The following is a 60,948-nucleotide window of genomic DNA, read 5'->3' as shown; positions in this document are numbered from 1 at the left end:
TTCTAATTTCACCAGTAATTTAAACACAATGAAGCATAGTTTTTCTTGTTTGCCTTTTAATATTCTTATCCAATATGATATATGTTTTATTTTATATCAATATTAAGAGGGTATCGACCGAGTTCCCCATATATAACATAGTTAGGTGTAGTAGGTTTTAAATGGAGAAGGAGTTTACAAAATTTTAAATGAACTTTTTCCAGGATGTCAATATTTTCAAATCCCCATATTTCACAACCATATAAAAGAACTGGTTTAACAAGTTTGTCAAACAGATCAATTGGATAGCTAATAGAAATATCATGTTTTCTTCCTTTTCGAAAGACATCATACATTGCGTTAGTAGCCTTTTCTGCCAAATGAAGTTTGCCCGTTTTAAAACTTCCAGTTCTTGAAAAATACCCCTAAATAATTGAAGTCTTTAACAATATCGATATTTGAGTTATTGCATTTAAACATTAAATTCTTTTGTAATTTTCCCTTTGTCAAAACTAGGATCTTTGGTTTTTTTTTACGTTCACATTGAGTCCCCATATGTTACAATACCTATTAAAGGGGCCTGGGATCAGTCGCCATATCGGCAAGTATGATCGTGTCATCAGCATAAAGTATAACAAATAAATTTAAATAAATATCGAACTTTCTTTCTTTGTTTTTGCTTACTATTTGTAGACCAATCACATTTTCTTGGCATAGAAAATCTTCTAAGTCATTTAAAAAAAGTGAAAATAAAAAGGTGATAGAATTTCACCCCGTCGAACACCATTTTCGCATGGAAAAAAATCTGATTTTTTACCATAATATAATAAACATGATTTGATATTTTGATACATATTAAAGATAATAATGTAAATTTTGCCACTTATATTACTAATACCACATATCATCTCATAAGTATAATAAGTATTTCATCTTATACTCAAATACAGATTTAATTAAGTCCGGAACATTTCGATATTTGTTTGTTTATTTTTATCAATACCAGTTTTATCCGAAACATATTTAAATTTCCGACTAAATACCTAATATATCGGGATATATCGTCAGGTACATATGCTATAAATTCTGTATCGTTTTAGTGTATAAAATTAGTATCGACTGATTATATTAAATGAGAATTGACGGCCTGGTATCGCCTGAGTCTATATCAAATGAGTATAAACTGTCTCAAAACGAATAAGAATGGGAAAGACTGGAGTTTTATTTAGTACCTACATCCAATTCATGCCGTGCTTAGGTAGTTGGTGTTACAATAGCTGTAAAGACCGGCTAAGGTTCGTGATTAAATTGATGTTATAATTTAGATATGTTTCGTTGAGCACTTGGAGGACCTGGCAATTTAACATTGTTTGTAATAAAGACGCTTGTGTACTTTATCTATCCAAATAGAGTAAAAGGAGATCTAGTTCTGTATCTTAAATTGAAATGTCTTACATTAAACTTATTAAGAATTTCATTGTTGGGGGTATCTTATGAGTGTCCAAGTGATATGTCAATGTCTAATTTGCCTGTGTTCTATATATGCAAACAATGTTATTTTGGGTCTTTATCTGCAGGGACAATAACATTTATCCTTGTTGTTGGACATTAATTAAGCAATGTATGAGTCTTTAAAGATTGATTTAGTATCTATTCTTATATATCAATATATATGTTCCTGCATAGACCTATTCCGTTTTTGAATACTGAAATGTATCTAGGAACAGTATATCAATATATATGTTCCTGATTGTATCAACGACCTCACAGCCTTAACCGAATCGGAAAACGTATTTACGTCTTCTTTTCTCGTTTAGCCCATTATCTGATAATATCATCCACTGAATCGATCATTATTTTAAATTTGTGTATCCATTTGTACTGTAATCCCATCATGTAATGTTGTCATTTCAGCCTTATTTTTAAAATTATCATGAAGCGCGGAGGGTTGTCTAACCATGAAACCAGGTTCAACCAACTATTTCTTCTTAAAATGTCACGAACCAAGTCAGACATATGGCATCTGTTATTTCATAGTTCGTTTTAATGCATGTTGCATTGTCGTTTGTTTTTTTGTTGCACTTCAGTATTATGTTGTTTCGTTGTTGTCCTCGTATAGTTGATATGTTTCCCTCAGTTTTAGTTTCTAAACCTGGATTTATTTTCTCTCTATAGATTTCTGACTTTTGAACAACGATATACTACTGTTGCCTTTATTGGACCTTTGGATATAACTTTTCGCATAACAGTGTTATTGACTGATTATGTCACCGGTAATAACGTGGTCAATCAGACGTGATCTCATAGAAGGATTACATTAGTTGTGTACTACTTTAATAACTTTTGCCATTGAAGTATGTCCTTTATGTAAAGCTTTGATTCATTTTCAATTTTTCGTTTTTTTTTTTAATTTTCATATATTATCACTAGTCTCGAGCATCACCGAAAATATACTTTTAATTAATTAATTGTCGAAATGCGCATTTGGCACTGTAAAGTAAAAGGTAAAACTTTTCAATTGACTGTACAGGGCATTTACTTCTGTAAGTATTCTTGACACGAAAATTAGTCTCTAGACACATATTACTAGATTTTAAATTCTTGAGTAGTTGTTGAAGCTTTTTATCGTTTATCTGGGTTAAATTCAATATCGTAGCGGCTACATAGATCTACGTAGATTTATGAACTTTGAACGTGTAGATGGCCTATAGCTTCTACAAAGATATTGATAACAGCTAGGCAAAAATCTACGTAGCGCTACGTAGCCGCTACGATATTGAACGATACCATGTTTTGTTTTGAAGATGTGTTGTAACAGTTATTAGGGAACATTTGTCATTTTGTTGATACTTTTCGTCGTATTGCTTTTATCTTTAATAGTTGGAAGAAAAACTGGATAAAACACGTTCATCAACTTGCCTGATCTATATTTGACCTCGAACCCAGTTCGTCATCAGACGATTTATTTACGGTGTATGTCAAAAAGAATGTACTCCACTATTAAGTCAGAGGAATTGCAATCTAACGGTGGGTATGGCAAAATATTTCTTACTCTGACTTTGAGACGATGCGCATCATTAAAACCACTGTCTTTTTTCTATCAAATGTCTGTGTAGTTGCTTTTTTGTCATAAAACTGAAATAGATACACAATATTCAAGCTTTTTCTCTCCGTTCAATTAAGAAATTGATGGCATGAAATGCAATCATAACAAAACTATACCAGATCTCATCTTATATTTGATGTGCTCCCTTCAGTTTTAGTTTGTAACCCGGATTTGATTTATCTCAATCGATTTATGAATTTCGATCAGCGGTATACTATTGATACTTTATCGATATCTATATCTTTCAATGTTTATCACAACCTTTGATTTTCAGACAAAAAATGCGCAGTGGTCATTAACTCGATCATATCCTATCAATGTGGGAATCGTAGATACAAATTTCTTGTTTTTGGTTACAATAATTCATATTTTGTTAAGAATCACACTGAATCTTCCGGAAAATATACTAAAGATGATATTATCAAAATGCTGGCCTTTTTGATCGACAATATATTTGTTGAGTTTGGAGGATTTATATTTCAACAGACAGTCGGTATTCCAATGGGTACTAATTGTGCACCCCTGCTGGCTGATTTGTTTTTGTACTCGTATGAAGCAGAATTCATTCAGAAACTTCTAAAAGACGAAAAGAAAAAGCACCTTGCGAAATTCTTTAATTTTACTTTCCGATATATTGATGATGTTCTATCATTGAATAACCCATACTTCAGCCAATACTTACATCTCATATATCCCAGTGAACTTGAAATTAAGGATACTACTGATACTAGAAGGACTGCTTCATACCTTGATCGTTTCCTCAATATTGACGTAGATGGACGACTTCATACGAAAATCTATGATAAACGGGACGATTTCAATTTCCCAATGTTTTTATCAATTTCCCATATCTCAGTAGTAACATACCCTCTGCCCCTTCGTATGGTGTTTACATATCACAATGGATACGTTATTCACGTGCTTGTTCACACTATACGGAATTCATATACAGGAGTGTGCTCCTTACGCAGAAACTGATCCAACAAAGTTATGAGGAGGACATATGAAAATTGACACTCCGTAAATTTTATGGACACCATCACGAATTAGTGGATCCATACGATGTGTCTTTAACCAAACTAGCTAAGGACATTTTTACCACACGGTAGATTGTGGTTTGTCATTATGTCGTCTAATCTTTTAATTACCAAACGTGACATATTCCCGATTGTGACTGTTTTGCTGAATGCGAATTCGCATTACTATATAAGACGTGTTACGGTAGTTGTGTATCCCAAATTCATGTTTTTATTTTATATGTTCAATGTTATATTTGTAATTCTCATCGGATGTTGTCAAATGTGTTGACATCTTTCTATTATATTTATGTGTTATGGAAAGAAAAATTAATCACCGCTTCATTTATTAAATATAATTTCGTTCAACGTAATCTGTACGATAATTTACGTTTGAAGTTGGATTCATAAAAAACTGGACATATACATTATAGTTAATTGCTATTGTGTTTAAATGTAATATCAGTATTTAATTCCAATATAATCTTAAATCTATTCTAATTCCATCTTACTTCTGAATTATAGTTTTTCATCTGTGACGTAATTTTTGTGCTGTTTCAGAAATTTCAAATTCAAACGTGACGTATTTGTTGTATCTTTTCACCATCGTATGTGACGTCATTTCTATGATTTATTGCGCCAAGGCCTGACTGAGTCGGGTGTGTCTATTCTGTGTTGGTCTTAGCATAATGTATTTGGGTTTAGTTTTCTGTAATTAGTTTATACTTCAGCTTCATTATGTATATCTGTTTTATATTCATTTGATAAAATTTACTGTTTGCAATAGCTTTAATTGTTCTAAATAATAAGGATGTTCTTATCCCAAGCATAAAAACCTAGCCGTATTGGACACAACCTTTTTTCAACTTTTGATCTTCAGTGCTGTACAATTTTGTATTTTTTTTCACTTTCGATCTTTTATAATCTAGACGTCTTGTGTCGTCTAGTATTGTGTGGACGAGGCGCGTTTTTGGCATATTGAATTTTAAACCTGATGCTTTTTGTTATCTATTAATCATGTGTTTCTTTGTTTAATATGTTCTCCTAGTATTTATTTGTATTGAAGTACTGTTATATTATGTTGTCATTTCAATGTTATATTTAACATTGCCATTAAAGTACGAGGCTTGGCATGCCACAAAACCAGATTCAACCGACCATTTTGTCCCTTTAAAAATGTCCTGTGCCAAGTCAGGAAGATGGCCATTGTTATATTATTGTTCGTTTCTGTGTGTGTTACATTTTAACGTTGCGTCGTTTGTTTTATCTTATTTTTTAGTGTAAATTCACATTGCAATAAGACGTGTCACGGTACTTGTCTATCCCAAATTCATGTATTTGGTTTTGATGTTATATTTGTTATTCTCGTGGTGATTTGTCTGATGCTTGGTCCGTGTCTGTGTGTGATACATTTAAGTGTTGTGTCGTTGTTCTCCTCTTATATTTAATGCGTTTCCCTCGGTTTTAGTTGTTACACCGATTTTGTTTTTTGTCCATGGATTTATGAGTTTTGAACAGCGATATACTACTGTTGCCTTTATTTATACTCTAATATTAAAGTTACAACATGATGAGTATTTGAATAACGATATTTGTCAGAACATAAAAAAAAATATATAAAGAAAGAAATCAGAAATCTATGGTGTACGAATCTTATAAAAAATAGTTTCAACTACACAAGTATGACTTTAATTTCATAGATAATTAGTATAAAAAAGTAGAATTTTATACTTTTTCTAATTGTATTTTTATTTCAAAATGGAGAACATTGTCAATTAGTTATTTAATTGTTTTAATATTCTATTCAATCAACATATTTTGAGATACTAGTATACATATCTGACGATGTAACGAAATCCTGAATATATCTATATAGTTATATCTTTAGAATTTAGTACTTAGTAAATATTGATAGTTTAGTGCTATATTCATGTCATGTAGTATTGTAATTTAAGCGTGTTAGCTATATCTTTTTACATTTCATAAAGCGACAGGTTTGGCTCAACATCAGACATGATTCAACCCGCATGATTTCTAAAAATGTCCTATACCAAGTTCGTGAATTCTGACGTTTGTTTGTATTGCACAGCATTGTACCCGTTGTTTATTTGTGTTTTTTTTTCATTTAGTTAATGCGTTTCCCTCGGTGTTAGTTTGTAACCCGGATTATTTTTTTCTCCATCGATTTCTTACTTTGAACACCGGTATACTACTGTTGCCTTAATTTAATTTTAGATATTGTCAAGTCATAAGTTATTTTATTCATCATATGATACCATTGGCATATTTTATATTATTTTATTGTTATACATCATCTATACACTATTGTTAAGAAATTAATGCGCATGTTATATGTTATAAAAGTGGTGAGATTTTACAGTAATAAAATATTGAATCTGAATATGTGTTCTAGCCATTGTGCGTGATGTGTGTATAAGTAACATCTGTCGACTGTACTATCATATATATGTTCGAAAAAACCGTTCTTACGGTCGTAGAACAAATCGCAATCAAAGAAAATTTCGGGCCAATCATACCAATATTTCGGACCTAATTTCTATTTCAAAAAACAACGGCAGACATTATTTGTTAACAAAACTCTGTTCGTTACCGGTTAATAAGTTACATAAAATTTTGGAGGATTGCAACACAATTTCATATAGCAGTCCTAAGTATGAAATTGTTCAAATTATTATGGCATATTGTTATTCTAAATTATTTCCCAAAATTGATCGCCCTGAAGATCATAAAAAACATTTTATTAAAATTAAGTATGTTCGAAAAAACCGTTCTTACGGTCGTAGAACAAATCGCAATCAAAGAAAATTTCGGGCCAATCATACCAATATTTCGGACCTAATTTCTATTTCAAAAAACAACGGCAGACATTATCTGTTAACAAAACTCTGTTCGTTACCGGTTAATAAGTTACATAAAATTTTGGAGGATTGCAACACAATTTCATATAGCAGTCCTAAGTATGAAATTGTTCAAATTATTATGGCATATTGTTATTCTAAATTATTTCCCAAAATTGATCGCCCTGAAGATCATAAAAAACATTTTATTAAAATTAAGTATGTCAATAAAGGCTTTGATTTTGTAAATATTGCCGGCATATTTAACGACCATTCTGTTAAAGAACAAATTCCTGGTTATTTTGACAATACTGAGCTACCTCTTATTTGTTATATTTACAAGAAATCTACCCGGAAATTTGTGTTTAATTATAGTCAATTGTGTAAAGATGTTAATATCAGTGAAAATACACCTACTTCATGTAATTGCAGTAATTCCGCATATATTTATGGACCCATTTCCCATGTTATAACAGGAGATCTTAACATCGTTCAAGACCGAGAGTTAAAATCATTCCTCAGTAAAGGACCTAAATATCGTCCCCCGTCAATTATTAATTGGAATGAGTGTCGTAATATCATCCACGACTCACTCCATACTTACTGTATGAAATGGATAAAACGGGAAAAAGCTGACAAAAAATCTTTGGACTCTTTTTTTAATTCAGTAATGAAGATAGTTGATATACGTATTCAACATTTTAAAGAACATTTTACTATTAACAATAACCACAATAAACCTATTTCTCGTATCAAACATAAACTAAAAGAACTAGCCAAGGAATTTGTTTTTGTCCCGGCCGATAAAGCTGCTAATAATATTATTATTGTTTGACGTAAATTTTACATTGAGATTCTGAAAAAGGAAATCACCAATTCACCAACATTCCAACTGACTCCATTTTCAGAAAACGAAATCTGTAAGAAACATAAACTTTTAGCCACCGCTTTACAAGCAGAGCCAAATACAATGAAAGTCCCAACTATGTATTGGCTTCCAAAGCTACACAAAACCCCTTACAAATATAGATTTATTTCGTCTTCAAGCCATTGTTCAACTACTAAATTGTCTATTCTTCTTACCAGCACACTTGGTACAATTAAAAACCTTATAATAAATTGTTCAAATAAGGCCTTCGAAAATAGTGGAATAAATTACTTTTGGAGTGTCAAGAACTCGTTGGAAGTACTTGATAAATTGCATGCTCATATTGGTGATTTTGAATCTGTTCAAAGTTTTGATTTTTCTACCCTGTATACCACATTGCCTCACATTCTCATTAAGAAAAAATTCACACACCTAATTAAATGGGCATTCAAAAAATCAGAATGTGAATATATATGTTCAAACTCTTTTAGGTCATTTTTTAGTAGCAATAAACAAAAAAACTATGTTAATTGGACATGCTTTGATACTATATATGCCCTCGAATTTTTACTAGATAACATTTTTGTTCGCTTTGGGGATTCCGTATATCGTCAGATTATCGGAATTCCAATGGGAACTAACTGTGCACCACTTATTGCGGACCTCTTTTTGTATTGTTATGAGTTACAATTTATGACAAAAATAAGCAAAGACCCATCAAAACAACAACTGATAAACAAATTTAATAATACTTTTAGATATTTGGATGATATTTTGGCTCTCAATAATGACGACTTCAGTATGTATATTAATGAAATTTATCCTGCTGAACTTACTTTAAATAAAGCTAATACTAATAATGACCACTGCCCTTTCCTCGATCTTGATATCTATATCACTAACGGAAAGCTGAATACTAAAATTTATGATAAAAGGGATGATTTTTCATTTCCTATCGTTAATTATCCGTTTTTAAATGGTGACGTTCCCTTGTCACCATCTTACGGTGTTTATATATCTCAACTTGTACGATTCGCTCGTGTTTGTAACAATGTTTTAGATTTTAACGAGAGAAATTTATGTATTACTGAAAAATTATTACACCAGGGTTTTCGATATCACAAACTAGTCAAAACTTTTACTAAATTTTATCATCGGTATAAAGACATCATTCGTAAATATAGCTCAACATGCACACTTTTTATACGTTCAGGTATTTCACATCCAATTTTTTATGGAAATATTCTTTATAAAGCACAAAGGTGTCAGTATTCACCTCAGAAACTTACAAAACCTTTAAATAGACTGATTAAGAAGGGATATAATTACGATACTGTCAAGTCATTAAAGATTGCATATTTTGGCGTTAATATTGAGTCACTGATAAGGTCTTTGCGTCGGAACTAAAGACATTTATTCTAAAAACAGTTGTTGGCATGACACGGGTTATGTTCTTCTCATATATGTTATGATGGTATGATACTAAACCCCTAACGGGAAGGATTGTGCCTGATGTTCATATGATGACATCATAATCTTTCAGTCAGTTTAATTGAAGTCTGGAGCTGGCATGTCAGTAAACTGCTAGTAGTCTGTCGTTATTTATGTATTATTGTCATTTTGTTTATTTTCTTTGGTTACATCTTCTGACATCAGACTCGGACTTCTCTTGAACTGAATTTTAATGTGCGTATTGTTATGCGTTTATTTTTCTACATTGGTTAGAGGTATAGGGGGAGGGTTGAGATCTCACAAACATGTTTAACCCCGCCGCATTTTTGCGCCTGTCCCAAGTCAGGAGCCTCTGGCCTTTGTTAGTCTTGTATTAATTTTATATTAGTTTCTTGTGTACAATTTGGAAATTAGTATGGCGTTCATTATCACTGAACTAGTATATATTTGTTTAGGGGCCAGCTGAAGGACGCCTCCGGGTGCGGGAATTTCTCGCTACATTGAAGACCTGTTGGTGACCTTCTGCTGTTGTTTTTTATTTGGTCGGGTTGTTGTCTCTTTGACACATTCCCCATTTCCATTCTCAATTTTATCATATATACAGGTTGAAAAATAACCCAAAATCAATACATATGTCGTTTTAACTATGATATCACATAATTAAAATGTAAATAATAAAAACAATGTACTAAGAATTCAATTTTAAAATGTATAATAGAATACTATGTCACGAATTTTACAGTATTTTTACAATAAATTTGTTTTGAAAATAAATTGGTCGCTAGATGGTTTCAATAAGACCATACGTCAAACTTTTCAAATGTTCAATATTTCATTGCAGTAGTATGAAATTGTAGAAAAGAGAGTACATTCAAGGTCATACGTGCCTGTACAGCTTCATCAAAGAAGACCATCTGATTAACAAACTGAGTATGATTATTTTTCTGTAAAATACATGGAATTTTAAGCAGTACCGACAAGTTGTGTCATTATCATATCAATAGTTTGAAAAAATTCAGTTTAATGTTTAACAACATCTAATAGTGATATGGAGAACATTTCTTCAAATCACGCCAAATCACACCAAATCACGACAAATAACGCCAAAATCATGCCAAAGAGTGTGGACCAATAAATTTACCAACAAATGATAAAATATTCTTTTCATCTACATGAATATGTTAAATAACTTTGACCAATGTACCTCTTTGTTCGGTCCAGTTATACATCTCATTCTACACAAACTCATAACTTTGTAGGCTATTGAATCAACTTGTTTGGGTAAATATCATATATTTATGTAAGACATATGATAATAAAATAGTAAGTGATGTGTTCAAGCTGACTAAACTATCAGTATGAAGGTTGACTGACTCTCAAAAATAAGTCATTACTTTACAAAACTTAAGTTTTCGGCGCGTTCAAGAGAGGGACATATAATGAAACCATTTTAGAAATAACGTGTTATTACTGCTTCAAAAGATTTCAGTCGCTTACTACTGTACGTTTCATAAAGAATAATACATTTTAATAACCCTAATTGAATGTAAAAAAATGACAAAAAGTTGTCGACAATAATGGCCGTGGGAGATTCCAGCACTGTACGTCTACAAAATGTGTTGATACGCTGTAAACAACTATTTTGCTTCTATGTGGGCAATTTGAGTAATATTAACTGCAATAATATTGTCCAGATAAGAGGTATCACGTTTTGTATTGGTATTGGTAGGACTAGGACGTATCATTGACTGACATCCTCCCTGTGTAAAACAATTGATATAATTTGAACACTGGGAAAAATTTAATGTCATTCGGAATGAGAAAATTAGTTATGAAGTGTTTAAGAAAAACAACTTGTGTTTTAAAGTTATGAATAAAACTAAAAGATTATAATTTTGAATTGTAATGCCGTCTCAATAAGGTGTGTCGTAACAAATATTATCTACTAGAGAGGAACGGACATACAAGAGGGACAGTCAAACTCATAGTTTGAAAATTAACTGACAAATCCATGACTTAAAATAAAAAGACAAACAGACAAATAATAGTACAGAAGACTTAGAGACCTTTATTCAAGAAAAATATTGGATTCTAGAGAGGAATTATAATTGTTTCCTTTAATTTCATAACTTGTGGTTACTTCTTCAAAAAAAATTTATTTGACTATTTCTGTATATTTCATGAAAAAATACTCTGGCCAAAGTTTCATTTATTAGTACGGTGACCAGACCCAATATTTTTTAGATTTAATCGTCAAACATACTATATGGCTATATTATATATCATTGAATTCGGACAAATGAGTACAATTGAAATATTGATGTCGTCAAAAAGAAATGTGGTAACAGTTTTGCATAAAATGAGGTCAAAGATCAAATTCTGTTTTTATTTTTCTTCTTCCATACTTTCAAAATTTTAAGAAATATATAACAATTAAGGTTAATTCTAGATACAGACATTTTCTTATATCAATTATCAATGAATTATCTCGAAATTTTTTCAAATACTTGTTCTATTACACAAGATCAACACACATTCTGTTAAAATAACAATACTTACCTTGCCGGCTGACATATTAATCTCAACAATAAATGATAAATATTATTTTTACCTGCATCTTACTGCCATGAAGGCATATTTTGCATAAGATCGTTCATGAAATTAAATAAAACTAAAAAGCACCCAATACTTCGAAAATAGTTAACATTCAACATTCCAATCAAAGACCACACAATAAAATTATATCTTTTGGTTAATTGTCAAGGAACATGATTTGAAATTTTCTACATAATTCTGACCCTTTACAGGATTAAAGCCACGGACATGTAAGGTTTCTTAGTGAACCAACACATGACTCTTTCACATGCAGATTTTCCTTTTTAATGAAGACAAAAGATCCTCCCAAGAATTCTGATGACATATGCTCTTTGAAATACACGGGGTGTAATGCATAATTTTAATCTCGCCAACCGTATTATAAAGGTGACCAGATAGGGGTTTAGCAATGTGAAATGCGGTCCAATGTTTTAGTTTGAAACGAAGTATGCAAAACATACTGTTTCAGTGCCGTCTCGCAGGAAGGTAACCCGACTAAACTTACATCTTTACTAGAGGCAAACTTGAATAATTATTATGATTGAGTGGTTTTAAAGAGATAGTTCTGATCATAAACCTCCGAAATTATCTTTCATGCCAAAACAAGGGCGTCATCATTGTCGATATTACCGAATCTCTAAAAACAACTGAAATAGTCGTGTGTGTCCTTCGAAGTCTTGTAGACAGTTTGTATACCTACTTCAAACAGAGACGAAAGTGCGTCACATCCGGTAAGAACATGTGCAGCAGGCAATAGTTTACAAATTGTTTGGGAAAGACAGACACATAGTTATTGAGCGGGTGACAATCTCCGCCCATCATTTACACTGCTAATGTTGGACATCTGCAACCACAACTCGCTTGCATGTGACCTATTTTTATAGAAGCGAACACACAGAACAATTACAATTGTATAAGAGGTACGTATGATTGTTCTTCCACTCTATCAAATTTCCCTAAACTCCTTGTCAAAGTTTAAGGCATTGAGTATAGGCTACTCATGAGTGCTAATCAAGCTTCGACATCCATGAACAGTGTTGGTATAAATAACTTTGCCAATTATGGAATTAACAAACGTTCTGACTATGTAAAGCTCACATTAGGTGGAATCTTATGGGATTTGTCAAAGTTTTCCAGTCAGGAATACTTCTCCGCTCTATAATCTGATACACTTTTATGGAAGCTGCATGTAGTCTCTGTGCGGCGTTCCCTTTCAGCGGACTTTATAGAGTTGTTCGTGTCGAAGCTGTCAAATATATGTGCTACTATGTACGCCATAGAAATTCATTGGGACATATTTTTTTAATAGTAAGCTGCAAAGTAACCGTATATTTTACCTATTTTAGCATTAATAAATTGAACCAATGCCAAACCATCTCTTCTATAAAGGAAGGTATAGAAAGTGCACAAGAGACTTAAAATTCGAATTGATTCACAAAATCCGACTTGCATGATTTTCTCATGGTGCCGTCATTTTGAAAAGGGGATAATGGAATGGGTGCGACAACACATGTTCTATGATAACATCATCTCTTCATTTTGCCCAAATCAGTGCACGTCTAATCACAAGTTATGGATTTATGCGACATGAAAAAATATCCCCCGATTTATATTTAAGGTTTGTGTTTGACTTTGATATTGGACTATAAAAACTCCTTGTGATTTTAAGAAAGAGCACTTGTGATAAAATGTTTAGACATGTCCAAGCCTTCCTCGACAACTGTAAGCAAAGAGCCTCGAATATGTCTTGAAGCATACATTAAAGAAGAGATATTGATAAGACATTCAGGTTGGGATTCCACATCAAAGGGATCAGTCATGGATCATTTAGATGGTTCATAATGGCAATAAAATGTTCTTCATCTCTTTTCATTGTTGTTGGCTTTGTTTCGTCTTGTGAATTTACATAGTTTGCAGCAATTCCATCCCTTTTCAGCATTACACGACTAATGGATTCTATGAAATGTATAGTAGGTGTCCATCTAACAAGCGCAGACTTTTGATTTGTTATGCCTACAGTGCCACCTAATCCCTTTGAGGCTTTTATAACGTCTTTTCTGTTGCAATGTCATAGTACTGTTAAAATGTTCAGGAATCTGTCTAAAAAGCAAAGTAGCCATCCATAAAAGGTGATCGAATGTTCTCAGAAAATTGATGCATATCGAGTATCCACTTTCGTGTGGTACGATTGGTTACAAAAATATAAAGTAACATTTGAGATGCCGATCTTAAGGAAGAGACCAATTTCCCTCTCGTTCTGCTCTAACATTTGACAGCTAAATGTCTACTGCTTCAAGGAACATATTTCGGTATGTAAATGTAAGTAATACATCAAATTCCAATTGCGTATATGTATCTATTAGAGGCTGTATATGAGCTTCGAATAGCTCCGTCATATGAGCCTTATGAATTTTGTCTGGCTTGAATTGCTGAAATAGTGCTTCTGAGATAAATGAATTTGATATTATTTATTAATTAAGGTACAAATGTATGAAATATCATATAAATGATAATTATTTAACATTTTACGTAAAAAAAAAGTATGAAATTAAATTGGAACGTACTCTAATAAATACAAAGTATTCGTAGTGTTAAACTTTCAAAAAAACTCTTTAAGAACGAATTAATTTTGCTAAACCTTATTTGAAATCGTAAAAATAACATGAATAAGGTGTAACAACAATGTATATAATAACAGAAATCATATCACGGATGTTATTTTACAATGTTGTCCTCAAAACTTTTTCTTAGTCGTTTTTTCGTTCAAGTAAACTTACGTACTTTAAATCCCATTTTACGAAAATTGCACCGTACGATTTTTTGACGACAAGTCAAAATGTTAAGTTTAACCTTTGAACTACAAATACTGTGATTTAAAGCCGTATAGTCCGAATGACAATTAAACTCCTTAAATAAGCGTCTTTTCCTTACTCGGTCACCGTACAACATAATATTTGAAAATATGTACAAAGAGTAAAAAAAAAATTACCGATTTGGTTTGCCTTGACTATTTAAAAAAAAATCTGTTTTAAGACTCAATTCACTCAGAATATTTCCTGTTTGTCATATGTTAGTGAAATAGCATGAAATTAAAAAAAAAATACATACATACAAGGTGAAAGGTGCTCGTGCAATTTTCATAAATAGCAGTTATACTACCTTGTTTTTCCGAATTAATCCTTGTTAAATTGGTTTAAAAAATGTGCGGAATTCATGTTTTGTTTCAAAAAATAAAATATTTGGCATGAGTATTAAGATCTACAGTAGAACAGTGAAAATTTTACATATCATTTCACATTAGATGATAACCATAGCCAAAAGTGATATAATCAAATGTTCACCTTTTTCTATTTCTACTACCTTGATTAACAATGTCACCTCAAGTTAAAGAATATTTTATGGAAACATTAAATAGAAAAAAACAAACGTGTTTTGAAACAACCAAGATATATGATTATGACTCATTTTTTTTCCTGCTATGAAATTCAGACTTAACTTCCTACAACTGCAAAGATCAAAGGAAATTTTGTTTTATACCCATTTTAGTAGGAAACCGGATGTGACATATAATGGTTTAGTGGAATTATACCTTGATATAACCATTCTAATGAATTGTCCGTTTATAAATTTTGAAATTATTAAGAAACTAAGGTTTCAACTTCCTCAGACAAAGTTTGCTTTAGATGAATTTGGCTATCTATTTTATGTATTTTTGACATGAAGCTCTTCAATGGTTTCGGTACTTATATACATCTTCGGATTTCAAATGTTTGGCATTGAGATTTTCTGATGAAGGTTAATACAGAAAAGCGCTTCGGACGTAAGCAATTATTAAACGTGTTGTTTTCAATTTTTCAGCAGTTCATGTTAACGATATCCAAAAGAAAAACTTTGTTGAACCACCTTGCTAGCGTCGATGTTGTAACTTTAAGAAAAGTTGCATAAGATATAAACACACTGTATGTTTTTTCTGATTTCCAGTTAAGGCATACCATGTATTTACAACACACAAATCTGGTCTATCAAAACGACGTTAAAAGGTTGACAACAGGTCTAAAACTGTTTAAAATATTTCTTGCCACCGGAATATAAGACACCTAGGCTCTTGCTGTAAGACATAAGACTGCAACACACAATTACTGTTTAGGTAAATGAAATTGTCGATTGTTTTCGTTAATCATGATTTCAGTGCAATCTACAAGATCCATGAACGAAGTATTACCGCACTAACAACAAATTGAAGAAACGAAATCACAAACATCATGAAATAGGTCTCTTGTAAATGAACACTCTTTCAACATAATGAGGATAGGAAACGCAAGACATAAAATATCGTGTCAGAAAAAAAGGTATTAACATTATAAATAGGCGCTGTTAAAAATTACAAATTAACAATTTTCTACCTCAGCTGCATTTGGCAGAACCTTTAAGAATTTGTCGTCCTAAATGCTCTTCAAATTCGTTCTTAATATAGTCTTTTTAACATTTTTTTATTCGAGCGTTACTGATGAGTCTATTGTAGACGAAACGCCCCTCTGGCGCAAATATAAAATTTCAATCCTGGTATCTTTTATGAGTTTATTTACTTAGAGTTTTCATATGTAAGCTTGAATTTTAATGACCAATCAGTGCAAATCTTTGCCATTTGACGAGGGACTGTCCGTTTTGAATGTTTTTAGGAGTTCGGTGTCTTAGCTATTTTTCTTTAATATAACTCAATGAATTGATTTAAATAAACACTTAAGTGTTTGCGAATATCAAAAAATTATCTTTAAATGTACCTCAACTTTTACTATAAAATTAGCCTTTACCTTATTTTCTTCTTTAAATTATTCATGCTTACAAGTCCATTTTTTTTAAATATTTTTCCCTTTCAAGAATCTTATGATGAATGGTGGATATTTTACACCATACCTAGATTAAAAACCAAGTGAATTTTTGTTGGTGGATGCAATTGTAATCCTTTCGATAAATCACACAAACGGAATGAAACCACTGCTACATTGGCATCCCAATATAGAAAGTATTTGAAAAATATAAAATTTAAAAGTGTTTAATACAACTCAGTACAATAAAGTTGGACTCTTGCCAAGTCATTTGCTTTCATATGCTCAATTATAATTTGGTACAAATGGTATATTAGCAAAATAAAACATTAGCTTTGTTGTTAATTAAACTTACTGCCAGCAACAATACTTGCCATGACGACCAAATATTAATGAACGATGAGATTGAAGTGCCCAGAGAAAACCACCAACATTTGGTTAACTGGATACTATTGTCAGTTAAGGTCGAATTCAAATATACAGAAGTGGTGTTTAAATTCACTACTTCAGATTTGACAGGTAATTAAGCACTGTTGATGAAATACTTAGACCACTCAGCAATGGCTATCATATTTGGTGGAAATTATATTGACGTCATTTTAACAATTGTTTAGATCTTCCTGTGATAATAATTTACGACTAACATAGATTGTCTTTTTATTATCACATTTATTCGCACATGGATCTTCAATGCAGTCAGAAACTACGATCGCGAAATATACACATGAAACTAAAATTAAAAATCATACAAAACAAACAAACGCAAGAGGCTCCAGAGTTGGGATAGGTGCAAAACTGCGGCGGTTTAAACACGTTTTTTGATATTATAACCCTCATTCTATACCTTTAGCAAATGTAGAAAGAAAAAAAAACGCCCAGAAATACGCACAGTAAAAGTCAGTTAAGGAGAGGTGCGAGTCCGATGTCAGTATATTAAACAAAAGAAAATAAACAAAATAACAATAATACATAAATAACAACACACTACTAGCAGTTACTGACATGCCAGCTCCAGACTCCAATTAAACTGATTGAAAGATTATGTCTCCATCAAATGAATAGCAGTCGCATTCCCTCCTGTTAGTATTATACTATCATGAAATATATGAGAAGAACATAACTCATGTCATAGAATATAATTTATGTGTTTAAATCCGATGCAAAGACCCTATAAGTGAACCAATATTAAAGCCAAATAATGGAATCTTTAATGACCTGACAACAGTATCGTAACTATATCCCCTCTTCAGTCTGTGTAAAGGTTTTGCTAGCTGTTGAGGTGAATATTGATGTTTTTGTGATTCGTTAAGAATATTACCATACAAAATTGGATGTGAAATACCTGAATGTATAAGATGTCTGCATATTGCATTATATTTACGAATGATCGATAATAAAAATGCAAAGGTTTTGTGTAGTTTATGATATTGACATCACTGTTGTAATAATTTTTCAGTAATACATAATTTTTCTAGCTAAAATGTTTTTTACATACACGAGCGAGTCGGAGAAGTTGAGATATATAAACACTACAAGATGATGACATGGGAACGTCACCATCCCAAAATGAATTATTACCTTTTATCATAAATTTGTGTATGAAGCCTTCGGTTATTGATGTAGATATCAAGATCGAGGAAAGGACAGTGGTCATTATTAGTATTAGTTTTATTCAAAATAAATTCAACAGGATAAATTTCTTTAGTGTACATACTGAAGACGTCATTATTTAGAGCCGATCTATCATCCAAATAACTTAAAGTATTGTTAAATGTTTGTATCAAACGTTGATTCGCAGGGTGTATGCTGAATTTAGTTATAAGCTGTAACTGAGAGCAATACAACATCAGGTCTGCAATACGTGTTGCACAGTTAGTCCCCGTTGGAATTCCAATAACTTGACGATATGCGAAATTTCCAAAGCAAATACAAATGTTATGAAGGCAAATTTCAAGCGCAAATTAAGTATCAAAGCATGTCAACTTGACAACATGTCAAATGTGATGCTACTAAAAAAATGACATAAACGAGTTTGAATTTTTTAATGCCCATTTTCACTTAATAATTCAAAATTTTGTGACTATGATGAACGTATCTCTCCCATCAAACTAGACAGTAGAGAAAAAGGATACAATATATAAAGTTAAGTCGGCTTCATATCTTGAATTACATCTAGAAATTGGCAATGAGGGTCTGTTGCAAACAAAACTTTACGACAAAAGAGATGATTACAGCTTTCCACTTGTGAACTTTCCATCTATATGTAGCAACATTCCAGGAGCACCTACATACGGACTATGTTTCTCCCAATTGATACGATATTCCCGTGCTTGCGTTTCCTATCATGATTTTCTTGATAGAGGGATGCTGCGCACATGGAAGCTATGAACTCAAGAGTTCCGAATGGTGTAGTTGAAATCATTCCATCGTGAATTTTACGGACGCAATCACGAGTTGGTTGATTGTCATGGAATAACCGTTTCACAAATGATATCGGTTATGTTCCATACGTCGTAACTACAATCCCCTTTTCTTTCATGAATTGACTCGCCAAATGAGACTGTTTACGGATTTGTTATAACATGAGTAACAACAAGTGTGCCATGGGGGTGGATCAGGATCTGCTTACCCTTCCGGAGCACCACAGATAAACTCTAGCTTTTGGTGGGATAAGTGTTGATTATTCTTTAGTTTTCTATGTCGTGTCATGATAACTATTTTTTGTCTGTTTTTCAGTTTATTTTCGATTTATGAGTGTGACTGTCCCTCTTGTTTCTTTCGTTCCTTTTTTAGTTAGGTGTGTGATTTCTTTATTAAATATTGATATGAGGTAAAGTGTTAGAAAATCTAAACTTTGAACAGATTAATAAAGGCAACAGTAGTATACCACTGTTCAAAACTCATAAATCTTTGGACAAAAATCAAAATCGGAGAATGAAACTAAAACCGAGGGAAAGGCATTAAATATAAGAGGAAAACAACGACATAACACTAAAATGTAACACACACAGAAACGGACCAAGCATCAGACAAAATCCCACAAGAATAACAAATAAAAATCAATAATCTATGGATGCAATTAATCAAGTACTTCCAACGGGTTTTTTACACTCTAAAAGTGATTAATTTCACTATTTTCAAAGGCCATATTTTAGAAATTTATTATGAAGTTTTTGATTATACCTAGTGTGCTTGTAGGTAGAATAGACTATTTAGTAGTGGAACAATGACTGGAAAAAGAAATAAATCTATACATGTAAGGTGTTTTGTGTAGGTTCGAAAGCCAGTACATAGTTGGAACTTTCATTATATTTGGTTCTGCTTGAAAAGAAGTAGCTAAAGTTTATGTTTTCGATCATGTCTGAAAATGAAGTCAAAGGGAATATATGTATTTATAATTGCGCAATTAACCATGAATCCTTCACGATATTAGGTAAAATGCAACAATTGGCACGAAAACGTTTATCAAAGGATGATAACTTCATTTCGGTCAAATGGTAGCTTTGGCCATACAGACGTAAACAGATATTGGTAATGTCTTGATCAACATGTACAGTTTGGTTGTGTCAAAGTATTTTTCATATAAAAAGTTACAAAGAGATGACAAGAGAAAAAAACAAATCTTAAAGAAACTCCTATGTTGGTCCTATATATCGGATATGTTCCTTACGTCGTAACTACAATCCCCTTCCCTTTCATGAATTTGACCTACCGAATTAGACTATTTACCGGATTTGTAATCACATAAGCAACACGACGGGTGCCGCATGTGGAGCAGGATCTGCTTACCCTTCCGGAGCACCTGAGATCACCCCTAGTTTTTGGTGGGGTTCGTGTTGTTTATTCTTTAGTTTTCTATGTTGTGTCATGTGTACTATTGTTTTTCTATTTGTCTTTTTCATTTTTAGCCATGGCGTTGTCAGTTTGTTTTAGATTTACGAGTTTGACTGTCCCTTTGGTATCTTTCGTCCCTCTTTTGTCTAATTGAATGACTTTACACTCACCATGTAATCTATGCATTTACGTCAAACATAGTTCTAATTACTTGTCTGGATTTTACTTCCTTTTGGTATAGGTTCGTGTTTCCATTGATATTCTTTTATATTTTAATTATTATGATATTGTTAAACACTAAAGAGGCATATCTTGCTATTATGTGTATCCCTCAAAGTTTGATTTTACCGTTATTGTTATTGTTTTACTGACATGTGGTGCTTTTTTTCACGTTTTGTCTCGTTTTATGGGTATTAGTTGTGCATTCATTTGTAAAACACTGAAATGAAGCACAAAGGAAATTAACTTCAATAAGAATTTTTAAGAAGATTTTGAAATATGAAAACAAATGTGTAGATCTCGATTTTGTTAACTACTTGGTATGGCTGTTTAAAGTGGTTATCTATGTATCTATTATATATGTATAATCGTCATTACAGGGCATCATGTATCACGCTTCTCAGTTTCAAAATGAATAACTTTCAATAAATTAGTAATATTTTGATAGGGAAGTAATTGAGGAATCAAAAAATAAAGGTGTCAATGTGCTTTTTTCCGAGATATTAGCAACTGGAATTTTGGCGGGATAATGTTCTCTCTTAATTTTTCTTAGCTTTATCATTGACCAGTTAAAGTTCTCAAAAACTATTAGAAATGAATAATATTTAATCAGACTTTTACCAATTGCAAGGGGGGTCCATTGGCAAATTTTCTAAGGCATTCAAATGGATAAAACCAGGGGGGATTTCTAAAATCTGACAAAATTCCAAAACATGACAAGCGAACATCCTTAAGCCAAATTATAATTGAAAACTGTTTTGTACAAACATCTGTTTTCTACTAATGAGTCAAAGTGCTAGCAATATAAACGTTGCGTAAATAAAAAGGTTTATTGTGACTTTAAAATAAAAACAGTAATTAAAGTGGTCTATCTTTGCTTCGGGTTTTTAAATGCCTGTGCTGTGAAGTAATTCTTGTGTCAAAACTGATAAAATATATGCTTCTTATTCTTTGAAATTGATGTTAATAATGATACTGATTCAGTCATAAGTGTTGTTGTCATCGTAACTTTTGATGTTTTTTTTTAGTAATTTTGATTTGCCGTATTTTAATTTCGGACACGGCTAATTGCTTGTTTATATAATCTGCATTGTAATTGCAGTTGTATTATTTTGGGTCTTGTTTCGACTTAAGAGGACGATTAATGCTCGAAAGTAAGAGCAAGTACGTAAATGTTGATTTGGTTAAATCAAATGATAATTAACATAATTCTTAGTCTATACAAAAACAAAACAAATGGCATTTTATCTACTGAGCATTTTGTTTACATTTTGTGTATAAGATGGCCAGAAAAATACGTTTGACCACCGCCAACAATTCCAGATGATTGAGTCCATATATTCTTGACGAAAACACTATCGCCAGATTCAAGTGTAAATGACGCACCGATCGTAAGAGAATTGAAATTCAACGCAACGGATACTGCCATTTCTTCAGTGTTTCGAAACAATCCTAGGTGCAAATATCCACTATGACTTTGTCTTGCCGAGGCTGTGAATTGATAGAGACCCTTGGATGGAGCAGTAAAAATCCCTGTTGCACTATTGTACGCACTCCCAATATTTTCTATAATTTTTTCAAACTTGACAGTGGCTTTACCCGCAATAGAACCATAGTCAGGAGTAATTAGACGTGCTAGGAATGTCACTATCAACGGATCTGAAAGTATAAATATTATGCAGTGTTTATCAATGACATTTGAAAAGGTCAAAATTCAAGTACATGTATCGAGTAAATAACTAGTCTTAGACGGAAATGCACTCAATGTTGTAAAAAATATAACTGCTAAACACTTGAAAGGCGTTAGTTGTCAATAGAACTAAATTTATCGAAATACTTTCAGACCATTAATCAGTGTATTTAGCACAGTTTAAGAGAGAAAGATCGTTATGAAGTAACGTATCGAATATGTAATGTGTTTGTTAACATGCAATCTAAAAAAATCTTTTCTAGAAAAAAGGTATTAACCCAAATCAATGATACTTAGGAAAAGGTGAATCTATGGAAAGGTTCAATTGGGTTCGCAATAATTGCTTTTTATTATTCCATACTATGTACTTCCAAACCAGATCCAATTAAACGATAATTGAGCCTCACTGCAAACATTTTTATGCACTTATATATTGAAGATATATTAATGTGTTTGGTTTTTTTTTTAAATTTTAGACTGACAAGTACATGTAACTCTGGAAAGTTTTAAATTTCGCAAAGTTTGACTAGATTTGGGTTGACAAGACTCAAACATATACCGATTATTAAATGTACTTTTGTTAAAATATACTTAGCTTGAGTGAGGTTGTCTTATTTGTATATTTTTATTTGAATGTAATTTTTATTCTTATTTCATTTTTGCCTACTGTTTTCTATTCTTTTTTAACAACTCAATCACTGTAGATTATTTATAATGTGAATTCATAACTTTTCGTTGGATACCAATTTTCATGGGTTTCGTTGGTACAGGGGAACCAAGAATTTAAAATTTTCAACATATTATAAATGTGTATGAAGAGATTGGCAAAACCACGAAATCAAATATCTACGAAAATGAAAATATTCTTCAATTCACGAAAATAAATGATTTCACATTAAAAAGCCCCTTTCTTCTTTTTGTCTCACACCACATTCAATATTCTGCATGTAAACTTCTTACGGCCCGAATTTGCTTTTATCTCAAATATAGAACAATATTTACTAGACCATCCTCCATTGATAGAAGCAAAATTAGAAACATGAAACATTAGAAAATCAATCATCAGAGTGTATAGATGTCCTATTATATCAATCTTTTCAAATTGATGAACAAACTTATTTTAATATACTGTTTTGTTCTCATTTTCTATCCTTCGAAGTTCCTTACTGAACATTCCATAATCTTAGGATTTTAATTTTTACGCGGAAATATAGAACGAATAGTTAGGATAAAACACAAAATACACATAATCTGATAGTTTGTATCCAAATACTATACGCTTGGTTATATCTTCTTTGGAAACATTGATTTTTGCCAGAAAAGGATTTACTTCCTAAACGAAGCATGCTATAAAGAATTACAGGTTTAATCTTCTTCTTAAATTGCATTTATTATCACCAGAAATATTCTATTTAAATTGTAACTGCTTTGCAGGAATACTATGCCTACTCAGTATTGTATACCTATTTTGTCATTTTTGCCGATTATATCTGTTTGGTTTTTTTACGCATCGTATTAAATAAAATGGATTTTTATGTGTCTTTAATTCAAATGAGAGGTTTAGCCTGCTATAAAACTAGATTTAATTTACCATTTTTTACCTAAAAAAATGCCTGTAATAGGTCAGGAATATAACAGGTGCTATCCATTGGTTTGATGTATTCTGGCTATACATTTGCCATTTGATAAGAAACGTTCCGCTTTGAATTTGAAATTCATATTTATCAAACCGTAAAGCACCAATTGGCCGATAAAAGACGTATAAAAGCTGTTTAAAATAGTACACTTAGTATTCCAAATGATCCGTGACATGAGGGTATACAGATTAGATGTTTGATAAAGCATATAATAGAACTACTTATACTTACCTGTTTCTGGAACTGTTTGACTAGTTTCCAAGGTTTTCGCAGAACCTGAAAAGAAATTGTTTTGTAATGTGTTAGCATGGTTTTCATAACTGCACTGTAATGTCTGAGTCTTATTTGTTTCGATCTTAACTAAAACGTATTCGTTTTTTCTTACGCTATGACAAGCTTATCAGGAACTCAATTCGAAAGTAAATATAGTTGCGATGGGCATACTAATATAGATCCAATTGTCAGTTAATCCGCCATTTCTTTGATATCAAATTGAAATGTTAGTACTTTTTGATGTATTTAAGATGAATTTATCAAGTCACCATTAACACAGATAAACTCTAGAATAAGAGGCGTAATTGTTTTCGGCATAGGGATTATTAAGAATAAATCAAATATTTTTTACTGTTGCAACAACGGCTATATCTTTTTAACGTACAGTTTAAATATTTCATGCGTATTAAGGACGTAAAACAAATCATTATAAAAAACTGCAAAGTACGTAGGCGTAGATGAGAGCCAGAAATTTTATAAGAATTCTTAAGCAAATAAACAAAAAAAACAAATTGAATTCATAAATACCAAACTTACCGAACAGTATATACAATGTACAAAGAAATGAAATAAAGCTACGGTGTCCCGTCATGTTGTAAATGCTATGTTTAAGTGCATGAATAATCTATTATATAATATATATATACAATAATGTATACCTTGAATGGTTCACCAAAGGTCACGTTACTAACGAATCGAAAGCCAGTCTGAACAACAGGGAGCGACGTACTATAATTTTGTAAAAGAACATGTGTAGATATGATGTTAAGTATCTTATAAAAGTTCATAAGAGTGCTTATTCTAAGGCTTTGAGCTTTCGCAATTCCAAATTGCTTAAATATTTTACCAACTTAAATTTATCTCTACCAGCAAATCAACAGCTAATACAATTTCCAAAGATATTTAAAAAAAAAATTACTAGTATGAAACAAGAATCATGTTATACAATGATAAACTTAGTTCTGCATGTGCCAACCAAATTATATACATATAATGGATTGTAAAGTAATTTTTAATGTACGGTGCATTCAATAAAGTTGTCTGCTAAATTGTAAAGTTATTGTCAGGTGAAAAGTGGTCATATCTTTCCCTTTTAAATGTGTTGTATATTTCCAAGAAACCGACACCACTTTGATTTAAAAATATTTGTTTGAAATTACTGTGAATCAACTTATTTTTGCGACCGATTTGTTTTCGCAACTTTTGCGAGAAGAAATACTACACGAATTTGAATCGTGGCGAATATGTATAACTTGGATCTTTCCTTATTCAACTACCTTAAGTACATAAGAAAATTGCGAAATTAAACCGTCGCGAAGTGGACTAGAAAGGGATAAACGCGAAATAAAGTATCCGCGAAAATAAGTTGGGTTACAATATATGTAACTGTGTAAAGCAAAAATATGCTGTCAATAGGATAATCTGATATCAATGAATTGTCGATGAACACTTTTGTGAGTGAATTGGACTCTTATTTAACTTGAAAAATTCAAGAACACATATTTTAGAATATAGATATATTTCTCTTAGTCTTTAGAAAACTTTTAGAACGACAAACTGTGTAACATTAAGAGATCATTTAGATTCTAAAATACACTTCTTGAAAGTTTAAATTAAAAGGGTACTTTATCATAGCAATTTTAAATAACTAAAACAATTTTTATATATGATTTCACAATTAATATACGTAAATTCAATTTCACCTTATAGATGAGGAATTCAAGTCTGAAGACAATCTTCATTTGACAGCTGTTAATGTGTAAATATAAATATAAACCCTTTGATACAAATATATCTGTCCCAATTAGGTTGAAAGTTCACCACTTTATTGAATTATAATCCTTATAATTTTGCCAACTATTTAACCTAGGTCGATGCCACTGTTGGTTGACGATTTGTCCCCGAGGGTATCACCAGCTCAGTAATCATTACCTCGGTGCTGACATGAATATCAATAATATAGTCATTTTAGAAATTTTCCTGTTGACAAACATTTATTTGTTTGTAATACTAGCACTAAGGATTTTCTTATCCCAAGAACAGATTACCTAAGCCGTATTAGATTCAACATTTTGGAATTTTGCTCTTGAATATCAATATATGGTCATTTTAATAAATTTCCTGTTGACAAAACTTAAAATTTATTGTAATACTAAGAATGTTCTATTCAAGGAACACATTACCTTAGCCGTATTAGGCACAACCTTTTGGAATTTCGGGTCTTCAGTGCTCTACAACTTGGTACTTGTTTGGCTATATAACTATTTAGATCTGAGCGTCACTGATGAGTCGTATGTAGACGATACGCGTATCTGGCGTACTAAATTATAATCATGGTACCTTTGACAACTAAATATTCGCCTTATTACTCTTAATGGAGCAAACGTGAATTGTTTATCATCTTGACAAATCTACAAAAATATCAACGTGTCCGATTCTTTATCTACTCATTAAAGGAGTTGATGGTCTGATAAACCCTTTTCTACTCGACATGGCGAGGTGTCACGGAAAAGAAGTTCCTTCATAGTATAAGTTCTAAAGGAAAAAAAATACTGGAATATTATTTCTACAGGAATAAATATATCAGTATATGTTCCTAACGGAATAAATGGTATAGAATATGTGTTCCAACAGGAAAAGATATTATGACAATGTGTATAACAAAGTTTCCATTGGAACTTCTGTTTGGTGGAACAATTATACGTTGACAGAGGTTCCCTTGGGCTGGTATGGTCTGGGAAGGGAGAGAAACTGAAAGTGGCAGACACCTTAGAAGTAAAAGAGAAACTGTAAAAATAAAAACTGATGAGTGGATCAATATATTCTAATCTGTCCACATGGCGAACAAATGCAGCCACTTTTTACGGAAATTTTCAACTTGCATGAAATATTTATGGATGATACTTTCTTTTGTTTAATAATATAGTTATATTTGAATTACTATATTATTGGCAAGTGTAAAGTTTTCACTCTCAAATGTTTTAAAAAAATTAGACAAGAATCAAAGGAACATTCAAACTTCCTAGGTATAAAATAGACTAACAATGACATGGTTAAAAAAGACCCATACATTGAAGACCTGTTGGTGACCTTCTGCTGTTGTCTGTTCTGTGGTCGGGTTTTTGTCTCTTTCACGCATTCCCCATTTCTGTTCTCAATTTTGAAACTGTATTTTTGATTTGATACTCTGTTGTATTAAAGAATTTGTCATTGAACAATATCTAAAACACTACGAAACATTTAGTTTTTTTTCTAAAGTATATGTTGTTGTTTTTTGAAGTTTTAAAGGTTATTATTTCTCATAGCATCACATATTAAGAAAATATATTTCTTTTTATGTCAACTTGACGTCTGTTTCTTAGAAATATAGAAAAAAATTATTAAACGACAAAGTGTGAAAACTTTAAACATGACAATTATATAACCTTTCAAAAATAAATATATAACCTTTAAAATAAAATACAATTAAAACAAAAGTAACATTACAAAAAATACTGAATCCCGAGGAAAATTCAAAACTGAAAGTCCCTAATGAAATGGCAAAATCAAATGATTAAACACATCAAACGAATTGATAACCATTTGATGTATGGTTTCACAAATACGTGTTTATAATTTGAAAAAAGTAAAATCACAACAACATTGAACTCCGAGGATAATTCAAAACTTATAATGTCCCTAATCAAATGGAAAAATCAAATGAGAAAAGACATCAAACGAATGGGCAACAAATGTCATATTCCTGAGTTTGTACAGGCATTTTCAAATGTAGAAAATGGTTGATTGAATCTGGTTTAATATCGCTTAACCTCTCACTTGTACGACATCCGTATCAAATTAAATTATATTGACAATGATGTGTGAACAAAATGTCACACATAGGGGTACACCAACAACAAGAACCCCACCAAAACGTTGGAGTGAATTCAGGTACTCCGGAAGGATAAGTATATTCTGGTCCACATGTTGTTTTGAACCGACCCTCATAGTAATTTTCAAGATATAAGTTATATTCAAATGACAAAATCAATAGCTTAAACACGTCATACGAATGGATAACAACTGTCATATTCATGACTTGGTGGTTATAACCTGATTTTATAGCGCTAAATCTCTTACTTGTATGACAGTCGCATCGAATTCCGTAACGATGCGTGAATAAAACAGATATATGATAGGAAAAATAGTCACAATATGGGTACAGCAATCTCAAAACAAAATTACAAAAAAGCTTCTATCAAATTAAAAATCACATTGATTGCTTCGCGTGTCTGACGTCATAAAATGTAAACGTCACATAGAAAGCAATTTTGTTGTTCGGTGTACATGAACAAATAAATAAAAAAATCACATGGGAAATGGTGGAATACAGGGTTAAAAAGACCAATAGACCAATGTTGGAATTAATTTCAAAAATAGACTGAGTTTTAAAATTATCCAGGAGTTCTTGAGAATTTTTAAGAAACCACATGGTTAATACCACTACACCAGTAAAACAATTTCAAATGTATAATAGAACAATAACATAATGACATATAATAGAACAATAACAGAATGACGAGATCTTTTTAAGTACAGAGTCACGTTATAAGAACCAAAGAAACACAAAACGTCGCATATACAAATACACCAGCAAAAATGAAAGATAATATAAACACATTGACGGAATGTATAAATACCGAGCCACTTCAAATGGATATCACAGAAATCAGACCAAATAGTAACAGAAATATAAATAATAGAACACAGACAATCAGAATAACAATTTAACACATTGTTAAGATGAGCAACGTCAGTACGCAGAATCTATACATCAAGACCATCATGTACTATTTGTGAAGTTGATACGTAATATTTAACATGAAGGTCTTGGTACATTCTGATGATCTTTTTTCGGAAAAGGACGAGGCGTTCTATGACGTTACACCTGGTTCATCAACTTTCTGCTCAGACACTGGTGGCGTTAAACAAAATCTGAGTAGGAGCTGCAGACTCTTAATTATCGGATAAGTTGGAAAATGTATATCTCATATGCACGTTAAGTTGGTATATTGCTCCTAAGGTGGGGGAATTTATAATTTCAAAATCACAATCGTCTCGATTGTCATAGATTCCGGTACTGAGATTTCTGTGTATGTCAAATTCGAGATATTAGTCTAAAACTGAGGCGGAGGAAGCCGTGTCTGCTGTTTCTTTAGTTTCTAGTTCCGGGGGATATATTAAGGGAACCCGATCTTAAGGAACATCGATTCATATCAAAATAAAAGAGGTCGACAAGGAAAGGCACACAGTTTGTTCCCATAGGAATGCCGACAAATTTTAGAAAAAAGTCTACCGACAAATTCAACAAACATGATGTCGATAAGAAACTCCATCATACTGATCAATTGTTCTTCTGTGTAGCAGGTTTTCACTATTAACAAAATATGCCTTATAATGATCTTGAATGACAGAATGATACTATATAACACTTGCATCATACTATATTACACTTGCTTCATTCTAGCAACCATTCAATGCTTTTAAAAACTGTTTTGTATGTTGATCAATTTGTAGAAATGAAATTAGACTTCAAGTTGGTAACATATTTAAAGAACTGGTTTTATGATACACCATAGCTTTGAGAAAAAGCACTGTAATGAACTTTCATAAGATAACAAACATTATCTTTAAACATGTTCAAATACGTAGTTTTATAGAACTTCGCCTAATATTACATAATAGATAAACCATGCACTTATTACTAGCATTCACAGTCATCATGAAGGGACACCAAAGATTGATTTCCTATGTATATGCATTGTCAAAAATCTAGGCTCTCGTCTACGTCTGCATACTTTGCAATACTAGCATGTAGTAGGAACTTATTTTAAGTCCTAAATATGCATGGATTGCTTAAATTGCAATAGTCTCATGTGTCAAAGAGACAACAACCCTAACAAAGAGAAAAAAACACCCAATAGCAACCAATGGGTCATCAACACAACGAGATTATCCCGCACCCGAAGGCGTGCTTAAGCTGGCCCCTGAAAAAATAGTTCTAGTTCAAAGATAACGGAGGTCATACTAAACTCCAAAACATTGACATGAACTAAAATTAAAAATCATACAACACTATCAAAGGTCGTGCAGCGGGGTAAAACATGTTTTGTGAGATTTCAACCTGTCCTTATACCTTAAGCCAATGTAGAAAAACATACACACAGTAATACCTACCATAAAATGCAGTTTAAAAGAAGATAGAGTTCGATTTCAAACAAGTAACGAAAGAAACTACGCAAAATTAAAATCAAGCACAACCTGTCCCGTTAGTCTTTATTATCATGCCATTATAAAAAAATACGAGAAAAATTCAACCCGCATCATGCAAACAACTGGTTTTATAAAAAAAATCGATTTACTTTAAATGCAAAGATAATATGAGTGAATCAATATCAAAACCAAAAAATGTCACTTTTAATTACCTGACAACTGTCTCATTACAATATATATTCCTAATAAGTCTGTTTAAAGGTATGGTAAGCTTTTGTTGTGAATGCCGACATTTGTGTGCTTTCTGAGTGATATAAACATAAGAGATAAGATGTACAATGCCTAAAAGTATAAAATGTCTGCATTTTGATTTATATTTACGAAAGATGTTCTTGTACCTATGATAACATTTAGTACATGCTTTGAATAGTTTATGATATCGAAAACCCAGGTGTAATAATTTTTCAGAAATACATAGATTTTTTTCATTAAAATCAAATACGTTGTGAATCTTACAAGTTAAGATATATAAACACCATAAGATGGTGACAAGGGAATGTCACCATGTAAACATGGATAATTTTCAATAGGAAATAAAAATCATCTCCTTTTCATAAATGTTTGTATTAAGCCTCCCGTTAAAGATATAGATATCAAGATCTAGGACAGAGCAGGACTATGTATAAAAGCAGGTCCAATTGACATAGTTGTTATTACCTATAAACTACCCAAAAAAATTTGAAAACTCAATTCGTAAGCATACCGCATCAGTTAATGAAGTTGCGATGGGTAAACTAATATAGATCCAATTGTCAGTTAATCCGCCATTTCGTTGATGTCAAATTGAAATGTTAGTACTTTTCGATGTATTTAAGATGAAGTTATCAAGTCAACATTAACACAGATACACTCTAGAATAGGAGGGGTCATTGTTTTCGGCAGAGGGACTATTAAAAATAAATCATATAATGTTTACTGTTGCAACAACGACTATATCTTTTTAACGTACAGTTTAAATACTTCATGCGTATTAAAGACGTAACACAAATCATTAAAAAGAACTGCAAAGTACGTAGGCGTAGAAGAGAGCCCGAAATTTTATAAGAATTCTTAAGCAAATAAACAAAAAACAAATTTAATTCATAAATACCAAACTTACCGAAAAGTATATACAATGTACAAAGAAATGAAATAAAGCTACGGTGTCCCCTCATTTTGATTGTAAATGCTAGGTATAAGTGCATGAATAATCTATTATATAATATATATAGACAATAATGTATACCTTGAATGGTTCACCAAAGTTCACGTTACTAACGAATCGAAAGCCAGTCTGAGGCTTTGAGCTTTCGCAATTCCAAATTGCTTAAATATTTTACCAACTTAAATTTATCTCTACCAGCAAATCAACAGCTAATACAATTTCCAAAGATATTTAAAAAAAATTTACTAGTATGAAACAAGAATCATGTTATACAATGATACACTTAGTTCTGCATGTGCCAACCAAATTATATACATATAATGGATTGTAAAGTAATTTTTAATGTACGGTGCATTCAATAAAGTTGTCTGCTAAATTGTAAAGTTATTGTCAGGTGAAAAGTGGTCATATCTTTCCCTTTTAAATGTGTTGTATATTTCCATGAAACCGACACCACTTTGATTTAAAAATATTTGTTTGAAATTACTGTGAACCAACTTATTTTTGCGACCGATTTGTTTTCGCAACTTTTGCGAGAAGAAATACTACACGAATTTGAATCGTGGCGAATATGTATAACTTGGATCTTTCCTTATTCAACTACCTTAAGTACATAAGAAAATTGCGAAATTAAACCGTCGCGAAGTGGACTAGAAAGGGATAAACGCGAAATAAAGTATCCGCGAAAATAAGTTGGGTTACAATATATGTAAAGCAAAAATATGCTGTCAATAGGATAATCTGATATCAATGAATTGTCTATGAACACTTTTGTGAGTGAATTGGACTCTTATTTAACTTGAAAAATTAAAGAACACATATTTTAGAATATAGATATATTTCTCTTAGTCTTTAGAAAACTTTTAGAACGACAAACTCTGTAACATTAAGAGATCATTTAGATTCTAAAATACACTTCTTGAAAGTTTAAATTAAAAGGGTACTTTATCATAGCAATTTTAAATAACTAAAACAATTTTTATATATGATTTCACAATTAATATACATAAATTTAATTTCACCTTATAGATGAGGAATTCAAGTCTGAAGACAATCTTCATTTGACAGCTGTTAATGTGTAAATATAAATATAAACCCTTTGATACAAATATATCTGTCCCAATTAGGTTGAAAGTTCACCACTTTATTGAATTATAATCCTTATAATTTTGCCAACTATTTAACCTAGGTCGATGCCACTGTTGGTTAACGATTTGTCCCCGAGGGTATCACCAGCTCAGTAATCTTTACCTCGGTGCTGACATGAATATCAATAATATAGTCATTTTAGAAATTTTCCTGTTGACAAACATTTATTCGTTTGTAATACTAGCACTAAGGATTTTCTTATCCCAAGAACAGATTACCTAAGCCGTATTAGATTCAACATTTTGGAATTTTGCTCTTGAATATCAATTATATGGTCATTTTAATAAATTTCCTGTTGACAAAACTTAAAATTTATTGTAATACTAAGAATGTCCTATTCAAGGAACACATTACCTTAGCCGTATCAGGCACAACCTTTTGGAATTTCGGGTCTTCAGTGCTCTACAACTTGGTACTTGTTTGGCTATATAACTATTTAGATCTGAGCGTCACTGATGAGTCTTATGTAGACGATACGCGTATCTGGCGTACTAAATTATAATCATGGTACCTTTGACAACTAAATATTCGCCTTATTACTCTTAATGGAGCAAACGTGAATTGTTTATCATCTTGACAAATCTACAAAAATATCAACGTGTCCGATTCTTTATCTACTCATTAAAGGAGTTGATGGTCTGATATACCCTTTTCTACTCGACATGGTGAGGTGTCACGGAAAAGAAGTTCCTTCATAGTATAAGTTCTAAAGGAAAAAATATTCTGGAATATTATTTCTACAGGAATAAATATATCAGTATATGTTCTTAACGGAATAAATGGTATAGAATATGTGTTCCAACAGGAAAAGAAATTATGACAATGTGTATAACAAAGTTTCCATTGGAACTTCTGTTTGGTGGAACAATTATACGTTGACAGAGGTTCCCTTGGGCTGGTATGGTCTGGGAAGGGAGAGAAACTGAAAGTGGCAGACACCTTAGAAGTAAAAGAGAAACTGTAAAAATAAAAACTGATGAGTGGATCAATATATTCTAATCTGTCCACATGGCGAACAAATGCAGCCACTTTTTACGGAAATTTTCAACTTGCATGAAATATTTATGGATGATACTTTCTAATGTTTAATAATATAGTGATATTTAAACTACTATATTATTGGCAAGTGTAAAGTTTTCACTCTCAAATGTTTAAAAAAAAATAGACAATAATCAAAGGAACATTCAAACTCATATGTTCCTAGGTATAAAATAGACTTACAATGACATGGTTAACAAAGACCAACAGACAAATACATTGAAGACCTGTTGGTGACCTTCTGCTGTTGTGTGTTCTGTGGTCGGGTTTTTGTCTCTTTGAAACATTCCCCATTTCCGTTCTCAATTTTGAATACTGTATTTTTGATTTAAATTTTCTGTTGTGTTAAAGAATTATTTGTCATTCAGCAATATTTAAAACACTACGAAACATTTAGTTTTTTTCTAAAGTATATGTTGTTGTTTTTTGAAGTTTTAAAGGTTATTATTTCTCATAGCATCACATATCAAGAAAATGTATTTCTTTTTATGTCAACTTGACGTCTGTTTCTTAGAAATATAGAAAAAAAAAAAAAAAGACAAAGTGTGAAAATTTCAAACATGACAATTATATAACTTTCAAAAATAAATATTTATCCTTTAAAATGAAATACAATTAAAACAAAAGTAAAATCACACAAATACTGAACACCGAGGAAAATTCAAAATGGACAGTCCCTAATGAAATGACAAAATCAAATGATAAAACGCATCAAACGAATAGACAACCATTTGATGTATGGTATAAAATACGTGTTTATAATTTGAATGACAGATACTATATTACACTTGCTCTATACTAGCAACCATTCACATCTTTTTGAAACTGTTTTGTCTTTTAATTAACTTTTAGTAATGAAATCAGACTTCAAGTTGGTAACATATTTAAACAACTGGTTTTATGAAACGTCAAAGCCTTTAGGAAAGCACTGTAATGAACTTTTGTAAGAGAACAAACATGATCTCTAGACATGTTCTGATACGTAGTTTTATAGAACTTCACTACATATTACATAATACATTAACCATGCATTTATTACTATTATTCACAGTCACCATGAAGGGACGCCACAGATTTATTTCCTGTTCATACGCATTGTAAAAAATCTAGGATCTCATCTACGTCTACATACTTTGCAATACTAGTACGTAGTAGGAACGAAATCCTAAATGTGCATAGATTACTCAAACTGCTATTTTCGCAGGTGCAAAAGAGACAATAACCCGACCAAAGGGCAATACAAACAATACAAACGAAGCCCAACAATGGATCATTAACACAACGAGATTATCCTGCACCCAAAGGCGTGCTTTCGCTTCCCCTAAACGAATAAGGTTTTAATTCAATCAAATAAAATAAAAAATCATACAACACTAACAAAGGTCAGAAGCTCATGTCTTGGGACAGGAACAAACATGCAGCGGGGTAAAACATGTTTTGTAAGATTTCAACCCACCCCTATACCTTCAACCAATTTAGAAAAACATACACACAGCTTTACCTACCATAAAACGCAGCTTGATGAAGATCGAGTTCGATTTTAGAATAGGTAACGAAAGAAACTACACAAAGTGAAAATCAAGAACAACCTCTCCCGTAATTGTTTGGTATTATATTATAAAAATTATGAGAAAAACGTAACCCGTATCATGCAAACAACTAGTTTTATTAAAAAAATATTTTTACTTTCGATGCAAAGACAATATAGTGAGTAAATCAATATTAATAACAAAATATGCCACCTTTAATGACCTGACAACTGTCTCATTACTATATATCTTCCTAATTAGTCTGTTTAAAGGTGTGGTGAGCTTTTTAGGTGAATTCCGACAGTTGTGTGCTTTGTGAGTAATATTACCATAAAAGATTAGTTGGGAATTACATAAAAGTATCAGATGTCTGCATTTTGATTTATATTTACGAATGATGTTCTTGTACCTATGATAACATTTAGTATATGTTTTGAATAGTTTGTGATATCGAAAACCCAAGTTTAATTTTTTTTCAGAAATACATAGAATTTTTTCATTAAAATCAAATACGTTGCGAATCTTACAAGTTAAGATATAGAAATACTATAAGATGGTGACAACTGACAAGGGAACGTCATCATCTAAACTTGGATAATTTACAATAGGAAATAAAAATCATCTCTTTTTCATAATTTTTTGTATTAAGCTTCCCGTTAAAAGATATAGATATCACGATCTAGGATAGGGCAGGGCTATGTATCATAGCAGGTCCAATTGACATAGTTTTTTATTTGTTGTTACCTACAAATTACCTAAAATAGTTTGAACATATATGTAACACTCCCAAACGTGTCCTTCCCCCCAAACGTGTCCGATTCTCCCAAACGTGTCTTTTCTCCCTAAACGTGTCCGAAATGCACAATATTCCCCAAACGTGTCCGATTTCATAACCCCCAAACGTGTCCGATAATTGTTATTCGCCTAAACGTGTACAATATTTAACGTCAAAACGTCACACGTCTTTTAGCGCTAATACATGTATCTGCTAATTAAAAAATCGCTGATAACGTTAACGGTAATTCTTTGATGGGAGATACACGTGATGAAGTTGTCATTTATCAGATTAAGTTAGTTCGATGTAGGTTTTTATTGATTATAATAATTGCAAAATTAATCTGTTATTATTAAATAATTCTTATATCATTTGCATATCTATAAATACTTGAATTGGATTGGTAAAGTAGAATTTTTCTCTTGGTTTACACTTCGATAAACCATGTTTCCGAAACTAAATTTTTAGAAAATCAAGATGGCGGCGTACTCCTTAGTTACGACATGCCATTGTGCTTCTGATGGTACATATAGTAGCCATCAAAGTAATAATTTAAATTAATAATCACGTATGTTTGGCGGAAGAATTATGAGGATTAAACACATTTTTTCTAGAGGTTGTTGGTGTGTAAACCGGGGCGGTTAACTCACAAACTGAATAAAAGTGCTTATTGTCCAGTTGCAAGTATTTCATATTCATTTAGAGCGAACATACTCATGGATTTGAATTAATCGTTAACTTTGTTAATTAGTTTGTACTTACATGAACTCCGATGATGCCTTTTATATTTATCCGAATATTGCATGGCGGGCTTTTAACAGTATTTTTTTTCTCTCACTTCTGTCAATTGTCTTTGTGTATTTCAAAAGCCCATCAAATTATAAACTTGTTATCCGGTTTTTTAATAAATTTTAGGTTTCCACCATCACTAAAGACACACCAGATAAGAAACATAACGTCTACTGCCAAATATTTCATGCATAAATTTTATAGATTCTTTTTTTTTATGAATATGACTGTTATGTGATCAACTTTATTTTGTAGTGTATACATAAACTTTAGACGTATTGCGTATTGTCCAGTTGCAAGTACTTTATGTATATTTAGAGCGCACAATAGTTTTGCAAGTTTTAATGTTTTTACAGTTGTACTGTACAAATTTACTTTAAACTAAACTTTAAACTGATGATCGCGTATTGTCCAGTTGCAAGTATGTCATGCATATTTAGAGAGAACATACAAGTTTTAATGTTTTTGCAGTTTTATTTAGAGAGAACATAGGCTACATGTTTTTATTTTTTTACATTTGAACATAAATGTTTTAATGTTTTTAATGTTCTATTGTTAAGATAAACTTTTTACTGATGGTTGCGTATTGTCCAGTTGCAAGTATTTCATGCAAATTAGAGAAAAGATGCAAGTTTTAATGTTTTTTCAGTTCTACTGAATAAATAACTTTAGACTGTTGCGAATTGTCCAGTTGTCAATATTTCATGCATAATTAGAGAGAATATTTTAACACGCAGAGAAAGGGACACTTTGACCCGTTAACTGTACAGTCTAATTCAACATGTTTGCTTACAATTTACATATGATATAGCCGAAATGACGCCCCCACTTTAACCCAATTTAATTCTTCCGTTTTGAAAAAAGTACTAACATGCTTATGTATATTTTTAATGAAATGGTAAAATTAGTATACTTTAATGAAATAGCAATAACCAAATAACGCTTGATATGGACACGTTTTTGGGAATTGGACACGTTTGGGGGTTAGTTTAGAAATGGACACGTTTGAGCGTTTATACAAATGACACGCTTTGGCGCAGTTTTCAACTAGACATGTTTGGGGGAATCGGACACGTTTGGGGGGAAGGACACGTTTCTGAGTGTTACATATATATTCGCATTCTGGCTTTTAATTGCCCATTTAATTAGGTGTGTGAATTTTCTTCATAAGAATATGAGGCAAAATGATATATTTAGTAGAAAAAAATCTTATCTTTGAACAGATTGTCGTTTGTTGTTGTGTTATATATTTGTTTTACGTTCATTTTTGTACATTAATTAGGCCTTTAGTTGTCTTGTTTGAATTTTTGTCGATTGTGATTTCGGGGCCTTTTATATCAGACTATGTAGTGTGGGCTTTACTAAGTCGAAGAAGTTACGGTTACCTATACCTATAGCTATTAATTTATGTGACATTTGGACTCATGTAAAGAGTTGTCTCATTGGAAATCATACCACATCTTTTTTGTGTATATGTTTTGCAACCGTAGAACATATGATGATAAGTTTTAAGATTACAGTGCCAAATAAATTGTTCCCCTCCCATTCCAGAGTTGTTTCTTGTTTAATTTGATGCACATCCTATTACATGACATTATTATAAAATTCTAATAGTCCAGTCAATCTAGCATAAATTTGACCCTTACCTTGAAGTAATTGTAACATAATGTTTTAAAATTTTAATCTTTTATCAAGCTACAAGCTAGATAAGTAAACCAATTTATATATTTTTCAGCATATTAAGGTAAAGGATCTCAAATCGAATAAAACTAATTAAGCATATAATATATTCTTCTTTTGTGGTTTAAAGTTTCTTTAAACAAGGTAGAGGCTGATCAAATATAATTTACAGATATGAACATTACTAAATACTCTCAATATGTTTTCCAAAAATGGTAAATAAGCCATAACTTTGCAATTTCTTTAATGAAAAAGTGTGCAAAAAAAAAGTAAAAAAGATACCAATAAAACTTATCCCAAGTTCATGTATTTAGTTTAAATGTTTAATGTTATATTTGTGATTCTCATCGGATTTTGTCAAATGTGTTGACGTCTTTGCTATTATACTTATGTGTTATGGTGACGAAAATTAATCACCGCATTCATTAGATTTGATTTTGTTCAACGTAATCAGTACGATAATTTACGTTTGAAGTTAGATTCATAACAAACCGGACATAGCTTTATAATATAGTTAATCGCTACCTTAGTTTGCTATTAATAAGTATTAACATGTGCATTGTTATTAAATGCAAAATCAGTATTTAGTTCAAATATAATCTTAAATCAATCCTAATTATATTTTATTCTTTTAAATGTGACGTCATTTTTCATTTTTTGATGATCTGTTTTACAAATTCAAATGACGTCATTTTTTTGTCATTTTTACAATTTCAAATATGGCGGTCACTTGGCGTTGAGGTTTAAACTTATTCGGATGTGTCTACATTTTGTGTTACAAATGTCTGGTTATGTAATGTATTTCAGTTGTTTCCTGTAATTAGTTAATACTTCAGTTTTATCATGTACATCTTTTGTATATAATTTTATAAATGTACTGTTTGCAAAAGTATCAATTATTCTATATAATAGGAATGTTTGTTCTGGTAACTAACAGAAAACCCTGGCCGTTTTGGCACAACTTTATTTTTATCTTTTTGTCCTCGGTGCTGTTCGACTTTGTGCTTGTTTCGGCTTTCAAACTTTTGTATCTGGGCGTCACTAGTAGATCTTGTGTGGACAAAATGCACTTATGGCGTATTTAAATTTTGAACTTGTTGCCTTTGGTTGGCTGTTGTCCGTGTGTTTCTTTGTCAATTGTGTTCTCCAATTTGTTTATATTGTAGACCTGTAATGTTAAGTTGTCATTTTAATGTTATATTTCACATGGCTATAAAGCGGGAGGTTTGGCATGCCACAAAACTGGGTTCAACCCACCATTTTTTCCTTTAAAAATGTCCTGTACCTAGTCAGGAATATGGCCATTGATATATTATAGTTCGTTTCTGGGTGTGTTACATTTTAACGTTGCGTCGTTTGTTTTCTCTTATTTTTGAGTGTAAATTCACATTGCGATAAGACGTGTCACGGTACTTGTCTATCCCAAATTCACGTATTTGGTTTTGATGTTATATTTGTTATTCTCGTGGGATTTTGTCTGATGCTTGGTCCGTTTCTGTGTGTGTTACATTGTAGTGTTGTGTCGTTGTTCTTTTCTTATATTTAATGCGTTTCCCTCAGATTTAGTTTGTTACCCCGATTTTGTTTTTTGTCCATGGATTTATGAGTTTGAACAGCGGTATACTACTGTTGTCTTTATTTAGATGAATTTTAAGAAAATCAACTAAAAACTGACAAAAAGAAATTTTTTTTCGGGGTTATCTCCCTTTCCAAAGTTAATTTCCATAACAAATTGAAAATGGTGATTTTGAGTTTTCCTCAAGTTATATTTTATGGAATTTATTTCTGTGTATATTCGGGGCTAAATGCTATAGTTTAGAACTAAAACATTTTCCGTCGCAATTAGTTTGAGGTTCAAACTTAGTTTGAATGGATTACATTTATTGTTAAATGAAATGAAAAATTCATATGGGGTATATATAACCGAGAATTTAAAAAATCTTTAAAAAACCCAAAACAACCATAAACGATATGACATACATGAATAACACTCTGTTATATCCTAGATCTTGTTGATATAGTTGTTTCATTAGCAATTACATCACATCTGTAAAAGAGGGATGTTAGATACCAGAGGGACAGTCAAACTCATAAATCGAAAAATAAACTGACAATGCCATGGGTAAAAATAAAAAAGACAAACAAAAGTACACATACCACAACATATAAGTTAGTGAATTATATGGTGTTCTAATTGTTGCAGCTAGCAAATCAGAGTCAATGAAAATAAAATTGATACAAAAATGAGTCTACTCGCTTTAGGTGATTTTTTCTAGTGTATACGTAATACATAAGTTTAAATGCACAACAAACATGAAATAAAGTTCATATTTAAATATACTTGGTTTTCTCTTTAGAATTTAACATTTTGGCATTTGTATGATAGCTTTTTGTACACTGCTAAGCTCATTGTAGAAGGCTTTAATCCACGGAGTTTGGTCTTTGGATGATAGTTGTCTCATTGCATTAGCAATCTACAGAAAAGTATTGTATATGTGTTCTAACCCATATAATATATAATCTACATTCAATTCATAAATAACAAAAAAATAATTTGTTAATAGAACACATTCAAGTTCTTTTTTATAAATGAGTTACACAAAAAATCATGTACATGTTAACGGATATTCAAATGTAAAGGTGTCTGTTTTACTGGTCAATTAAGAGACAACTGTATTGTATTTAAAGACTTGAGTATGTAAAACATGGATTTTACTGTCGCAACTTAAGTTTACAAAGTGATATTTGCGACAGTAAAAGGAAGTTTATGACCATGCACAATGCTGGTGATGTCGCACCAATAGAAAAAGAACCTTTTTTCTGATGACGTTGTTTACCACGATTGACCTCGAGTCTACTGGACCAATTCGTTCATTAAAAACAACTTTAGATTAACGAATTTATTGTCAAATTGTGAAAAATATAATATCGATGGTTTTTTTTTCGGTTGGAGAGATGTAACTTTAAACACTGCATCTGATTGCATAAAATACATATAATTTAATGAAAGGCAAACTAAAACAAGCACAGGTGTAAATGTCGCAGACGTTCTTGAATAGTCGCCTGAAACATTTGAAACCAATGATCCAATTAAAAATTATGGGATATATATATCAAAGAGGCTACACAATGTCTGTGATGCAGACAAAATTTTTTACTTGGCACCGCACACAATTTCATTGTCGGTTTCTTCGCCAAATAAAAAAGAGAGAAAATGGGTTATCTCGTAAAAACCATGAGGAATGAATTAGACTATTTCCGGGATTGGTAATAACATAAGCAACACGAGGGGTGCCACATGAAGAGCAGAATCTTCTCACCCTGCCGGAGCACATCAGATCACCTCCAGTGTTTGGTGGGGATCGTGTTACGTAGTCTTTAGTTTTCTATGTTTTCTAGAGATTGAGTTGCCGTTCTTGGTATGTTAAGGCTAACTGAGATAGCTCTCCAGAAAAATCGTTGAATTAAGGTAAACACAATTGAAAACGGATAAAGATGTAGACGCAATGTGTAGAAAAATGACAAATGATAGAATTAGGAGGTTGATTGAGGGTCTACTGTCTACATGCCGTAGACACAGAATATAACAGTGAACTTAAAACTCAAAATCGAAACAAAGAAAAAATGGCGTCCTACATTGAAGCACTGTCCGGAACAAATAATAACACAGAACAAAATAATGACAACGATGTCAACACAAATGATACAAATGACAATCAACTCAACTCAGCTTCAGCTTCAGCTTCAAATTCAAGTAATTTTGTAAAACCTATATTTCTTAAAAAAAAATGACGTGCATGGTTCTGTGAAACTGGAGCGGTCTATGTGAATAACAAATGTTGAAATTTAAAAAGTGTCGGAGAAAAAGTCCCCGCGGAATGTATTAAAGGCATCCAACGCATTAGAGAAATGAATAATGAGGAAGACAAACTGTCGCTGTTAGTGCAAGGTATAAACCTACGTGGCAGGCAGATCGCCTTACATTCACAAAACCCTCATAATCCATCTAACTTATTACAACCTGATACGATAGGAATAAAAGTGAAAAACGTTCCTCTTTCAGCGGATGATGGACAGATTCGTCGTGCTGTAACTATACAGGGGTGAAATATTCAGGCCTTTTCTCGAGAAAGACTCAGGATTGATGGAAAAGTAACAAATTGTGAAACAAGTGATAGGTTAGTTATAAGTAAATTACTTGAAAAATCCATTCCAAGAAATCTTCAGATTGGGAAGTACCTAGCAAATTTTTCATTCAGGTCAACCCGAGTTTCAGGGAAGACCAAATTTAGTGAGCTATGAAAGTGTCACAAATGTCTCAAACCAGGTGATGTAATGTACAATTGTCCAAATGATTGCGTCTGTAGGATATGTAACATAAGTGGACACAAAATGATGAACACAAAGAGGTCTATGAAGACGTACCTATAACAGAAAAACAAAATAAAACTAAAGAGAAACATAACACATGAAAATTGGACTCTAAGAAAAGTGGAATGAAAACAAATTATGATAATGCTGGAAGGTCACAACAATCTATTGACAAATTCATGAGTACTCAAAACAACCAGAGAGGTCTTGGTTCTAGAACTCATAGTCATACACCTCCAACACCAACAGAGGCACTTCATGATAGAACAAGTGACAGTCATGGACCAAAGAAAGCAAAAGCAAAATAGAAAACAAGTGTGTTTAACATCATAACAATCTTAAAGTATTTTAAAATAGCACATTTTTTATCATACTAAAAATAATAAAAAAAATATAAACAATGATAATGCCTCAGCTCAAAAACAGAGTTCAAAATATGTTTATGGACCTCCAACAACATAAAATATTATTACTATGTAACTATATTTATTTTTGTTGGTTTGTTTTATTGTCTGTGTGTCTTTTTTTTAGCATATACCATAACTAAAAAAAAACAAAACCAATTTTTAAAAGAAAATGTTTAAGCTCAAATGTAGAGTAAAAATGATTGATGAAACAAATTTAATAAGAAATACAAGACTGATGTCCAAAATATTATATGTTGTTGTATATAAAATGATAACAGGAAGACTGGTTATGAAAATGAACAAAATATGTCTTGTTGATATAGAGTATGTAAATTTGTTCAATTTTGTGTTTAACATCAAACAACTGATATACTGGTTTTTCCCAAAGTTATTTTTAATTCTGTGTACGTTGTATGCTATACGTAGACTTCAAAGAATCGAGTTGAACCAATTATACATGCCTTTAAATCATTTTCTGCATTTGAAAATGCCTGTACCAAGTCAGGAATATGACAGTTCTTGTCCATTCGTTTTTGATGCGTTTTTTTTTTTTTATTTTGCCATGTGATTATGGACTTTCCAAATTGATTTTCCTCTGAGTTCAGTATTTTTGTGATTTTACTTTTTTTTCAGACATGTAGGGAAAATATTTCCCTGTATTCCATTATTTTTTACTACTGCCATGGTAAACCAAAGTATTATGTGATTCAATTTAAAATATTTGTATTAGACGGGGTTTTACTAAATGTATTTATAGTAACACTCTATGAACACAAGAATACATGTAAATTAAAAAAAGTCGATGATTGCATGCGTAACGGTTGTGTTTGTCGCGAACCGCGATTTATATTCTTTTCATTTTCAATGTGCCCCATACTTATTATTATGTAATTTACAGATCCGTTCATTGTATTCATAACTCCGTTAATTGTCTATTATTTATGTAATTTATTCACGTGGCATATCTTCAACGGAGAAACGCAGTTGTATTTTGTTTAAAAGAAAAAGATTTGTAATTTGAAATTAGAGTAAAAATAAATGTTATACAGTGATTATGAGTTGTGTCTTAAATAAATTCCAATGATTGTGTTGACAAGGACTTACGCAACATTGTTTGGTGCCGGAACCCGGGAGTGAAAAACAAATTACAAAGTGAGTTAACAAAATATTGTGCAAAATGCCAGCTTCTAGTTATCTGAAAGGTGTTAGAACAAGATATCGTAATTGTCTTCAAGTGGAAATTAAATCAGGATTATCAATTCTACAGACAGAAGTGCCTCTACCTGAACATCAGCAATATGTGTTTAAGTCGTCAAAGTGTGTTGAAAAATTGAAACTTTATGTAAACAAATTGGAAGTTCAGAGCAGTAAAGTGGCCGATGCACTTGGAGAAGAAGAAACAGAAGAAATTGAAAAAGTAGTAGAAGAGGATTGTCAACTATGTTCTGCGGCTACAGATTGTTATCTAGAGTTGGAGCAATACAAAGAAAGGTTAGTTGAATTTATCAAACAGGAAAGTGGTGAAAAACATGAAAAAATCAATCCTATCCAAATAGTGGAACTTCAAAGAGAAATAAAAGATATAGTTGAAACTCAAATGAAACAGCAAAATGAAATATTAATTAGACAACAAATGAAAGAAAACGATGAGTCATCTGTGAAACTGCCAAAGATAGATATAATTTCATTTTATGGTGACAAAATTAAATGGATAGAATTCTGGGATTCTTTCGAAAGCACTATACACAAGAACAAAAAACTTTCGAAGGTTGAGAAATTCAATTATTTGAAAAGTAAACTTGGTGGTGAAGCAAAACAAGCAATATCAGGTTTAAACTTGTCAAATGATAATTACGAAGTTGCAGTTTCAATTTTGCAAGAAAGATTCGGAAACATTCAGGTTGTTATTGATTTACATTATAATGAGATGATTAATTTAGAATCGGCGTCAAACAAAACTTATTCTCTGAGAAAGTTCATGGATACATTAAATCGTCATCTACGTAGTTTAGAGGTGCTAAAGCAAAATGTGAGCCAAGACATATTCGTATCTATGGTTAAAAGCAAGTTACCAGAGGAAGTTCTTCTTCAGTTAGAAATTCAAAAGGAATCACAAGAAAAATGGACAGTTATGAGTTTATGTGACAAATTACGTGATTATGTGGTTGCGAGAGAAAAGTCTGATAAAAAGGAGACACCCAAAGAACGATCCAACGGAGCGTCAAACGGATCGTCCAACAGAGCGTTCAACGGAGGACAGACATTCCGTCCTAAGAATAAACCTTGGCAGACAAAAAATTCCAGATATCAGAATGGTAATCGAAATGGTCAATTAGTGAATTCAGCTGAAGCTTTAGTGGCAACTACAGATAGTAAACCAAGTAACATATCTTATTTTGACAAATGTAGATATTGTTATCAACAACATTGGAGTGATGAATGCCCAAAGTATCAAAGTATTGAAGAACGCAAACGACAATTAAAAGGAAGTTGTTATAAATGTCTAAAATATGGACACCAATCAACTGATTGCAAAAGAAACAAAATATGCATCCATTGTAATGAAAAAGATTCTCACCATAGAAGTTTATGTCCTAAGAAATTCAAGTTAAAATTAACCAGTGTTCATTTATCAGAAGAATACAATGGTAATGTCAACGAAGAATGTGTCAATGGTATAAATTTGGACTCTTATTCTGATGAAGGATGTGAAGTTGTTCATGAAAATGTGTTTATTTCATCTAGTGAAATGGTTTTGATGCAAACAGCTAAAACTAAAATTGGGAATCCTACTAATTCTATGCAACAGGAGACAAGAATTTTATTTGATTCTGGATCCCAGAGGACATATATTTTCCAGAAACTGGCCAACAAACTCAAACTGAAAGGTGAAAAAGAAGAGGAAATAAAACTTATAACATTCGGCAGTGATAAACCGAAAATTGTGAAGACATCTTCAACAAAATTGAACATCAAACTTAACAACGGGAAATTCTTCAGTATTGTCGCCAATATTGTGCCTGTCATTAGTGGAAGTATTCAAAGGAAAAGAATTGATATTTCATCTGTGGAACATTTAAAGCATTTCGTAAAAGATGTCGAACTAGCCGACGATATTCCATTACGAAGTGAGTCTTCTTCAGTAGAATTGTTAATTGGCAATGATTATTATTTGGATTTGATATTGTCTCAGAGAATAGAAATACAACCTGGATTATATTTGCTAGCTTCAAAATTAGGATGGATATTGACAGGAAGATCACAGGAAATGGATGATGAAAAAACTGAATCAGGATTGCTGATCCTTTCAAATACAGGTGATATGATGATGACAAACCATAATACAACTGATTCTTCGGTTTCTGTAATACCAGACATTACAGACCTTTGGAATTTAGATTCAATAGGAATTACGGAACAAATTGAAAATGTTGGTGATTCAAAGGCCATGGAAACGTTCAAAGAAACCTTGCAATATGAAAATATGAGATATTTTGTTAAATGGCCATGGAAAGAAGAAAAATATGAACTACCAGTGAATAGAGAACTTGCCATGGGTCGATTGAAGTCGTGTGTTGCGCGAATGCGAAATAAACCAGAGTTGATGACTCAATATAATTCAGTTATTCAAGATCAGTTAACGAAAGGTATAATTGAATTGGTAGACGAGAAAGGAGTTGATGGAAGAAAACATTTTATTCCACATCACGCAGTTATAACTCCACAGAAATCGACAACTAAGATGAGAATAGTGTATGATGCTTCTGCTAAGATGAACAAGGATGTCAACAGCTTAAACGAGTGTCTATATCGTGGTCCAGTTATGCTTCGCAATCTGTGTGGTATATTAATAAGATTCAGGCTTTACAGAATAGCTCTAGTTGCAGATATTGAGAAGGCATTTCTTCAAGTCGGGCTTCAAAACAGCGATCGAGATGTAACAAGATTTTTATGGTTAAAAGATATTGAGAATTTTTCATTGAATAATGAAAATATTCAGGAATTTCGTTTTTGCCGTGTGCCCTTCGGTGTAATATCTAGTCCATTCCTTCTTGCAGCTACCATTGAAAGTCATCTTAACAAGTATAATACGCCTACAGCAGAGCAAATCAGGAATAACATTTATGTGGATAATCTCATTACTGGTGCAAATACCGTAACAGATGCTCTGACACATTACTCAGAATCAAAACAAATATTTAAGGATGCTTCTATGAATCTACGAGAATGGATTTCGAATAGCCAGTCAGTGAATGATTTTATTCTACCTGAAGACAAGCCAAAAGTGAATCAAACCAAAGTTCTTGGACATCTTTGAAATATTGAAAATGATACATTATCTGTGAAACATTCTCAGTCGTTTATCAACTCAGGAAACATAACAAAACGGAAGACATTAAAGGAAATATCAGAAGTGTTCGATCCGCTAGGATTATTTTCTCCTATTCTTATAAGTGGTAAGATATTTCTTCAGGATTTATGGAAGAAACATTTACGTTGGGATGACGAATTACAAGGAACGGACTCATTAAAATGGGGTTCTATTCAAACAGAACTACAACAATTGTCTGAATGTCAAATTTCAAGAAGTATTGGTATTATGACTGGGGATGACAGAGTTCAATATAGGCTTTTGTGTTTTTGTGATGCCTCTGGGAGTGCGTATGCGACCGTCATATATTTGCATCAAACTAGTTCGAAATCTAGTAAGTGTGATCTAATATTTTCCAAATCAAGGTTAGCTCCAGTAAAAGGGATGACTATTCCGAGGCTGGAATTGATGGCTGTTTTGATAGGTGTTAGGTGTTTAGCATTCGTTAAAGGGGAATTAAATGTACCCATTGAAACGATATATCTTTGGACAGACTCTCAGTGTGTTTTAAAGTGGATTTCGACAAAAAAGGATCTTGGTGTATTTGTGAAAAATCGAATAACAAGAGGAACTTCGACTAGACTGCTCTGTGACAATAGTCTGTGGTGGCATGGTCCTGAGTGGCTTTTAATCGACAGTCATCAGTGGAAAATATTCACCTGTGAAGATGTGTTAGCTAACCAAGAATATAAATGTGAGTTGAAAGTAGGAAAGAAAACAACAGAAAGTAGTGCGTTGCTCTGTACCAAAGAAATTGAAGGAAATCAGATTGAAACACCGTATGGAATACAGTGCAAAAATTTCTCATCGTATTACAAACTTATACGAGTGACTGCATGGGTTGAGCGATTCATTTCACGAATTAAGAAAATTTCAGTTAAGACTAGTAAAATTTTGACATGCGAGGAACTGAAAATTGCAGAAGAAAAATGGATCAAATTTGTACAAAGGAGGAATTATTCAGATATTTTTAGTGCAATATATGAAAACAAACCAAACAACCTACAGAATCAACTTGGGCTTTTTATATCTGATGATGGTTTTCCACGTTGTAAAGGGAGATTCGAAAATGCAGATTTGAGTGAAGCAGCTAGAATACCGATTCTCCTTCCGCGTGGGGAGGACTTTACGCGTTTGATCATTGAAAGAATACACAAAGACCTCTTTCATAGTGGTGTATCACAAACTCTCAGTAAATTAAGACATAAGTTTTGGATCCCACAAGGTCGTTCCACAGTTAGACAAGTTTTACGACATTGCTTAGTGTGTCGAAGGTTTGAAGGTGGACATTACGGAATGCCTAAGATGCCCCCATTTCCAAGATCTAGAGTATCACAATCCATTCCGTTTGCAAGTACTGGCTTAGATTATCTTGGACCGATTTATGTAAAATATGATGGCGAGAACAAGAAAAGATGGGTATGTTTGTTTACCTGTTTTGTTACACGTGCTATACATTTAGAATTGTTAAATGATATGACAACTGAAGAATTTTTGTACGCATTTAGAAGATTCGTATCAATTCGAGGTGCTCCATGCAATATTCTAAGTGATAATGCAGCCCAGTTCAAGTTGGGGAGTGCAACATTAGATTTAGTTTGGAAGAAAGTGATTAAATGTGATGATGTTCAAAACTATGTGTCTAATGCTGGCATTCGATAGACCTTTATAACGGAATTAGCGCCATGGATGGGAGGTTTTTACGAAAGGCTTGTTGGTGTGGTAAAACGTTCTTTGCGAAAAGTTCTGAAAGGAAGGTTAGTCAGCGACGTTCAACTACTTACAGTTATTAAGGAAACTGAAGCAATTGTTAATGCGAGGCCATTGGTTTACATAGGTGATGATGTGAATTCGAATATTAACCTTACGCCAAGCCACTTTCTCACATTGAACCCAAATATTGGTATTCCAGAAATTGAATATGATATAAATGACCAAAGTTACTCACCTGTTGAAAGTTCAACTGACAAGTTACTTAAGATGTGGAAAAAGGGACAAAAACTTTTGGATTCATTTTGGACAATGTGGAGGGATGAATATTTATTAAGTTTGAGAGAAAGAACTCAGACCAAGTTAAAGTGTGGTAGAGTGAAATCACCATATGCTCCAATCGTTGGAGATGTTGTCATTATTAAAGACAACCTTCCAAGGGGAGTGTGGAAATTAGGAAGACTAGTACAGTTAATTCATAGCAATGATGGTGAGATTAGATCAGCAAAAGTAGTTCTTTCATCAAGAAAAGTTATTAGTCGTCCGTTAAATTTACTATACCCTTTGGAAATTGAAGAAAAAACAAAGGTTGATGAGGAGAATACGTGTCAGAGTGAATCTGCTGAAACAAGACCTGTCAGGAAGTCTGCTGAAAAGGCTAGACGTAAAATCAAAGATTTTTACGGTGAATAATAGTTTGATTACGAGAGACATATATAATTTAACATTGTAAATAATTGTAACAAGAGTGAACTAGAGGAGTTATTTTAGTCTAACGGAGATGTTTAAAATTTACCTGTATGTTTATGTTCTAACGGAGATGTATAAAATTTACCTGTATGTTTATGTTCTAACGGAGATGTTTAAATGACTTAAAGGAGTCGTTTATGTAACGAATAATGCACGTGAATTTCATGCGCTTTCTCTCAATATTCCTATTTAAAGAAAATGATTTATAAAAGATATCTCACGCCAATAATATACCGACATGTTTGGATGTAATATGTGTACTCGAGAATACAAATATAAAAGAAATCTGACTAGGCATGTGAAAGAAAACCATTCCAAGACCCTTGAACACTGGAATTGCACAGAAGATGGATGTTTTTCTAAATTCATTCGTAAGGAATACCTTTTTAGACATTTAAGTTCTATTCATCAACTTTCAAAAATGGATGCTAGACGTAAAGCTATAGAGGCTAAAAGAGAAGATATTGAAATTCCGGAAAACCAATACTACGAAGACGTAAGTGATGATGATACAATTCTAGATTTGTTACAAGACCTGAGTGACGTTCAAGATATTGGGGGAGATTTTAATATTGATGAATTCTTATCAAGTGATGAAGGTGAAAATTTAATTCATGATGAAAATAATAATATGTGTGAAAATTTGAATGATTGTCTTTCAAGTACTGAAAGTGTAGGCTTAATGGAAACGAAGATGCTTTACGAAGACATTTCATCTCCTGATTCTTTTGAGCACAGTGTCGAAAATAATAATACATATAATGAAGTAATTGTGATAAGTGATGAAGAATACCGTAACAATTCTGAAACTGCTGTAGATATTTCCCATGTGACAACAAAAACACAAACAATCGTACTGACATTTACCAGGACTGTTTCATATATCAATGGAGATGAAGTTTTTTCTGAAGTCGAAACAGAACAACAATATTCTGAACATTATAATTAAAACCCAAATGTCTGGGTCGGGAGTGTCGGGATTTTTTGTTGCAATTAATTTTACCACAACACAAAAGTATACACAAATTTCACAGCGGCAAAGCTCCAAATTACAAAGTATCACTTGTGTGTCAAAAGATATTGAAATACCTTATATCGCTAATTTGTCGACTTGTTTCATGTTAAATCCAAATGCAATTATACGCTATAAAAACATCCACTTTAACACTGATAGTCGAACACTTTTAGGATACTTATACGCACAAAGGTTTCGAAATTTCAATACACATATACATGAATTAATATCCAAATTAGAAACGTCAGTTTTACAGTTATTATGCATGATCATCATAACATTTCTAGTCGTGTCACTATTTAAAATACACAACAAAACACGTGCCCAGAGGGACAACTTATCTTCAACATGAATTTAAATAATTTGATAAGGTCACGGATAGATACACATACATACAAGGCTATGTATCACATCAAGAGATACTTCTATGTAGAAGTATTGTATATATTTCACACTGTAGTATTTTTTTATGTTACATGTTTGAAAATTGAATAAGATAACACAATATGGTTAAAAAAATGTATGTAGTCTCAATGTAAATGGTATAAACAATAGGAATAAAAGAAAGAGGGTTATCGAATGGTTAACAGCTAATAAATGTGACATCGCTTTTTTTGCAAGAAACGCATTTTGACAAAAAAGTAAGTATAGAAATGTCGATACAGAAAGATTTTTATATATTCTGTAGTCATGGCAGGGGAGGGGGTCACTTTTTTTTTTTTTATGTTTTTTTTTTTTTTTTTTTTTAAATTTAACATATTTTATTAATAATCACCTGTTACATCAACCCTCAGTTGCCCAGGGAACAACTAAGGGGGCCCCATTTTTACAGACTCTTTTGTCGGGGAAAAAGCAAATGAGAAAAAAAAATCCCACTATAAATTATTAACATCCACCTTTATAAATATTATCTATCCTTGTACAAATGTACCTGTACATGTAGTCCTTATCGATCTATATATCTATACCTCTCACCATATATAATTATTTGAATAAAGTATGTTTTTATCATTATTTATTTCTCACAAAGGCTACCTGTATTTATTAAGCAGTTTCAATTTTATCGTACATCACGTCTTTTGTTATGTTAATTTCAATTACATTAAATTTCTGGTCGAGTGATCATTTACCACGTGCGATTTGTTAAAGGGATGTGTAGTTCATTCATAAATAAAATGGATTAATGATTTTGATTCCCAATAAGGATTAATTTCAAAGATATGGTGAGTAAATATTTGTTTATAATATGATACATCATGTCTTGTTACAATAAGTTGATAAACATGAATACATACACAACAGAAATTACATGTAGGAATTTGAGAGCAGTGTACACATTATTGTTCAATCAGTATCAAAGAGGTGATTGCACTGACCTGACCACGCAAAATATATATTTATATACAAAAAATGTCACACATAGTGGAAAAGGCTTCTATCTTCGTATTCGTTTTAAGATATTTGTGCAATAACTGCATTTCATGTTTTATCATACTCAAAATCATCGCTTTACTTATCCCTTTCTTTTGATATTTTGCGATATTTCTAGTTTTCAAGATAACCCATTTCGTGATTATAAGCACCGTATCTAAAATTTGGGTATAGGATGCATCTGCATTAATGACCCCAAAAATTATACTTATTTCCGATTTTTGTAATTTTTGGATATTTAATTTTGAACAAAATTCCCTTATTTTCGCTTTTTTAATTAGGAGTAGTTTAATTGTTACTGTTATTAATGAAAATCGAGACGCTGACGGGAGAGAAATTCTGCTCAATATACAAATTGACGAAACAATATTTACGTTGGTATGTTTATATGCACCAAATTATAAAGCATCTAGAAATACGTTTTCTAAAAAGGTAAGTGATAATATAAAATAATTTGGTATCGGTATACCGATGATTGGGGGAGATTTCAATGATAATTTAAATGTTATAGATAAAAAAAACACGACCAAATAGCCAGATTTCAAAACCAGTAAATAGTTTGAAATTAATGTTAAAATCAAACAAACTAATGGTTGCAGTCTTGTAATTGACCGCTCCATAGGCTTTTATGCAAAACAGCTGATCTTTGAAAAAAAAAATGCTACATAGAAAAAAAAATGCATGTTCATTTCATGTATGTACTAATGTGAAATTGTGATTTAATCTAAAAATCGCGGTAATGCCACGAAGAATAAAAAGTTACGCAATTTTATCAGATGTTTTAGGAAAAAATAAGATATTTTCTATTCAAGGTTTTAAACACTGGTAATGCAAAAGGAAGTGTATCGCACTCACAACGTGCTAGTATTTTGACATTATTGTTCAAAAACGGAGATAATTTATTATTAGATAATTATAGGCCAATTTCCTTACTAAATGTAGATTTAAAACTATTGTCATTTGTTCTAGCGCAACGCTTAAAAAAATACTACAGCTACTGAACCACTCAAGTTTCCCGTTTTTCCGTTTTCGCTCGGTTTTTCATTCGTTCCGTTTGCGTGTTTCGTTCATTCCGTTTTCGTGTCATTCATTTCATTCATTTCGTTTGAGTTCATTCCGTGTTACATTCCGTTTATACACGACATAGAATGAGATCAAGCGTGTTGTTCGGTAAACGCGTGAAGCTAATCATTTTGTTTTAGAACGTTTACAGCGTGTGTGAACGATTATATCATTCTAAAGCGAAATATAATTTGGTTCGTTTCACAGTCAAATTTCGTATTTTATAATTACATAATCACATGTATTTTCTTCATCAACAAAACCGACGACCACCACAACGTCTTTATTTATTTTAAATGATGCCATTTCTGTAACAATATGATTATTTAGTTAAACAATAAAAGCGATAAATATATACTTTTTGTATAAAAAAATATTGATTAGAATCAGTTAAAGACTAAAAAACGACTGCACACAATCTCTTTGGAGCACTAGTTTTTGTAAAATATAATACTTATAACTTTTATAGTTAAATACTAAACAAAATAAAAGTTTGAAAACCAAAGAATTGGTGTTCATTCTGATATCATGAACAATGTATGTTGTAGCTTCTGCTGAAATTTAAAATAAATTGTCAAGGATGTATAATAAACCGTAGACACTTGTTTTATAAAATAGGTTAAACTTGTCGTATAGATTTCTATTTTAACGTTAATTGTTGGATTGCTGTCTCTGCATGGAACGTTACACAATATATTTTTATGGGATTGTTGCACATATTCATGTCAATAGGTACACTGTAGCAATGTAATATTTTTCACTGGGTGTTCAGATAACACCGTTAAGGATGGTGATTAATTTATATTTGATGTCCAGTGGCAAATATATATGTAAATCAACGCCAAAAAAGATCGATGGGTTATAAATATGACTCCTACTTCTAAAGGTTCACAGGATAACAGTCCACAAAAAGTCATACCAGTCATTTTTTTATTATTAATTATGATCAAACCCATGATTCGTAACTGAATACAAAAAAAAATAACACGATCACAATGTAGCAGTCGCCAATTAATCACACTGGTAACTCTTGACATTATAAAGCAAACATATTACGCAAATTATTTGAAAACACATATAAACTTATATACTTGCTTCCGTATAGGTTCTTATACATTTTTCCAAGGTTTTCGTTAATTGCGAAAGATATGTTCAGACAAAAAAACAACCTTGTATTTTATATTCTAATTGCAAAATTATGTGTGTTATTTTTCTAATTATAAAAAAAATAATCTCAAATGTATGTCCATTGTTCAATACATACTTTAGACTGCAAGTATCTCTCTCTCTCTCTCTCTCTCTCTCTCTCTCTCTCTCTCTCTCTCTCTCTCTCTCTCTCTCTCTCTCTCTCTCTCTCGCCTAGCTCTTCCCATACGATTTATTATTGAAAATGTGTATCGCTATCCTCAAATGTATATGTCACGAAAACACAAAAGTATAAAGAACGTGAAAGAAAAAATCTAAGAACGTGTCTGAAATGAGGATGGTATTATAATTAAAGATTGGACAACAAATTTCAACAGTGATAATGATGGCCACTGGCTCAGGTCTGAATAGACCGTTTATTATTTATAATAAAATGATGTGAAATTTGGTAAAACTTTTTGGTTCACAGTATAGCCATTAAAACTTGTTGAGACATAGAAATATCTCGAGGGAAATATTATATATTTTACTTCAATATTGATATTACATGTATTCACTGGTTCCCTATTTTTTTGGTAAAAAGGATGTTTTAAAATATATTTATCTAAAAGTGTATTATGAACATGGCTTATTGGATCGCCGAGTTTCAGCTATGGTTGTCTTACTAATTTACAAAAAAACGAATGTACAAAATTGCAGTGTGGTAGTTTGTTTATTTTTCTTTCTATTTAAAATGAAGTAAATGCTAAATAAAATGTATCTACGATTGCTTATAAAATAGGGACAATATTTCAGTAAGTCTGTGTTTCGGTAAATATCATAAATATTATTCATATTATGAAACAAGTTTATGCAGCATTGTGTTTGGGTTTAATGGACTATTAAAAATAAAATATATCTGTAAGGCTAAAATTACTTAACATGTCTATATCTGATGTACAGTAGTTGTCGTTTGTTTATGTAATATATACGTGTTTCTCGTTTCTCGTTTTGTTTATATAGATTAGACCGTTGGTTTTCCCGTTTGAATGGTTTTACACTAGTAATTTTGGGGCCCTTTATAGCTTGTTGTTCGGTGTGAGCCAAGGCTCCGTGTTGAAGGCCGTACTTTAACCTATAATGGTTTAATTTTTAATTGTTATTTGGATGGAGAGTTGTCTCATTGGCACTCACACCACATCTTCCTATATCTATAACAATATTTTATTGCAACAGTTGTGAAATAATTTAAATGGTGACAACGCTTTTGAGGTTAGAATGCATTTTTGAATCAATCTAAATAACCAGCGGGCGAACTCTGCAGGACATCCACAGAGAAATTGATAGGCATTTCACACTTAGTTGTTTAACAGATATTATTCTACCGCCAATCATCTTAAATTTCTTTTATCAAATGAATCTTTTATTTTTGTTATTTTTAGCAAATGAGACTGATAAAGATATATGAATATATATACGGATTTCGATTTTTTTTGGTGTTAAAAATGTTTTTCATTAATATGATTCAGTATTTTAATTTCTTATAATCAAAATGTCAATAACAGTGTAGTTATAACGTGATACCTGTTAAGAGAACGGTAAAGTAATAAAAAGTCACGGAAAAAGTCACACAGAGTCCCCAGGAAATGAAGTCGCAGGAAAAAAGCCACAAGAATAGAAGTCACAAGAAAAATAATCACCGGGAGCTTACAATGTGTAATGGGTTTTGCTCACCATTGAAGGCCGTTATATATATATATGTATATATATAAACGAGTCTTAATTGAAAACTACGTTCAAACCTATGACTGCGTTGGATAAAAATCGCAATTTTTATATATACGAGTCTAAATTGAAAACTACGTTCAAACCTATGATTGCGTTGGATAAAAACCGCAATTTTTATACGTGTGCATGTAAAACAGATTTCGTTGTAGAAGGGTCTAAAAACAGCACAAACAACATTTTCCAAAAGACCAAAAAATTGAAAAAAGTATATTTAAACAACACGAATCTGAACAACTGGTGTTCTTTATCCCTGCTGACTGCCATTTGCGATTGCCAAATAAAATTGATCACAAGATGTAACAAAATGGATCTTAATATAAATTTAATACTAAACAGAAACAAATTTTACTTGTGTCCACGATGTTATGCCACAAACATACGGTGTCAATATTTTTTTAGTAAACCGGGAGTAGGTTTTTTCAAAAATACTAACGACTAAGATTGATCGTAAGTATACTGATTTGTTCATGACTTAAGACCAATCTAAGTCGTAAGTTCCTTTTTGTGAAATTGACTCCAGATCCCGATTTCGACAATAAATGGCTCTTCAGTGATGTTATATATTATATATATAATTGTTAATTTCTTTGTCATTTGGTGTCTTGTGGACCTCCGAATTATCTCACTGGCAATCATACCACATCTTCTTTTTTTTTTATATATGCATGATATGTGTTGTGTAAACAAAAGCATAAACCAGAATAAATTGTCGATTTATTCACTGACAGTTGCTTTTTCAGTTACTGAAATTAATTTGAATACGCATAGCATACCTCTAGATACATGTATGCAAGGGCTGTCAGTTCGTTAAAAACTTCAATCATCATCAATGTTGGTTTTTTTCGGGGGTGGGGAGGGGGGGGACAATTATAGCTTATGATGATGTTTCTAAAAAAAAATTGATCTTTTACGAATTCCCATAAACCAGAAATTGGTATTCAGCCATATAAAACGTTGCCGATAAAGATTTTAGAAAACCATGAATAATGTAGTGTAGATATTTCAGCTTTGTCTTTAAATTTTCAATAAAAAAGTACCTACAAATGATGAATCAAAACTGTTTGAAACAAGGAACTGGTATACAAAAGAGTTTTTTCCTTTTCTAATCAATTGTACTCATGACTTACAGCAATGTTAAATTTTACAACAAATCATCTCAAATATTGCACTTTTGTGTCAGTAAAGTAAAAAAAAGTCATATTAAGTGTAAAGTGCACAGTGTATTTAGAGTTTTTAATTTTTCGTTTATTCATATATCATATATTATATAAGTAATATTAAGATTAAACCAGGATAACAAAAATCGCAATGATAGCGTAGAAAAGAATATTTAATGAATATTAAAAAAATGGAAGCTAGGACACCTTGGAACTTAGAACTAAAAAATATCGAACAATATATCTGATATATTTCAAATGCATGTACACTTGTACATGAAATAATATAAATCTCTAAAATTCACCATATTGTTCCCTATTTCATCTTCTGTTAGATACTGTATATCCAGTGGCGGATCCAGAAATTTTCTTAAGTGGGGGCCCACTGACTGACCTAAGAGGGGGCTTGCTCAAGTCATGATTCAGTGATTCCCTATATAAGCAACCAAATTTTTTCTCAAAAAGCAGCCCCCCCCTAAATTCGCCTCTGATATCAACCTCTAGATGTCTTTCAATTACATTCAGTTTAGTGTGGGTTGATCTTTGATTGTTGTACATGTTACAACCAGATTCCCAGCAGGGAGCAACTTTGTAAGACCACAGAGGTTCAAGCTTAGATTTTGAAATAAGGAGGAAAATGTAACCTTTTCAATTTATAAAACAGGCTCAACATCATTTCTATACATATATAAACATATTCTAAGTTGTGGACACACCTTCATTAAATATTCTACTTCAATTAGTGGAGGAGATAGATCAAATTTTTTGGGTCTATATATTGTCCTTGATATTGAGGTTATTTTGACACAGCAAAATATAAAGAAAATGTAAACTATGATCTGGAAATTGACTTCGTTTTCACAAAATAAGCCCACTTAAACTGAACTTTAAATGCAAAAGACCTCTAAATGGCTAACAGATATTGCTATATAAAAGAATAGTCCATGATTATACATGTACATGATATTAAAGAATTCATGAAATTTACACTGATTCTGTCAGTTGAATGGACTAAAATGAGATAAGTTATATACATGATAGACATAAAGGTTTTTTCCAACAGTTGTGTTGTAAATTAAATTAGTTGTATTTTATGGTTGATATATTTATGTATATACATGTATGTAAATCATTGGCTCTTCAACCAATGATATTTTACAATATCGATTATTTGTTTATTTTTCTTTTGTTGGTATTTTTCAGCATACTAAAAATGTTTTAACACAACACGAGCGCAAGCTTGATAGGGTGTCCTCACACAGGGTTTTCGCTGGCGGTCGCCATTTTCCCAATTAGCGAAAAAATAATACTTGTGGCGATAAAAATTCGTCATTTGCTAAAATTTTAAATGACATAGGATAACATATGATCTGTCCATATACATGTATGACGGTAGAAATGGGGGTTATCGGGTATCTTATTGAAGTATTCTTGCCAAATGAAGATTAAACAGTAATTCTTAGACATGACCATAAAAGAGGGGGGATAAGACCTTTATCGGGACTCCAGGATCGGGTGTTTTTAAGCTCGGGATTATCCCCCCTCATAAAATGTACACATTTTTCCAGAAGATTAAAAAATCAGCTGAATTTGACAAATCACACTATTTGTTTTCCAAAAATAACCGTAATTGGATGGGGGTTGTGTGTATTCACATTATTTGAACAACTCTCCTTGGGCCGAGAAAAAAAAATCCGTGTTTCAGGTAACCCGACCGACCCTGTTTTTTAGCACCGACCTTAACTTTTATATTGGATCTTTCAAAAAAAAAAAAAAAAAAAAATTATCAACCGACCCTGTTTTTGACACAGGCTTCTGATAAATGACATCATATTTTTTCTCTCTTGCTTCCTCTTGCATAGAAAGCCAGTAAAACATTTTATTAATGTCAAAAGGTATTCCAAACAGGTTAAAATCCAAGAAATTTGCACAGCAGGTGCTTCAAAAACATTGCAAATGGCCCAAGACCACAATTAATGACCCCACTGTTCGTTGTTCATGAATGTAGTTCCTTTTAATTAGTCATTAGAGTGTATTTTTCCTGAATTTTTTTTCTTTCCCTTCCCCACTCATTTCTTAGATTTTATTGGGTGGAAATGAAAGATCAGAGGTGAAATAATTTTTTGGATGTTGTATTTAAACTGATTTTGATATGGAATGAGTGATTAGGTCAAGTGCAAAAAGGTCATATTTACAGTTTTCGGAACATCTCTTGACTTGTCCATAGGGGTATGGATGTATATTGGCTAAATTTGTAAAAGTGATTGCTTCAATCTTTCTGAATTTTGGATATATTTTTGGACTAGTGCTATACATAAGACACACAAAAAATTTGACAAAAGTGCATGGTGCAATTTTTTTAATGATACAAAATGTTCAAAAGAAATGATAGAGAAATTAATTGTGGTCTGTGGCCAAATGGCACACTTCCGGTTTTTGAAACTAATTAACAGAGCTCCAGATAAGAATTCACAAATTGGGGGTTTTACCCACCGTTTTCTTATATAATTGGGTGATAATTTTTTTTAATTGCATTATTAATTCCAATTCACCCCTCAGGTTAATATGTAATTGCGTTTTTCACCACCAAGCTCCTTAATGTATTGGGTTTTTCGTCGACACAACATTGAATATTTAGGCAATATCAACCCCAATTATTTTTCCATCTTAAATATGTTTCTTTTTCTGTTTAGCTGTTTTATTTGGTTTATTTGCTAGCTGTTTTTTGGGTGCTTTTTTTTGTTTATTCACTGATGAGCAATCGTAGGTCTAATTTGTGTCCCGTTTCAAACCTTTTGCCAGTTTTGTATTTTCTCACAAAAACGGATATGTGTATTCACAGGAACTCGTCTTATACCTTTATATAATAAATTCTGAGACCAGTGCCTGATCAGTGCATGTGTGTGTATTCATTAATTAACTGTAAAATGAATAAAATAGTATATAAACTCTAATTATACATTTTTTGTTTGAACTTGAATGATTTTGTTT

At 31.9% G+C, this 60,948-nt stretch overlaps 4 protein-coding genes across 5 annotated transcripts; 3 read left to right on the top strand and 1 right to left on the bottom strand.

The window, feature by feature from the left end:
• Window positions 1–21,979: 21,979 nt before the first annotated feature.
• Window positions 21,980–31,854, bottom strand: LOC143076608 (complement C1q-like protein 4). 2 transcript variants are annotated; one of them, XM_076252428.1, is made up of 3 exons: window positions 31,765–31,854; window positions 24,312–24,356; window positions 21,980–22,412 (listed from the first exon to the last, which is right to left on the bottom strand). In XM_076252428.1, the coding sequence occupies exons 1-3, from the start codon at window positions 31,847–31,849 to the stop codon at window positions 22,018–22,020; spliced, it is 525 nt and encodes a 174-aa protein (XP_076108543.1). In that variant the 5' UTR covers window positions 31,850–31,854; the 3' UTR covers window positions 21,980–22,017. The 2 variants fall into 2 exon arrangements, with proteins under 2 accessions (XP_076108543.1, XP_076108544.1); XM_076252429.1 differs by lacking the exon at window positions 31,765–31,854 and adding an exon at window positions 24,891–25,000.
• A 12,870-nt stretch (window positions 31,855–44,724) lies between these two features.
• Window positions 44,725–47,865, top strand: LOC143074187 (uncharacterized). Its single transcript, XM_076249735.1, has one exon. It carries the CDS (start codon window positions 44,725–44,727, stop codon window positions 47,863–47,865), a length of 3,141 nt encoding a protein of 1,046 aa, XP_076105850.1.
• Window positions 47,866–48,303: 438 nt separating this feature from the next.
• Window positions 48,304–49,581, top strand: LOC143074186 (uncharacterized). Its single transcript, XM_076249734.1, has one exon. The coding sequence runs from the start codon at window positions 48,304–48,306 to the stop codon at window positions 49,579–49,581; it is 1,278 nt and encodes a 425-aa protein (XP_076105849.1).
• Window positions 49,582–49,608: 27 nt separating this feature from the next.
• On the top strand, window positions 49,609–50,322 carry LOC143074185 (uncharacterized). The gene has a single exon (XM_076249733.1). It carries the CDS (start codon window positions 49,609–49,611, stop codon window positions 50,320–50,322), a length of 714 nt encoding a protein of 237 aa, XP_076105848.1.
• The last annotated feature ends 10,626 nt before the right edge of the window (window positions 50,323–60,948 follow it).

This window comes from Mytilus galloprovincialis, chromosome 5 (assembly GCF_965363235.1).
Source record: "Mytilus galloprovincialis chromosome 5, xbMytGall1.hap1.1, whole genome shotgun sequence".
NCBI classification, from domain to species: domain Eukaryota; kingdom Metazoa; phylum Mollusca; class Bivalvia; order Mytilida; family Mytilidae; genus Mytilus; species Mytilus galloprovincialis.
The sequence above is the reverse complement of the archived record's forward strand: the minus strand, read 5'-3'. Positions and strand labels throughout refer to the sequence as shown.

Excerpts from the sequence above, each read along its gene's own strand:
- LOC143074187 (XM_076249735.1), top strand. The coding sequence starts at position 44,725 with ATGCCAGCTTCTAGTTATCTGAAAGGTGTTAGAACAAGATATCGTAAT.
- LOC143076608 (XM_076252428.1), bottom strand. The coding sequence starts at position 31,849 with ATGCACTTATACCTAGCATTTACAATCAAAATGAGGGGACACCGTAGC. Across the intron at positions 24,357-31,764 it reads TACATTGTATATACTTTTCG|GTTCTGCGAAAACCTTGGAA; the intron begins GTAAGTTTGGTA and ends ATTTCTTTTCAG. Across the intron at positions 22,413-24,311 it reads TCAAACAGTTCCAGAAACAG|ATCCGTTGATAGTGACATTC; the intron begins GTAAGTATAAGT and ends TTATACTTTCAG.
- LOC143074185 (XM_076249733.1), top strand. The coding sequence starts at position 49,609 with ATGGGAGGTTTTTACGAAAGGCTTGTTGGTGTGGTAAAACGTTCTTTG.
- LOC143074186 (XM_076249734.1), top strand. The coding sequence starts at position 48,304 with ATGACTATTCCGAGGCTGGAATTGATGGCTGTTTTGATAGGTGTTAGG.